Genomic DNA, 71,620 nt, shown 5'->3' with positions numbered 1-71,620 from the left:
AATACTGTTTAAAAATCATCTCAGGGTGAGACCTCAAGAAGCTGCATGACAAAATGCCAAGAGTACATTTTTGACAATTCTAGGCCAAGGGTAACTACATGGAGATGCTATTTTTTTTAATATAACAATTCCTCACATCTGTGTTATTTAGAGACTTACTAATAGAGAGACTTATTTAGAAAGATTACTAAGTGTCCCTAAACCTTGTATAAAAACGTGTATTGTACTAACAAGAAGAGAAAACTTGGGGGAAAAATAACTAAATGTAAATGTGAAACAAGGACGAGAGAGAAGAAAAGAGGACAAGACTTGAATAAGAGGTGGGAGAGATGGTGATATAGCGGAAGTAGCACAGCGAGCTCTGCATGTGTGTGGCACAGCAGTAGTGCCGGCATGTTCTAGAATGTTAGCCAGGATGAATCATCAACATGTAGGGATAGTGGTTACATCACAGGTGATCTCACAGAGCGCGAAAAAGTGTAGGACAGATCAGGTGGATCTCTAAGTGTCAGGCTGAAAGATCCTTGCTGGGTGTATATAAACCATTGAGCTTCTCAGTGTGTATATGAGAAAGAGAGAACGTTGTCCCAGATTTCAGCACCATGGAGAGAGGCCTATGTGCAGTGACATAACCAACCAATCAGAGTTTTTTTCCAAACAAAAGCAATACTTTTCTACCAGTGACACCAGTTTGAGATTAAAGCCCATCAGTGTCGCTCTCATCACCTTGGGGGACATTATGGTTATTGGTCAGCCATGTCGCTTAATGAAAGATCCAAGATGGTGATCCATCAACACCACTAACAGAAAGATCAAGACTGCCAGCTTCATAAAGGAAATTTTACAGAACGCAACATTCCATTATTTTGTTGGCACAGTCGCCAATAAATAACGCTCCTGGCGGCTAAAGTGACGGACATTGCAATACCTCATGGACATGAAGATAGATGAGATGAACATTTGGTCCCATGAGGCTCCATCACAATAAGAGAAGTAATGGAGTCGGGTCTAGAAATCATGGCTGCCAAAAGCATTTTCCCGCTATGGCCATTATGGCACTTCCTGGGGTTGGCAATGTATGATGTTGGCTACGCTGATGGCAATGTTACAAGTTATAACAGCTGTAATAATGTTGTACTGTACTGTACTGTAAGAAATACTTGAGCTTTAACTAATAACATAAATGAGTCAATCGATATAAAATATGGGAGTGTCATATAAAAAAATGAGAAAAGCAATTTAATGAGCTCACAGGGATTATTATTATTTGCACTACAATCCTATTCCAAATGTACAGAGTAAACGGTGCAAACATATTATGGAGATGCAAACTAAATTGTTTTTGCTCACATTCAACTGAAATTCAAAACTTCTGTCTGATTAAAACATATCTGATGTCACGCAAGGTCAGTGAAAGGTTTTGCTGAAATTTCGGCTTACGTTTACAGTAACTTTACCTCAGACTCTTTAGGTCTATAAATTCTTTCATTGCCATCTGAGACCATCTGACATCCCGAGACCAAAATTCATCCTTGTTACCTCTGCTCCTAAAAGGCCAGTCTGAGCGTTTCGGTCCATTTTTCTTTATCCAATGCTTTTCACAAAACTGTCAGAAAGAAACCGAAGAGTACCAGAGCTGAATTCATGAGGCAACTCTCCAAACTCTTGAGAAACCTGAGGGCAGCAGACTCAGCAGGGCAACCCTGGGTTTTACATCTGCAGTTCTGCAAAATCCTGCAACAGAACAGCAATCTTCATTCTTAGTATATTGTGTATATCGATGATTCATGGTGTAACTGTCTCAAGTTATTTTCTTACTTTTTGTCTGTTATTGCAGGTACATACCAGGGCCAATGGGTGGGCGGAATGCGGCACGGATACGGCGTACGGCAGAGCGTTCCGTACGGCATGGCGGCCGTCATCCGTTCACCTCTCCGTACCTCCATAAACTCCCTACGCTCCGAGCACAGTAACGGCACAGCGCTGCTGACCGGCGACCGACCGCCCGTGGCCGGCGTGGGGGCCGGAGGCGTCCTAGTGGGGGGCAGCCCTGCCGTGTCCCGCGGGGGCTTCGTTCTGACGGCCCACAGTGAATCAGAGCTGTTGAAAAACAAAAAGAAGGGTCTGTTCCGTCGCTCACTCCTAAGTGGCCTCAAGCTGCGAAAATCAGAGTCCAAAAGCTCACTGGCCAGCCAGCGAAGCAAGCAGAGTTCCTTCCGGAGCGAAGCGGGCATGAGCACGGTCAGCTCCGCCGCATCCGACATCAACTCTACAATCAGCCTGGGAGAGGGGGAGAGCGAGCTGCCAGTGGGCGATGACGATGTGGACGCCACTACCACCGAGAGTTACGCTGGAGAATGGAAGAACGACAAGAGGACGGGCTGCGGGGTGAGCCGGCGATCGGACGGACTGCAGTACCAGGGTGAGTGGCTGGGCAACAAGAGGCACGGGTATGGATGCACAACCTTTCCGGACGGCACTAAAGAGGAGGGAAAATACAAACAGAATGTGCTTGTTAGTGGCAAACGCAAGAACCTCATCCCACTACGTGCCAGCAAGATCAGAGAGAAAGTAGACAGAGCGGTGGAAGCGGCAGACAAGGCCGCGGACATTGCGAAGCAGAAGGCGGAAATCGCGCAGTCAAGGTAAGATTCAGTTAGTTAAAGTATTTTTTCAAAGCAACCTTTTTCTCTTATTGTGGTTGGAGCAAAAATAATCCTTTCGAAAGATTTTAAGTGCCATACCTCTGATATTTTGGCGTCCAAGTGGGGATGCCATGCATAGGCCAGGGTGGGTGATTTGTCCGTCCAATCAAAGCTGATAAAATATTATTTCTAAAAACAGCTGGATATTAAAAGAGATTTTGGGCACTTTTTATTGGTCAGGCTTGAAGACCGTTTTGACCAGTCTAAGACCATCAGAAGAACCGCTTACTACTTGTATACTCATACTAAACTTCCACCCAAATTGCAGATCACTACAGCTTTGTTTCCTTCAAATATACAGTCAATGCACATGCACACAAAAGCTCAAACCAACCTCTGGACTACACATGAGCTCATTAACATCACTGAACAACATATATCCTCTCTATTTCTCTCGCTGTTTCTTTATGGAGTATCCAAACACAGGGCCATATTTCTAGCGGTTGCTTTGGACTTGTTAAATAGGCTTTGCTAGCGATGCTGTGTAGCGTGGTTGCTAAGGAAACGTGAATGATTTGTGTTCGTCTCGGTGTAGAGAGAGAATACATAAGTCCACTTAATGAGAGTCATGTAGATTCTGGGTGTATCAGCGAGCAGACTGATGTCTGTATCGATGCAGAGCAACAGTAGCACAATCAATAACATGGACATGTGGAATGACATAGTCATAAATTGCATGGTGCAGTTAGTGCCTGCGTGTCTGTGAGTGTGTTATGTGTGTGCGTCTGTGCTTATTAACTGAATACGTTTTGGTTGAATATTGAATGCTAATTGAAAACCAGACACACTTTTCACTCTTTTTTTTCTGGTGCAGTGATCTGATTTGTGGATTTGCTCTGCAGCAGTTGGTTACAGCATGTTATATTTCATTGAAAGGGATAGCTTGCTCACCCTCTTGTCATTCCAAACCTGTATGACGTTCTTTCTCCTGCAGAACACAAAAGAAGACATTCTGAAGAATGCTGGTAACTAAACAATACTGTCCAATTGACTTCCATTGTATGGACACAAAACCACTGAGACATTTCTCAAAATATCTTCTTTTGTGTTCCACTGAAAAAAAGAGGTATATATAGGTTTTGAATGACAAGGTGACAGAATTTCTTAATTTGGGGGTAAACTGTCCCTTTAAGGTATAGATCACCAAAAACAACTTGGAATCTGTAATTTTTTATGTATGGTGTTATAGCACAGAATTCACCAAAAACTCACTAAATGCTGATAATTGTGCACTTTAGATGTTAACTGGAGAACTAGATTTCTGAGTTAGTGAGATGAATTGGATAACCGAATCAGTATGATTATGAAATAATACATCATTTAAGATTAAGATTCTTTTCAATGAAACAGTCAGATCGATCCGGTTCTCAACCTCAAAACACTAACACAATCTGGTCGTGATGGCTCTTGAACTTTGTTTGTCCAACTTTTTTAAAGGTCCAGTGTATGAAATTTAGTGGCATTTAGCGGTGAGGCTGCAAAATGCAACCAACGGCTCACTCCACCCCTCCCTTTCGAAGCACTACGGTGACTGACTCAGGATTAAGATGTCGTATAGAAAAAGCTCATACTAAGATAATAAAAACATAACGCTTCATTATGTAAGGTCTTTATACACCTCCGAAGACATTGTTATGTATATCATATTGCATTTCTGACAATAGATCCTCTAAAAAAAATACTCATTGGACCTTTAAAATTGGTTATATAATTGTCATATGGCGAACAACTGCGTTAGGATTTCTTCAAAACTCCTTTTGTGTGAATCTGCAAAAGTAACAGCATTCAGGTTTAGAACCACACGAGATCCTTTCAGTACCCCATTGCGACACCATTGCGTCCTCGATGTCTGGTTGTTTGGAAAAGTTTAGCAGAAGAAAAAACAGATGAAAATAAATGTACAGAAAAGCAAGAAGAAAAAAGAGAGGCACAGAGAAACTTCCGCATTATGCCAAGAGTGTTGGCAACTCGCCGAAAAAAGACCAGGCAGGCTGAACTGGAACTAAGCCAGTTTTGCCCATCTCTCTCTCTCTCTCAATCCATTTTAAACTCAGCATATCATATTGCCTCACACATGCTGTGCATCCAAGTGATCTGTAGGCAAACGTGTGTATGCACATATGTGTTTGTGTACGTGCGACCAGCTACTGATGGCAACTGCCTATGTTTGACACATACAGTACAAACGTGCCTAAGTATGCATGTACTATATTAAGAGCACCACTTACAAATCCCACTAACCTCATTATATTCTGAGCAATGCTATCACTACAGCTTAGCACTGCCCCTGCCAGCACACAGAAAAGATACATACATACACAGAGCCATAGCACCAATGAGATTGCAGAGCTTAAGAAAAATGGACGTGAATTCAAGTCAGTATTCTTCAAAAATAGTCATCACTGACATTTGTTCCTGACCAAATATGGAGTTTATAGTGGAAATTACTATGCTGTGAAAGATATAATTCCTAAAATGCATTTCAAAGCAGCCCAAATGTTTCTTATCGGCTGAGAGGAGCATCAGTCTCAGGCTATAAAACTCTTTAAAGTTCTCTGCAACTCCTTCCGACTTATTCCCTACAGAGCAGACGGTTTCTCCAAGCATAATTTAGAAATCTTTGATTACCCGATACCATATTTGGTTGAACATCACATCCCCTTCCATTCATCCATGCAGATGTGACCCAAAACAGTGTCAATCTGACGAGAACATCCTTGACTATTATTCCCATAAAAGAACTTATAATAATGAGCTGATATGAGTTTGTATCAGTGCCCAATCTGCACAGATGGAGGAAATCATGACCCATTAACTGTAGCCGTCAGCTCGTCGTGACCGCTTTCCGCTCATGTGACCATGTAGAGATGAAAAGTTGCAATGTATTATTTTTGAAAACTGCAAATTGTACTGTCAGACCAACAGGGAACACATAAAAACTTCTCAGCTCGATACACACAATACTAATACACAGTATTGGGTATTTCACAGAATATAGTTATGAGTTAAATTAAAAACAGATTGGATTTAAAGCATGCATACTATTACATTTACATTTTAGAAAGTGAATTTTGAGGAAAGTTTAAGTATTGAAAAAACAGTGATAGTATGAGAGACATTAAAAGATATTGCAGCGCTTGCTAAGGTATTTCTTAAAACCAGCAACTGTTTCATCAGCTGTCAGTTTATTTCATATAACACTTGGTATTGCTCACAATGTCTCGTGTCTCATTTTTTACATTTGTAAAATTTTTTGCATATGTGTATTTTTCATCTTATGTCAATTTTGGGTGTATAGGCCTGTTCACAATAAGAAAAAAAACTATAGATAACCATAACAATAACTATAATAGCATTCACACGTATGGATGATTACTCTGTTTATTTTAAACTTATGCACTGTAGTTTCACATTTTAAAGGGGCGTGACCTTTAAAATAAAATGGATTTGGATTGGCTGTCTATGTTTTATCATTCATTGTCTGGATTTTTAATAGAGCTGTCAAACGATTAATCGCGATTAATCGCATCCAGAACAAAAGTTTGTGTTTACATAATATTTATCTATGTACTGTGCATAATAATTTTGTATTTATAAATACAAAAACATACACATGAATACATATTTAGAAAATATTTAAATATATTTATTTATATTTACCAATAATTTAAATGATAAATAAATGTTTTTTGGAAAAAAAATGTTTTTTTCTTAAATATATGCATGTATGTGTATGTGTTAATAAATACAAAATTATTATGCACAGTACACAGATATATATTATGTAAACACAAACTTTTATTCTGGATATGATTAATCGCGATTAATCGTTTGACAGCCCTAATTTTTAACCTTCATCATTATCGTTGTGGGTGTGAATGAGCATTTATTTGAGATGTTTTGAAACAACGATTCATAATTCACCACTCTCTCGCTTGAAAATGTCAAATAAAAAAGTTCTATGCAAATGCCCTCTCTAAATGCACATCAGAAGCGGCACTTTGGCGCGCTTACGGCCTGCAGGTTTCATGGCTACGGGCCAAGCTTCTGAACACCGAACAGGCTGACACATGGACGCCCACAGATCTTTAAATCACTCACTTCCGGCGAGTAATTAGACAGACGCAAGCGCACGCACTCGAACAGGACGCAGAATAGACGAGTGGAGATCTAAACTACTGAGAATATCACATCACAGTTAATCTGATTAGCAGCGCAGGGTCATCATGGTCAAAGCAGACGATACACCTGCACTGTGGAACAGACACCGGAAGAAACCTTGAGTTATCTGCAAGCTTACGTGAGCCACCCAGAAAGATCATTGTTGGTAATCTCTTTTTTTTGTTGTTGGTACAAAAGTTAATTTCTCTCTTTCTCTCATTCTTAACCTCGACAAACTTAAAAGAAGGCCTCAAGATGTCTTAAAATGAAAAATATCAAGCATATATCTTATGTTTTTCTAATGAATATATGTGGTTTTAATATTTTAATATGTGTGTGGGGCACCTTCAAATATTGTTGTGGACAACAGGGGGGCTTAGAGGTCAAAAAGATTGAGATCCACTGGTTTATAAACCCTTGCTTTCCAGATATAATGGATAACATTTTCCCTGTTTTGTAGCATTTAATTTTGCCCCCAAAGTCAACTTATAATTATAGTTAACATTTCTTGCTCCAAAAACAAATCGGATGATTCAGAACCTCAGAGCTTTTGACTAAAAATGTCTACAAATAGAACAGAATAAACAAACAAACAAACAGAGACCACACTGTCTGGTGGATCAGGTAATTTAGTTTTAGTACCAGGAATTTAACTATTATTATATTTTCTTGTTCAAAGCACATTGACTTCTACACAAAATATTTCATAACCAAACAATTTCAAAACTCATGCTAGGTCTGGATTTAAAGGGATAGTTCACCCAAAAATGTTTGGTTACCAACGTTCTTCTAATTATCTTCTTTTGTGTTCTGCAGAAGAAAGTCATACAGGTTTGAAATGACAAGAGGGTGAGTAAATGGTTACAGAATTTTCATTTTTGGTTGAACTGTTCCTTTAAATGTTCAACAACATTTCTCCTGGACTTTTATTTCCAGAACAAAGCACTGTTGTCTAAACATGTTCGGCCACATATTAACTTTCTTGTACCTCTGACAGCTTGAACCACTGCTGATTCCTGCACCTTGTGAATGTTAGAGTATGTCTTCATTGTACTCCGTGTTCTATGATCTGTCCCTTTTCATGTGACTGACATTTTTGTTGAAACATGGAACAGTCGCAAGTTGAGAATGTGTGATCTTGTGAAGGAAGGGAGGGAGCTTTTAATGAAGTCAAGAGAGAAGGAGAATGTGAATGAGAGGCAGGGCTTTGAAAAAAGATGTGTGAGAATGTGTGTGTGTATGAAAGAGAGTGAAGGCAGCGATGGGAGGTGCCTGCACGTGTTTGAGTGTCGCGAGGCAGGAACGGGAGAAACTAGAGAGTTTGAAGCCATGTGAATGAGTGTTAATGTACGCGTTAGAGAAACAGTTCACCCAAAAATGAAAATTCTGTTATCATTTGACCATTGCCGTGTTGTTCCAAATTCGTGTAACATTTCGTTTTTTTGGAACACAAAATACACATTTTTGAAGAATGTGCTGAGCCTTGCATATAATGGAGGTGAATGGGGACTGGAGGTGTCATGCTCCAAAAAGACAAAAAGCAACAAAAGAGTAAAATATTTGATATTCTATCTGTGTTTAGCCATATGACAGCTTTGTGTGAGGACTGAGGAGTGTAAATATATATATATTTTCATTTATTCCACCACAGCCCTGAAATGGACTACAAACATTTTATATTGTCAATAATAGTTAAGGTGATTTGAGAGCGGATTCAATTCCATCTGAAAATCATAACTTAAAATTCGTCACACAAGGCTTTAGAAGACTTGTGTTGTAGCACACAAGTCACAGTCTACATTTATAATACCTTTACTGTGTTTTACGACCCTTTTGAGCTGGAAAGCCACAGTCCCTATTGACTTCCATTATAAGGCAAAGATGCAGGATATTCTTCAAAACTTCACCTTCCTCAGTCTACAGTAATCCAGTAAGTCATTATTAAAAACAACATAAAGGTGAATAAATGAGGTCATGATGATTTTCATTTTTAGGTGATCTATCCCTTTAATTCTGAGGAAGGTGTTGGAGGGAGATATTCTTGTTGTCAAACAATGATTAGTCTCCGTTTCAAACAGAAGTGCTGTAGAAACACTGTTCAGCAGTACATAAATAGAACAAAAAACAGCACAGCTCGACCCAGGCACACAGCACCTATGGATCAGTATCCAGTGTATATGTGAGGCATACGCACCACTTAGGCCCACTATCACTGAATGGAGGTTTTCTCACTTCCAGCCCTCCATCTCTGACTGTTCTCTCAACACCTCCAGACGCATCCCACAATCCTCCTCTCATTGTCCTCTGTTATCTAATTGTTTGTCCTTTATATACCCCACGCCATCTTATTCTCTCTCTCACTTTCTCGCCTCTGCCATTGCCATGACAACCGGCAAGACACGAGGTGAATGCAATCCGTAGATCTCTTCATCCAACCTACCTCGCCGTAGCTCACCGTAAAACATACACAAATGATCTCATGCCCACACGCTCTGACTACGACACACGGCATAACCTCATTTAACCCGATCATGTGGTAAAACTCAAAGACACACTCAAGTCTCCATCTCACATATACTTGGTTGGTTTGGCTGGCTGGGTGAAGATAGCCTCGAGCGGAGAGGAAGAGGGTGCAATCGATGAGCATCGACATGCAACGCTGCACCAAGACAGCCACTGCACAAACAAGAAAAGAAAATAAAGAGGTTTAAAAAACTTGAAAACTTAAAAAAAGGAGAGGTACCTTCATGACTTGGGTTCAGGTCATCTGAATGATTAATCCTCATTGATAACAATGGTAACACTTTACAATAAGGTGCTGTTTGTTAACAATTAGTTTATGCATTAGCTAACATAAACTAACAATGAACAAAACTTCTACAGCATTTATTAATATTAATTCATGTTAATTTTAGCATTATTAAAATCAAATGTTGTCACTGTTAACATTAGCTAATGCACCAAATGAATAATAACTGTATTGACTGTATTAAATGCTGAAAAACTAAATTGTTCATTGTTAGCTAATGCATTTATTCATGTTTACTAATAGCACCTTATTGTAAAATGAATCTGAGTCCCAACTAAGCATTTTTGTCATTTTGAAAATATAAAAAAAATCTTCTAAATTAAATAAACGTAAATCTTGAGTAAACAAATATAAATTTACTAAGTGAAATTGAGACATGTATTATTACACATTTGCAGATTTTTGTTTGTTTGAAGCATTAAAGCAGCAGTCCGTAACTTTAGCCTCTCTCTTTTTGAAACATAAAATTGCAGGTTATTTGAAGGTGCTGTGTGTTATCTATTGACAAAAATGCAATATTCAGAGGTGTATAAAGACATTACATAATGAAACGTCATGTTTTTATTACCTTACAATGAGCTATTTCTGTCTACATATTCCCTTACATGGAATTTGTTATGTTGTTTCTACAGTAGCCCTAAACGGACAAACTGCTCTACAGAACGCGTTTTGTAAATACGTTATCTCCTTCGGCAAAGAAGCGAAAACGTGACGACATCTTAGTTCTGTGCAGCCACCGTAGTGATTTCAAAGGGAGGGGTGGAGTGAGCCGTTGGTTGCAATTCGCAACCTCGCCGCTGGATGCCGCTTCATTTCATACACTGAACCTTTAACGTTTTTTCTCTTTACATGTGTTGAAAAACAATTAACATTTCCCTCATAATCTGACCTGAGAGCTCAAATTATACATCCTTATTATAACCTTAAAATTCTAAATCATGATAACGTGAGTTTTAATAACTTGCGAAATGTTTCTTTGCAGTAAAATTCATCTTGTTTAAGGCATGCATCTACTAGAAAACAATGCCAAATTTATAAACAAGCTAACACGCTAGCATGATATTGTGCGTCTTTGTCAAGTAATGTTGAAGTTGTGATCGTGCACAGGTAAAACATGTCTGTAATGAATGAGGAATCACACATTTTAAAGAGGGAGGTTGTGAACGCTAGCAGACACGCAGACCACATTGATTTCCTTAGTGAATTATTTAGCAGCCAAAGCAAGCTGTTCTTAGAGGTGCAGATGTGAAATGGTGGGGAACTGTTGTGTGTTGTACTGCATTGTAGAGGAAAAACACAAAACAATCCAAGTCTTATATCGTGAAGATATAAGTGTCTTTTGAGGTGCGATACAATTCTGAGTCCCATCCTCACCTCCCATCACTGACCACCTGATGCACATTGATTTATTTGGTATCAACTAGCTTTAAAGGGATAGTTCACCCAATAAGAAAAGTTCTGTCATATTTTTTTCATTCTTGTGGTGTTCACGACCTATATATGACTTTTTATCCGTGGAGCACAAAAAACGATTTTTTGACAAATGTCTCTGTGGTTTTGTGTCCATACAATGGAAGTCAATTGGGGCCAATGTTGTTTGGTTACCAACAATCTTCAAAATATCTATTCTGCTTTAGAAAGAAAGTAAAAGGGTTTAAACTGACATGAGGGTGAATAAAAAATGTAAAATACATTTTCGAGCTTAAAATGAATGACGCAAAATGAAGATGAATTATTTAGGATTCTGTCCATTTCTAGGCCACTAATTAAATAAGCAAATTTATAACATTAATCATATTAACTTCTTTGCACAAAAGGTCAGATTTCCTCCATTCATCCACTAAAGCAAACCAATCACACTGTGAAAATATGGAAAATTAAGTTATGTTCATGTTAGTTCTGACCGTGCATGCTGTTAAAGCAAATGGAGATAATCCTTATAATCATGTTAATTTGACTTTTCACTCAAATTGTATAAATATGTAATGAAATCAGTTGTATTAAACTTAAAAAGGAAAATATGAGCATATGTTATTGTGGTCTCAGAAATTTGGATGCCATTGTGTATGAATTCTTTGTGAAATTAGCAATTCGTTTGAGATGGCAGCAACGTTGTCAAAAGGTTGCAAAAGTGCAACTAGTTGACAGGAGATTAAATTTACATTCTAACTCGGTTATTTAAACATCAGTAAAGTCCGATCTTTACAGTCTTGGCAAGTTTTCGCAGTTAAAACAAGTGAGAATTACAGTGTCAGAAAGGCATGACTCTGTTTGGTCCCAGGAGCGCGGCTCTGTGTGAGGGTGGGTGATTGGTGTGTAATTGTTTGCCCTCAGCCTGTATTTATCTCCAACCCTTGGAAAATCCGAGTGTCAAGATCTTGGTAGGCGTTGAAGCATGTTCCTTACAAATTAAATGACTAGACTTTTGATTTGGTAAACCATGTTTAAGTATGGACAGGACGCTGTTTGCCTCATGAATCAAAGAACTATATAAAAAATCTAAGATAGCATCTTAATGGTATACGGTTTTTGGTATAGAATTGCTGCTATACATTGCATTGTGAAAGAACTCGGCTCAACCAATGAGGCTGGACTGTCTTTTGAGATAGACCTATAGATTTGTATTCGTAGATGCCACATTCGACGTGTCCGCCATCTTGAAATACCATTTTGCTGCCTCTGGTTGTGAAATTCATTGTTGTTGCATTAATGTTGTGAACATGTTCATCTTATTGTATTGTTTTAGTTTAGCAATTATAATGTTTAAATCTACACATTTGATATACACTCACCTAAAGGATTATTAGGAACACCATACTAATACGGTGTTTGACCCCCTTTCGCCTTCAGAACTGCCTTAATTCTACGTGGCATTGATTCAACAAGGTGCTGAAAGCATTCTTTAGAAATGTTGGCCCATATTGATAGGATAGCATCTTGCAGTTGATGGAGATTTGTGGGATGCACATCCAGGGCACGAAGCTCCCGTTCCACCACATCCCAAAGATGTTCTATCGGGTTGAGATCTGGTGACTGTGGGGGCCATTCTAGTACAGTGAACTCATTGTCATGTTCAAGAAACCAATTTGAAATGATTCGAGCTTTGTGACATGGTGCATTATCCTGCTGGAAGTAGCCATTAGAGGATGGGTACATGGTGGTCATAAAGGGATGGACATGGTCAGAAACAATGCTCAGGTAGGCCGTGGCATTTAAACGATGCCCAATTGGCACTAAGGGGCCTAAAGTGTGCCAAGAAAACATCCCCCACACCATTACACCACCACCACCAGCCTGCACAGTGGTAACAAGGCATGATGGATCCATGTTCTCATTCTGTTTACGCCAAATTCTGACTCTACCATTTGAATGTCTCAACAGAAATCGAGACTCATCAGACCAGGCAACATTTTTCCAGTCTTCAACTGTCCAATTTTGGTGAGCTCGTGCAAATTGTAGCCTCTTTTTCCTATTTGTAGTGGAGATGAGTGGTACCCGGTGGGGTCTTCTGCTGTTGTAGCCCATCTGCCTCAAGGTTGTGCGTGTTGTGGCTTCACAAATGCTTTGCTGCATACCTCGGTTGTAACGAGTGGTTATTTCAGTCAAAGTTGCTCTTCTATCAGCTTGAATCAGTCGGCCCATTCTCCTCTGACCTCTAGCATCAACAAGGCATTTTCGCCCACAGGACTGCCGCATACTGGATGTTTTTCCCTTTTCACACCATTCTTTGTAAACCCTAGAAATGGTTGTGCGTGAAAATCCCAGTAACTGAGCAGATTGTGAAATACTCAGACCGGCCCGTCTGGCACCAACAACCATGCCACGCTCAAAATTGCTTAAATCACCTTTCTTTCCCATTCTGACATTCAGTTTGGAGTTCAGGAGATTGTCTTGACCAGGACCACACCCCTAAATGCATTGAAGCAACTGCCATGTGATTGGTTGATTAGATAATTGCATTAATGAGAAATTGAACAGGTGTTCCTAATAATCCTTTAGGTGAGTGTAGATATAGTGTATTATAGTGCACTTTTTTTCACATGGGTAACTATGGTTGCAGACAGCATCAACTTGCTCTTGAGTGTTTAAAGACCGGCTTTGACTGCTCCAACATGGCGGACAACTTACGTATAGCAGCCCGTATGAGGCATCTATGTATGCATATCTATGGTACAAACAATGTTGAATGGGCAAGCTTGTTTGAAAACAACGTTTGGAATTGAGCAGGAATTACAGACTTCTGTTTCAATGCATTGTTCATTGTTTTATACCTTTCTAACATGGCTCTTCCTTCACATCTTGTCCTCATCGCAAACGTCTGTCTTGGAACACCATATTTTCAGAACGGCTCACGCGAGAGGGAAAGCAGAGTCCGCGACGGCTGCAGCACAGAAAGCCCAGGAAGAGTGCAGGCTGGCCCGAATCAACGCCAAAGAGTTCTCTCCCTCATTCCAGCACAGAGGAAACAGTAAGTTCAACCAGCCGAGTCTGGAAGCTAAAAATAACCGGGACCTCAACCCGTTTGACAGTACGACTGAGCTTTCCAGTTCGCTGCGAACGCTAAACGCTTCAACAGGTTAACTCTGAGGAAGCTCTCCCCCGTGATTCGAAAAACAAAAATACCTCTCATCGATTCTCTTGTTGCCTTACGCACGCTAATATAAAAATCATGTTTTACGCTGAAGGTATGTGTACATGAAAAGAAGATATTTTAAAGAATGTTGGTCACCGAACAACGGCAGTACCCATTCACTTTGGTTTTGTGTCCATGCAACAGAAGTGAATAGGGTACTACCATGTTTGGTTACCAACATTCTACAAAATATCTTCTCTTGTGTTCTGCGGAAGAAAAAAAGTCATAGTCAAGTTTGAAATAACAAGTGGGTGAGTAAATAATGACAGAATTTTCATTTTTGGGCGAACTATCGCTATCACTTCAATAACCAAGGAATTGAATGCAGGGAGAAAGCGTACGTGTGTGCGTGTAGGTGCCGGATGGGTTCCTGGCTGCAGGGGTCGATGCCCCTACCGTGCCAAGCGGGGGAATTGAGTGATAGAAAAGGCAATATGAAGATGAGAGGAGGTCAGCGCTGACCTTTCCGAAGAGCCCACGCGAAGCAGGCCGACACGCCGAAATTTATGCACGCACATACACACAATACCCACACACGCAGATTCACACCACCCACATTCAGTCGCACAAACACACATACACCGTCACACAATCGGTCGCTGTCACACCCCCACATGTATTGGCAGAGCTGAGCATGTACACAAATCATATACTCTCAGATCATATTCCATTAAAAGCACATAACAGCCCTTTACAGGACAGCTGCGGTACAAGCACACACGCTGGGCTGGATTAGTGCATGCGGCCACCTGGATGGGCTGATATTTCTAAATGAGGAAGTTATGTCATTTGGAATTTGATGATGACCTTAGAAATGTCAGGGTATGAAGTTGGCTCGGATGTGCTTACTTGCAACCGATTTGTTGAAACGAATGCTAACAAATGATGTTTACAGTAGGAGTAAAGATATTATTTACTTGAGGCGTTTATAGGAATGCAAGAGCACCGCCTCGAGCGCAAACAGACTGGAAATATTTGGTCTCATTAGCTGAGCTGATTCTGGTGCTGACTCTGGCAAGCTTTGATAAGTTACTGTGAACCCAACCTATCAGGAACAGTCCATGTGCCCTAAGCAGTCAAGGGTTTAAACGGCACCCTTTTGCAAAATAAATCAATCACAATTCTGTCATTATTTGCTTACCCATGGTAATTCAAACCTACTGTTTCATGGAAAGAACAATAAGGTTGTATTTGTTTAGCAATGAATCTTTGTTAATGTTAGTTAATGTCAATACAATTGACATTCATGTCCTCATCCAAATTGTAATGCCTCGAATTTAGCCCAAGACATATTGCAAAAAACTATATTCTGAAATTCTTCAGGTCTAAATTATGTAAAATGTGAAATTATGAGAAGTTTTATACATGACAAAAATTCTGTATTGTAATTGGTAACTCATTTTCTGCTTAAGACAGATGGATGCTCCTGCAAGTTCCCATTCCATACACCCATTAAAGTCAAAATTTTAAAGTGTGTGGCATGCCTACATGTTTTGAAATTAAAACTTAGACTCATCTCTCTGTCTCTGAGTAGGAGTGGAGTGCCAGCGACCCAAACAGCAAAACTCCAGCGAGAACGACGTGGAGGTGATCTCCAGCGGAACGGCAGATAGCACAGAGCTCTACATGAAGGGCTCCACGCCCCCGGACCTCACCCCAGACGTTAGCCCCACCACCAGCCGGCCCTCCACACCTCCCCGAACCCCGACCACCAAATCTTCCCACCGCACCAAAAACGCCCGCTTCCTGCGACAGAGCGCCGTGGACGAGGAACGGGGAGGAACCCAAGAGATCCAGGTGCTGATGGAGGAGAGAGGTGGCGGGGGTCCGAGCGCAGCTGGAGATTACCTGAGGGCGAATAGCTGGGGGGCAGGCGAGGACAAGCGTCCCTCTCGTGGGGGTAGCAGCAGAGGGGGTAGTCGGGGCAGTAGCCGCTCCACGACCCCCTCGGTGCAAGACGAGGTGCGGGTTGGGGTGGCACGGGCCAACGGTCACAAGCACTCCAATCACAAGCCCCGAGACCACAGCTCCTCCAATCACAAAGTCCCACGGGACAGGAGAGCGGACGGACACTCTGCTTCTTGGACCTCACAGCGGGTACACGGGGACAGTTTAGCCCACCCCCGGCTCTTAGAACAGGACGAGGAGAAACTGAGCAATTATGAAATGGAGATGAGGCCGTTACAGCCCATGGACTCCCATAATTCCCAGAAGCCCTATGGGCACGGGGAGGAGTGGCACGGTCAAGCGGAGTCTCGCGCACATACGCTACAGCGGCGGGGTAAGAATCGAGACCGGGAACGGGACGCTTCGGGGGCAAGGGAGGCACGGGAGGGGGCGGTACCGGACTCGGTGCAAAAGTTGGACAGTCTACGTGTGGGGGAAAAGCTAGATGCTCGCCCCCTCCGTCGGGACCTCACACTCTCACCGCCACAGAAATCCCCACCTATTGCACTAGAGCAAGAAGACGTGAATCAGTCTCAGCTCAAAGTGAACTCGGTAAGTGATGACGCAACAAGATGTGTTTGCTTAATCATCATTTGGTAATAAAGTAAAATGATTGTACCAATTCTGTACCAATTTCTAGCCTAAAAATCTACATGAAACCGAAACTGACTGGGGATGTACTAATGGAGACGGTACTTTAAACAGTGGTTCTAAAGCTTTTTCGCTCTAAACCCCCCCCTTGTGTAGGGTGCATCTCTTTGTGCCCCCCCAAATAGAGACTTAAAATGTGGGTTGGGTCCCAAGGGAATATGTAAACTGACAACATCCTCAAACACATATCGAAACTTCAAACCATCCCCTTCAACATCCTAGCGCCCTGCGATCTCTCGCTGCACTGAGAACACCTTGGTAACAGCAAATTGGCAAAGTGGCTCCTTCCACACCGCAGCCCTACATTGGCTGCCTCGCACTCTGTTGCTAAGGAACAGCTTATGCCTTGCTCAGGTTGCAGCCAATCAAACGACGGGAGCAAGTAGCGGGAAGGAGGGGGTTTATGTTTGTAGCCGCAGAGAGGCAAGCAATGCAGCAGACTCCTGGTAGACAGGTTAACATGAAACAGAAACACATACGGGCACTGATGAAGAAACACATTTTAACCTCATTTATACAACGTCAAGACACATAAACACACACATTCATGTACGCTGAGATATAAAGAACAGGCGCCGGAGAGCACGCAACTATCCAACTATAAGATTGTTTGACAGAACGACGATCTGAATGTGATTACGTGATATACTGTACGCTCGTCCTAATTCGTTGTGCAAAGACGACGTCTTAACACAGCTACGTCCGGTTCACTTGTCACAACCTAATTTCATGCCTCACATGCGTCTTGCATGTGCAGCGTGCGTGTTCCTCCGCTCGGCGGTTGTAAACATCGTCCACGACACGCTTACATGAGCCCATCAATTAAAAATAGAGCTTCACAAACCTGGTTCTTAAGAGCTCACACATTGCAGAGCAGACTCTCATTTCCATTCAGATAACACTCGCTGTGTAACACTGTATCTCTGTGGGATGAGAATAATCACGCAGGTTCTGTGAGTGTGCAGATGTGGTTTGTTATGCTGTGAATTTAGAACTGTATTACGTTAAAAGAGTTTAATCCACTGTGGGGCGAATTTACAGTTTTGGTAATTTAATGCACGTTATGTTAGCACAAATAGAGCTTAAATGTGCTGAAATTGCACTGCAATGTATTTTAATCAATTCTCAGGACCAATTAAAGTTTTTTTTTAGCCAACAGAATCGCTTAGGGGTCTAAGGTGGACTCTATATAAGAGATGGAGTCATTGGACATCACATAGAGCGCTTTGGCCTGTTGACACCATATAAGGGAGGCTGATATCAATAATAAAAACAAAGATTTTTTCAGATTTGTATTTCTATAGACGGGTTAATAGGACGCACGCGCCTGGCCCTAGTTAACTTCCGGTCCGTGTTTAGTTATATAATATACCAAATTTATCTTATATTAATTTATAATAATTTCTAAAAATTATATGAAAACTACTCACCAGTTATATACTGTAGATTCTTTGCAGGGGTCTACCGGAAGTTTGGGCCACATTTTGTATATTTTGCTGCTGAAACCAAAGCACTTTTTATATATTATGAAAAAATATATCAAACATAAAATACATGGTATTATTGCAATTTTTCGCAATACGATGAAATGTGTTTGGGAAAAGCACAATAACGTTTACATTAACCCATTTCAATGCTTGACAGGTGTGAGTATTCACAATTTCTCACAACATTGAGTGGCAACATTATTTTCTGATATTAAAGCGACAGTTTACCCTCAAATTGTTCGAAGTTGTTCCAAACCTGTATAAATTTATTTGTTCTGTACACAAAAGAATTTTAAAGAATGTGGGAAATCAAATAGTTTTGGGCCACTATTGACTACAATAATAGTTTTCATTCCTACTATGGTAGTCAATCGTGTCCATTTGATTACAAGCATTATTTTGTGTTCAGCAGAACAAAGAAATGTATAAAGGTTTGGAACAACTTGAGGGTGAGTAAATGATGACAAAATATTCATTTTGGGGTGAACTATCCCTTTAAAAATAGAGATCCAGGTGCTGATGATGTGTTTGTACTCCACATAGACATCAAACTATTGAAATCCATCAAGAAACACAAACATTATTGTGCTTTTTATCCAGAAAAACTCAGCCAGCCTGTTTACAACTATGTGTTTTCTGTAAAATATGACAACATCATTGACATACAATTCAGAGACCAATGCGGCATCTATGGATGGAATGAATTTTTAATGACACAAGCTTCCAAGATGTAGACCTGCTTCGTGCAAACTGGTTTAGCACTTTAGCACTGTTTTACCTGATTAACTTAAATCCTTTAGTGAACAGGCTGTTAAACAAAACAGAGGACACATGCAAACAACAACGTTATTAGCACATCATCAGCAGACGCACATCATTCTTAGTGAATTCCCCTATATGTACATTGATATATACTGTATGGAAAAGAATGTGTTGGCAAATCCTGATTTGATCCTGGTTTCTCTTCTCTTTCTCACCCAACAGGGATCCAACTCAATTCTGGTTATCATGGTGATTTTGCTCAACATTGGAGTCGCCATTTTGTTCGTCCATTTTTTTATTTAAACTCTTCATTGCCGTCAGTTCCTCTTGTTAAGCTACGCTACTATCAAATCAATATCTGATCTGGTCCTGGCCCATTTTCTTTTTTAAACAAACGACCAACTACTTCTAATGAAGTTACAACAGAACTGAGGAAGGCAACACAAACACGGGGCTCAGCGGTTCGGTCTGCTTTTCTGTCCCCAAAGAGCTCTTGTTTTCATTTCTTAATTTGTTCTCTTTTTTAACTACAAAATAGTTAAAAGCATCCTTTCGAACATCTAGTTTTAACCTATGTATTCACTCACTCATTTACAGTATGCTGTTCTGAATGAAAATACTTCTCTTTTTTATTTCATATTCCTTGCCTTTTTCTTGACGATGCTGGTGGCTTCTTTTTTATTTTGTTTGGGTTTGGTTTGTATTTGGGTGTTGGACTCGACACCTGAATGGTGGCTTAAGGGTGAAGGGGACGGCAGAGTTACATGGCCATGAAGTCAACAGGTCTCAATAGGATGGGAAACGGCTCCTGTCTATACCCACCCGCCTCCCTCGCGCACCACTCCCAAACATCGTTTCCATTTCTTCACGTTCTCATTTCTGTTACTCATCATACCAAGTGCTCTTTGCATGTCCTGTACACTTCCATTTACCGCCTGTGTGGTAGGTCAGCATCCCCAGAATGTCATGGTGGTCCGGGCCTTCTGCTAGATGACAAAGTATTTTTAGATATCGCTTTATAATGCACCTAAAAAAGGAGCTACCAAACTTTCTGATGTCAAGTTGTACCATGTTGGGGCAGATCTCGCAAATTCATCTGCGAGTCGTCAACATTGCAAATGTCGAATCTGGCCAATGCTGCTAAAACAAGCACAACAAAGTGGGTTACTAAAAATGTTTAGTATTTACAAAGACACAGCACCACTGACATCCCAGCATCCGCAACATGCACTCCGGTGGATGTGACCCACATGCATTTGGAAAAATTCCAGGATCTAAATATGCTATGATCTGAAAGGGCTTCATCCTTAATCTTGCTCCACATAAAACATTTTCTCGGCAGATTAAATCGTGACCCAACCGGTTTTGCATGTATGCAGTTGTACACTCTATATGGGTAGCTGATCTCCATAGTTTGTGTTATCTGTTTGAATTTGGGGTAACACATGACATTCTGCGAGGTCATCATCACCATCATTACAATCCTCTTTAGAACTGCCCACTTTGATGAGATCACGAGAACTCCTGTCGACCTCACCGTGCATCCCTGAAAGCCACATGCTGCGTGCGCGACGCTGGTGTTCCCAACCAGACGTTCAGAGACTGTTAACGTTTTTTCCCAACTGCTGCTTTCGAAACAAATATTTATTGATAAAAAGGACAAAAAAACTTTTTTAGCTCTTTGCAAGACGTCTGAAAAATGCCGACTGCCTTGTTTTTCTAAAAGTAAAAGAAAAATGTTGCATGCAAACGTACGTTTTAGTTTTGTATAGATATATGCGAAAAATGTACTGGAAAGTCTGCGAGTTTTGAAAGCGGCGTAAAAGCTGCAAGAATGGATTTCGTTTATCCCAATTCAAAGTTTTATTTTATTGGCCGATATTAAAATACTCCACGGAGTGAAGCCTATGAGTGTGTTTACATGTACAACAAAAATCGGCTCTTTATAAAGTGTTTACAATACATAAAAAGAGGCACTATAAGGCTATAAAGTGTTTACATGCATAGAAAAATTTGAGTAACATTAAAAAATCTGTGTGCTGATAAGGTTTTGCTTGAGTTTGATAAAATACTCAGCTTAAAGAAATAGTTCACCCAAAAATGAAAATCTGTAATAACAAACTCACCCTCATGCCATTCGAGATGTACATAACATTCTTTTTTAAGTTAAAGACATTTTTTTATAAAAAGCCATTACTTTAAATACATACAGGTGTCTGCAAGAAAACCTTTTTTGTGTTTTTATTCATTTTATTTGTTGAACGTATTAGCGAAACTATCATCAAAACAAGCACATCCGAGCATTTAATTCAAAGATCTCATTGGTTCTTATGTGTCTTGTGACGAATGCTGCGTTCACGACACCTTGTATTTAGGATATTCCTACCTTAACCCAGAAATAATTTCTAGAACAGAGCTCTTTGTTAAAAATACTTGTTAATGTTTTAATACTACTAAATAATCAGTAATATTAATGTTTTAATGCTACTAAATACTTTTGATATTACTCCAGGCGTTACTTCCGAGTTTGTGATGGGAACTCTCCTGACCTAAATCCGAGGTGTCTCGAACGCAGGAGATAGTTACGAGACACGGGGTGATCGTGAGTAAATCATTAAATTTACGAGGTAAATTTCGTTATTGGGTGAACTGTTTTCTTTCAAATAAACTGACGTTTTGTTACCAGAACAGAAAGCTTTTTCGGTGTAAGATCGTATATGTAAACGCAGTCATGGAGAAAACCCCAAACAGAACGCCCCAAAATCCGAGACGATATTAAAACAGCCGAAACAAATAATAAAAGAGAGGTGTTTGTTTATTTTTATAGCCAGCTAACAGAACGCAAGACTCTGTGATGTTTTTATAGCATGTGTGTATGGGCTTGTACTCTCTCCCCTTGAGTATGTCCCTCCTGGCATCGACTCATTCACAATTTGTGTGCTTTCTCTCTCTCTCTCCTTTTCTATCCCTCTCGCTCGCCCACCGCCCTCCCTTCCCTGTATTTCTCCGTTTCTCTATCCAGCCGAAAAAGAAAAATATAAGACCAAAAACAATGAAATGTGCAAATGGTAACCTACGCTGATGTAAAGGAAAGCAAGTCGTACTTTTTCTCACTTCGACTTGAGTTTCTTGGTCCGACTCCAGCCGATCACGTGACTGTGCGAAAGCGCACGTGGACTTTGACACAAAACAACGGCTGTATGTGACGGAGAGGGTGGTATTCTGACGGGTCTTCCAAACAGATGCAGTCGACCCTCACAGCCGGCTCTTGTACCGTTTGACCTGGATGTATTGTCACCCTATGCGCCTATAGCATGCCCAAGCATGCCTAGTTCTTTGGTTTCTTTCTCTCTCCTATCATTCAGTTGGTTACTTCTCCTGGGGGTCTGTTTCTTTTTTTGAGATATATTGAGAAATTAATGAAAGTGTTTGAAAGTAAGCCTGTCTTGTGGTTATTGAGTCTGGGGTCTTCATTCTGTTTTGAGCATAAAGGGATAGTTCTGCCATCATTTACCCTCAGGTTGTTCCAAACCTGTTCAGTTGTCCTGCTGAACACAAGGGAAGATATTTGGAAGAATGTCAGTAACCAAACAGATCTCGCCCCCCATTTACTGCCATAGTAGGGAAAATAAATATGGCAGTAAATGGGGGGCGAGATCTGTTTGGTTACTGACATTCTTCCAAATATCTTTCTTTGTGTTCATCAGAACAACTGAATCCATACACGTTTGGAACAACCTAAGGGTGAGTAAATGATGACAGAATTTTTATTTTTGGGTGAACCATCCCTATAAGCTGCATGATCATAATGATCAAATGGATACTTTGATTTTTAGAAAATGCCAAAAGCTCAATTAAGAGTTATACAAAATAAAAGCCTCAATACCTAAAAAAAACTCAAAATTGGGGTGTGTGGCCTCGTGTAGCCACAATGTCAAAGACCGTATGACCAATGTCAAAAAATACAGTCAAAATAGGCAAAGAGTTTATTTGCAAAAAAGATAGCCTAAAACTTTTTTTAAATTTAGTCAAAAATCATGTTCTTAATATGGTATGTTTTTATTGTGTTAGCTGTATTTATTTTAGTTATTATTATTTAATCAAAACAAGTTCAACCCATCTGCAGTTTGATTGATATTGGAATGCACAATAAAAAAAAACATGATTTTTGAACATTTTTAAAATGGAGTCATCTTTTTTCGCAAATGTACTCATTTTATCTTCAAAGTGTCGCTTGTTCTTGTTTTGTCTCTTGTTCTTTATCTCGCTTTCATCCTTGTCCTCCGCAGCAGAACCAAACCCCTCTTGTCATCTCCCTGTTCTCACATCAGTGAAGCATGAGGTGAGATGCTTACAAATAAGCGTAAAAAGCCACCCCTCCAGCTGCCTCCAGATGGTTCGCTCCCGTCCACTGAGACACCTGCGCAACCTTTCAATCTTGCATCTCACAGACGGTGTGTCAGAGGGAGGGGAGAGCAAGCAGTGCGTTGGAACGATGATGCGAGATCACATGTGCCATTAAACGGTTTAGTAAACAGTGCGCGCACCCTACAAAGCCGTAATTTCACAACCAGTGAGAAACCTGTGGGATGCTGGAAGTTGTATAGGCCTATTACATAAGAGCACTTCCTTTGCCCCTGTTGGTGGCATTTTTACACAAATTTCAACGTCTCTACTATTTTGCGTGGCTGACTGAGCGCTTGTTTGTTGGGTGGATGTCTGTTGCACGTCTGCTAGGAAGTTAAAACAATTTTGGCTGAGATTACTGTAACAGACTCTCTGTGTGGAGCTCAAGCTTGTCCCAGCACCAGAACAGGATTATGGGTAATTTCTTTAAATCTATTGGTAAGGAAGTTAAGAAGGAAGTGAAGCAGAGAAGGAGAAATGCTGCATTCTTAAGATGACCTTTACAAACACATGACAAGATCACATTTCAGAACAAAATCAAAAGATAATAAAAAATAGGATATTAGATTTTGCTAAAGGAAAATCAATCAAGTCCTTTTTTGACCCTTAAAGGGAATGTTCAGCCAAAAATACAAATTCTTTGGGCATTATTCACCCTCGTGTCATTCCAAACCTTTATGACTTTCTTTCATCTGCAGAACACAAAAGAAGATATTTTGAAGAATGTTGGTAACTAAACAATAGTGGCCCACACTGACTTACATTATATGGATATATATGTATAATATCACATTTCTTAAATATATATTTTGTGTTTCACAGTAAGAGTCATATACAGGTTGAGGTTGATAAATGATAAATAAAAGACAGCATTTTTATTATTTTGGGGTGAACTGTCCCGCTAAGACTTGTTGCATTGTGACTAAATTCATGTTAATTATTTGAATGTCATTTGCGTAGATTAGCAAATCTCATTACTTCCAACAGCATTTGAATTCTGAAACGATAATAAAGTTTTTGTTATATTAAATTTAAATTTGTATTTAATTCTGCATGAATTAAAGGTCGTAAAATAAATATTTTAAAAGTTATAAACACGTAATATGTGTTCCTATATCCCAGCAAAATATGCAGAAACATTTCAATAAGCTATAGGTAGGTTTATTTCTTGAAAAGTTGTAAAAAACAAATGTGGCACTATTCAATTTTGTTCAGATTCTTTGGGCATCTCAACCAGTTGGACCACAACACCAGCACAAGAAATGGCACACGTTTAGGGCGGGGCTACCTGTTTGACTGACCACTGAAGGACATTTATTTAGCAGACACTTATCCAAAGCGATTTACAAATGGCAGAGCATTTAACAATTTGTCTAAAAGAGGGTTCACAGAGAAGGCGAGTGTTCGCAAACCTTGCTAACAAATTTGCACATAATTTGAACAAATATTCTTTTTTTTTTTCCAAATAACACCACAAAATTTATCTCACCCCAAAATAAAAAAATGCATAATTTCGGGAAATAGCATCTTCATTCAGAAGCTTTTTCAAACTGTGTCCAAACAAATTAAATAACGGGAGGAAAAGTGTCCCCAAGCTACAGAATTAGTCGAGCATCAATTACCAACCACTATCTTCAATCGAATTCTTTATCTTATTACTTCAACTGATTAATGAGGTCATAATGACAGCCACTAGGTAAACAAACATCAGAATAATCCACCAACATGACCTACAAACATCTCAGGAGTGTGTGAGAGAGAAAGGGGGACAGAATGGACTGACGTACCTCTGACGACAGCAGTTTCATGTGCTTCCGAACGTCAGAGCTGCGCTGTACAAATTGAGACTTTTTAGTTATTTATAAACAACATCTTTTTATAAAGAAATACAGAATTTCAAACAAAGATGAAGAAAGAAGAGGCCGCGATGAGCAGAGACAGCTGGCTGGATAATCGTAACCTCAGCCATCTCTCTCCTCCATTTATTATTCATTATAGCTTCTTCATGCATCATTCTTTTAACAGCCAACAAAAAAATAGGTCAATGTGAGAAACACCGTTCATTTGGAAACTGTGATTGCTTCCTGGTCGACGCCTTTGCTATTAGCATCAGCTTGAACTCTTGAGGAAACGTCTTAAAGATGTTCCACACTTAAGCTAACCCTTCAGCTAGTATCTTTCACATTTTTCTGAAAAACAATGAATTATAAATGGAGTAAAAGACAACGTGACACGGTTTAGTAAACGCGCCAGTTTACAGCTTTTTTTTGCTAACCCATGCTCTACAAGTTTCAGCAGCTAGCGGCTAGCAATACCAAGAGATGCAATTAAGATAAAAACACACTGATACAATGTTTAGCTTAAATGCACTGCAAGTCGTTTTGGATTAAAAAAAGCACACAATAAAAAAAAAACCTGACAAAATGATGAGACACAAGGCAGCAATTTCGTGAAAATTATGTACATTTAGTTACAATCTTTCATTTAAGTCTGGCGAACATGTTTTCACTGCTTTTAAAACTCAAACACACACTCATTCTTTCTCTCGTGCACACACACACAGATTGCAAACAGTACAATAACATTTTCATGTCTCTTCGCACATACGACGCTTTAATTCTCTCTGCATACACACATTATTATAATACAGCCTCACACATTCCTCGAATCCACCAACACCGGCACAAAACCTCATTCCTTATTCTCATAAAACACTTTGGCCATGGCAAGGCCGACCTTTTGTACTTTCTTGTCTTTGGCGTCAGGGCCCATGTTGGCCCGGGCCAAACCGAGCCAGTACTTCTCGGTCCGGGTTTGATAATCCGCTAGGGTTTCTCCTGGCTCTGCGGGGGGCTGCTCTGCATCTGATGAATACACAACAAAAACTCATGAATGCCCATTTTTGTCTTTAAAAACCATTAATAAAACCATCCCAGGAAAAAGCGAAACAACCAACACTTTTGTTGCATGTGTGATTAACACCTAGTTTGCCACATGATGTCTAATAAAATCCGGGTCTTGCTTAAAAACCATAGCTTTAGATAAACTCTAAACGGATCTACACCAAACAGCAATGTAAAAGCTTAGGGTAGTCGATACACAGTGGGAAAACAAAGAGCATTTGTTAAGCATTCCACCCGACCGTGAGGAAGCCACTAGCTATTAATCGGTGACGTTATTAAAACTGACATGCGAAACAGAAATCTAACAATAATGAATTTAAGCGAGGGGGACCCCAAAGCGAAACACACAGCTCTGGTTGTCAAAGAGGATCAGGGAATCTTGACCTGGATCCTGACGGCTAAACCTCTGTCATCTGTCATGTCTACCATCACGGGCCTGATCCAGATCACGACTCTGATCATTACCCGTCACAGAGCGCAGAACAAACAAAAATGTGATCTGCCTGACAGGTGCATTTTCTTTTTAAATGTAAACATTAAATGTAACATTTTAAACTTTTATTTTTAAAAGCATTTTATATTAAAGTAAGTTCCAATCAGCAACTTTTTGGGTTAAAAAGAAAAACAACTATTGAGCAAGTACATAAAAAATCCTTGTTCAAAACTGTCGCCACCTTACCCTTATTATAAGCTTATAATAATGATTTATATGTCTGATATCATTTGACAAACCCGTGTACAAATAAATATGTAAAGTAACCTGCAATTTTACGTATCCATCAGGGAAGGCGATATAGACCAGGGATTTCTTTTGACTCTAAGGCCACCCACTGTATTCAACAATTTTCAAAAGGCCCCCCTCCCACTCACAAAAACGCAAAATTTCTACCCTATAAAATATTTTAGAGCCTGACATTAGTCTGAAAAAAACGTATTTATTATAAAAATGCTCTTTAAAAATGTATGTCAATTTTGTCTCATTTTAAAATATTGGTCACCTCGAGGCCCTCTTGGAAGTCAGCTAGGGCCCCCTTGTGGGCCACAGACCCCAAGTTGAGAAACACTGATACAGACGCATGTTACAGATTGGTAGAAAGGGCAAGAAGTTTGACCTTCATCTTCGCTTTCCTCCTCAGAATCCTCATCTTCCTCCTCTTCTGCGCCCCCTTTTGCCTCCTCTTCCTCATCTTCATCCTCCGATTCTGATTCTTCAAGCCACTCCTGCGTTTCTGTAATTAAAAGTGTAGGCATCTGTTGTATCAATACCAAAACATGTTGCATCTCTTTTAGAAAGAATAAACTTTGATTGCCTGTGATTGTTTCACATTGCACAGCAGTGAGAACAGATGAATTGCTTGGAGCTGGAAATGTGTCACGTGTCACATTTGTATAACTAACTCTCTGGGGTTTTGTGAATAACTATTTATATCAAAACCCTTGTCAAATTGTTTTCATCTTCTGAAGTGTATTTAATAAAACATATCAGAATTTTTTTTTTTTTAATTCAGTAGGATATGATGAAAGTTTTATGAAATGCACAGATACACAATTGTGTATTTTAAAAATCTTGTTGTGAACCCCGTCTGCCCTTGTACATCTACTGTAAGGCTGACAAACGATTAAACGCGATTAATCGCATCCAGAATAAAAGTTTGTGTTTACATAATATATGTCTGTCGACTGTGCATATTCATTTTGTATTTATAAACATACATATTTAGGAAATATTGACATGTACTGTATTTATTTATATTTACCAATCATTCAAATTTTTAGATTTTTCTTAAATATATGCATGTATATGTAAAGTGCACAGACATATGTTATGTAAACACAAACATTTATTCTGGATGCGATTAATCGTTTGACAGCCTACTGTTTTTTTACTTTCAAAGACAATCCCTAATATTTTCCTTTCACTAGCTGATTTGTACTTACTGGGATCCATTTCCACCAGAACCTCCCATCGGTCCATTTTATGCAGGTCCAGGCTGTAGAGATCACTGAGGGTGAATTGTCGATCTCCCACCTCAAACATTCCTCCATACAAATACAACTTGCCGTGCTTCACCGTTGCCATGGCACTAGAGCGAGGACAGGGTTCTACCAAGGGAGCCGCTGCGGCCGCCTCCTCCTCTTCTTCATCCTCCTCCTCCTCCTCTTCACTCTCCTCCGCTGCATGTGTGGCTGGAATCACCTCCTTGATGGTCATTACCGTTCCATCTTCAGCAACGATCTCTTTAATAATCTCAGTGGGACCCTGTGCTGCCTCTTTGTCTTCCTCGGTTTCATTGGTCTGTTCTTCCTTCTTTCCTCGACGTCTCTTCTTTTTTTCAGACTTGCTGCCCTGCCAAACAACAAAACCAGTTTGTTAGTTTTTAAAAATAAAAGGTATTTTTTGCACTCATTCATCATTGGTCGGACGAACACATTAAAAGTGAACGTAAAGGTATTAATAAATAAAGACGTTCATTAAATTGCAAAACCACATGCCAACCTTCAGCTGGGCAGGAAACCAGCGGTTTTTGTTGATGTCGAAAAAGTACAGGTCATTGAAGAAATCTCCCTCTAGAGATTCCTCTTCCTCCTCATCGCAAACACCACCGAAGAGGAGCGCACGGCCCCCTGGACCCACCGCCAGTGAGAAACCGGACCGGGGCAGGGGCTTCACTCCCGACGGGTTCAATCGACTCCAGGACCACTTCTCTGTAGGACAGCACCCAACCAAACCAATTTTTTTAAGATGCCATGTAAAGTCTACCCTGCTGCTAACAATCATACATATTGAGCTACAGGAATACTGTGCAACAATATAAACTACAGGTGAAAGAAAATCAGTGTTGGGTAAGTTACTCTGAAAAAGTAATTAATTACTAGTTACTAATTACACATTCGATAATGTAATTAGATTACTGTACAAGTTACTCTCTTCAAAAAGTATTTAATTACTAATTACTAATTACTTTCTATATCCTACATCAACCTTGATGAGTTAAGTGATTCAAGGATAGACATGAAACGGCTCTTTTAATTCATTCAAATAAATCATATAAAACTATATAAAGTATTATTATTAATTACAAACGTGAGAATTATACATTAAAGCACAGATTTTTATGTTAGACTTTGAATTTTGATGTAAATTCCTCTTCTGCACACACACATATTACACAGTATTTAGTTTAATTACATCAGAAGTAACTGTAATTAAATTACAGAAAAAATAAGAGTAATCCCTTACTTTACTTTTTCAAGGGGAAAGTAATTAAATTACAGTAACTAATTACTTAGTAACTAGTTACACCCAACACTGAAGAAAATAGATCTATAGATGAAAGAAAAAGGCAGAGATAAAAAAAAATGCATGTCCAAAGACACATAGAAGAGAGCCAACGGTAAACAAACGATGATAGCGCGGGCTTTAATGATGGTACCATTCTCTTCTGTGCCCTCCCTCCTCAGCAGGAACATGTCAGAATGGATGGTTCCTTTATCCACATCCTTCTTCGCTCTCTGGAAGAGAAAAGCAGCTATTACCACCTACGACTGTTTACTCTCGTGGGTTTACTCAAGGACAGGCTCCTGGAAATGACACAATAGCTGGCTTTCTTCTGAAGACAGCGGCGCTTACCATTAACATGCTCACACACAATCAGTCCAAAACGTAATATTGTTAATATATTAATGGACTGGAGAAAGAAGTCGATGAACCCAGATGTCTCAACATTACATTTTTAAAACCTGCCAAAATGAGTTTACAGATTTTACAGATTTTGTTACATTATTAAACAATGAATGATGATCTGAAACCTCATTCTTGGACATGAATTTCAGACACACAAATGAGACACATTTGGATTGTTAGACTAACCGAAACTGTTTGAAGTATCAGAGTAAACACCATGGTAAATGAATATAGAAATTATTCAGTACCATGGTATACATTAAAGTACCCTATGCAACCCAAGTGTTAACAATGAACTCCAAAAGAACTCCTATTCGCTTGAACTTTGAGGTCAATTGAATCATATCATAAAGTGTACAGAACGTACAGATTTGGAGTATCCGCCGTAGATAATGACCCCGTTGCCGTCGGGTGTGGGGGTCATTTGACAGGCTGAACGGGGGCAGGGGCCGGTTCCTGATAGCTGGAGGCGACTCCAGGTAAACGTGTCCAGATTGAACGAGTGGACATCATTATAATAGATATAATCCCTGTAGAGAAGAAAACAAGCATTCATAGAATAATGTAAATTATATCAGTAAATTAGCTTTTATGGTTTTAAATACACATTCTTAAAATTGAAGATCCTTTGTAGGTCGACCTACATTGGTTTTTACTGCATTTATCATTATGAATACAAAGCATTTTTTGTCACTACATAACTGCCATACTTTCATTTATGCTATTTTATAGATTACAATTATTTTATTACCGTTTTCAGCATTTTAGAAACAGTAAAGAACCAGCGTTTACAAACTGGTAACGAATGTAATGACATTATACAGGAGACATGAAAACAAACTCTATTTTATATATAACTGTCATATTTAATATAGTATAATATTGTACAACATTATAGAATATTCGTATACATTTGTGGATGTTTCTCTGCTGTTTAATGACCCGTACCTCGTGCTTTCATGAAATCCCCCGAACACAAGCAGTTGTCTTTTGGTCAGGACCATACGATGTCCACTTCTGCCAGATGGAGCGCCAGGAGCTCTAAGAGAACACAAATGGCAAATTTCAACTCTGACTGGCAGCATGACAAGTCAAAAGTCAATCCTGTTATTTCTATCACCTATATAGTCTAACATAGATCTTAACATCCACAGCTGAATTTCTAAGAAGTGCAAATATGATTACACCTTCTGTACACGAACTGTCTATGACTATAGATTCTGTGAAAGGATTTGTATGCTGTTTAGAAAGATACATCAGATAAATCAATATTTGTGCTGTGCCATTTCTAAATAAAGCTGAATATTTCATTGAAAAAATGTAATTATTAATTCTGTTTTAAATAGATTTGATATAATCTATAACATCTCTTTGGTTCAAAAACAAAACGTGGGATGATAGAAAGTATTCCCTTTTGTTTGTTATACATCTCTGAGAATTGCTCGGTCCGCAGTGAGTTCTCACAAACTAAACAACTCACTTGATTTGCTCCCATGTGCGTGTTCCCAAGTGAAGCACCCACAGATCTTTATAGTGATAGAACTGCTCGCCGTCAGGGGACGCAAACTCCCCTCCAAACACCCACATCTGCCCACCACCCTGGGAAACTATGACAGCCTGCGGGAGAAGACAGAAAGAGGTTTGACACAGATGTTTTTAAGTGCAGTCTGACCCCTGGTGGTGAACTCTGAAACTGTATCACAAATACAATTACACGCAAATTCACTTTTGTGCAATTTATTTGGCACATTTTATTATTTTTATTCCAAAAAGTTGAAAAAGCTGATAGATAACCTGAATAATAATTTAGCTTTTTAATACTGCCAAAATACCTGATGAGCACAACGTCTTGGAGGAGGGTTCGGGATGTCTACCTTCACCAAACTATTCTTCCTAATGTTGTAGAAGAACAGCTCATTGTACAGAAACGTCTAGGAGAAAACGGACATTTGATTTAATACAAGCTTTCAAAGAATATGTGGTTATGTTGAGTGGATGAAAGACACGTTCATAATATAAAAAGAGATATTCATATAGCAACATAACATGATTTAAAACCAATACAATTGCCATCATAACCCTTAAATCCATAAGAATGTATGTAATTGTTTCTGTTTTCTTTATATATAACAAAAAATAAACTGACAATGTGAGTGAGCAAAAAGAAGTCTCGTTGAACAGTTACCTTCTTCCCATTGAAGAATTCCCCCCCGAATAAAATCAACTCGTCTTTTTCGGGATGTGCACACAGAGACGCGTTCAACCTGCGTGAGAAAGAGCTGTCAATCAAGTGTCACCGTCGCGTGATTGACAGCTGTACACATGAATTGAAGACGCACCTGGAGGACGGAGGAGCGCATGCAGTTTCCACTACTTGCGTCTTCTTCGCGTCCAGAGATTGAAATTCAGCGATTAACGCCTCTAAATCCTCCTGTTTCGACCAAATGCAGTATATCAGCATTGCATTATAATGCATGCGAGTCATTTTGGTGGCTGTACAACGTTTATGTTGATATCTGGAGGACCATTTAAACTATAAATTCACTCACCTCTTCTCTTTTCGACCTTTTCGAAACCTTCTTCTCCATTTTCGCCGCGGTTTTCTCCGCTCCTTTAACTTTCTTTTCTTTCTTGCCTTTTTTACCCATTTTAATAAATTTAAATGGCAGATTTTGTCTTCAAGCGGGACAATTACAACCACATGGAGATTTAAATGAACTACAAGACAGTCCTGCCATTCACTTCCGCCATCAACACGCTCCTCGACGGCTCGTGTTTAACACTGTTGCTCTGCAGCGCCCCCTGCTGCTACGGATCAGCATTCGCACAGTGGTGATAATATTTACAGTGTTAACTAAGTGTTGGAATACACTACATAACTTAAAATCTAAATAGACACATTACAGGTTAAAAAACATGTGCAGGAGATGAGGGTTGTAGACAACAGGTTGTTGGTTTTATAATATCAGGGGCGCAACTGCACATTTTCTGAGGGGTATGCAGGATCAGTTTTGGAATAATATAGAAAACACACAACAAATAAAAACAAGTCGACAAGTTGTATATTACCTTCGGAGTCATTCTAGTTAGATTTTAAATCATGTGAAGGTGACAATCACATTTGCATCTATAACAGAAGCATAAAGCTTTCCTTTTACATAAATACTTTTCCAACTGCTTCACAGTGAAACAGATACACAGTTCTGAAAAGAATCTGAAAACTAATAAAACAATGGAGTAAAAAGTCTTAAAAGTACATAAAGTTTATGTTCACACATACACAATAAATTAGGGCTGCAACTAATGGTTGTTTTGATGATCGAATAATCAGACGATTGTTTTTTTATTAATCTGATAACAGGCTAAACAATTTTTAATTGGATCTTTTGCTTATAATAACTAAATGAAACACCAAAAAAGGGTATTTATTGTATTCTTTGAAAAGTGAGTTTCACTTGTATAATCGTGACAAATAGTTGTATTGTTCTTTTTATTATAAACTATTACAATAAACATGACAAATAAGGTGAAAATAAACTTTTTTACGTTACAATTAAAGCCACGCAGGTGTAATATAAGCGTTATGACGAATGTCAGCGACAGTACTGTCAGACGCAGGATATATTACGTCAGTGTCCGAAATCCTTCACTTATTTTCATACACTTCTTCCCCATATACAGTGGACAGTGCCAAAACTCTTGAGCGTGTTGCATTTAACCAGCTCTCCTCCTTTCCCACACAGAACAACCTACTGGACAGCAACCAGTCTGGTTTAAAGAGCGGTTATTCCACAGAGACTGTGCTGCTCTTGGTCATTGAAGCCCTGAGACTGGCAAGAGCAGCCTCTAACTCATCTGTACTCATCCTACTGGATCTATCTGCTGCCTTTGACACAATTAACCACCACATCCTCCTGTTGACCCTCAATGCTATGTGTGTCTCTGGAATGGAGCTACAATGGTTCAGGTCTTACCTCTCAGGTAGGTCATTTAGAGTTTCCTGGAGAGGTGAGGTCTCTGTGTCCCAACATCTCAATACAGGGGTGCCTCAGGGCTCAGTGCTTGGACCATTGCTCTTTTCCCTATACATGACATCCCTAGGTTCGGTCATTTGGAAACATGGCTTTTCCTATCACTGCTATGCAGATGATACACAACTCCACCTGTCATTTCAGCCTGACGATCCGACTGCATGTTTCTGCACGCATTTCAGCATGCCTGAGTGACATTTCGCTCTGGATGAAGGACCATCACCTGCAGCTCAACCTTGCAAAAACAGAACTGCTTGTAATCCTGGCCGACCCGAAGATTCATCACAACCTCTCCATTCAACCATCAGACCTTCCAGAATGGCCAGAAACCGGGGAGTGGTAATCGATGATCAGCTAATCTTCACAGATCATGTTGCCAGCACCACCCGGTCCTGTAGACTCATCCTCTACAACATTAGGAAAATTAGACCTTTCCTGTCTGAGCATGCTACGCAAGTCCTAGTCCAGGCTCTTGTCATGTCGAGACTGGATTATTGCAATGCGCTACTGGCTGCAAAACCAGCTCGCACAACTTCCAGCTTGCACAACCAAACCTCTACAGATAATCCAGAATGCAGCGGCAAGGTCTTCAATGAACCGAAGAGAGCACGCGTCACTCCTCTCTTCATTAAGTTACATTGGCTCCCTCTAGTCGCTCGCATCAAATTCAAAGCTCTACAAGACCACCACTGATTTGGCACCCCCTTATCTTCACTCGCTAATACAGATTTATGTACCTGCCAGATCCCTACACTGTGCAAAGAACAACGTCTTGTAGTGCCATCCCAAAAAGGTAAGAAATCTCTCTCACGTACCTTCTGTGGATCTTTTCCAAATATGTGGAATGATCTGCCTGCTGCTACAAGATCAGCAGATTCTGTAGCCATCTTTAAGAATCGGCTGAAAACACATCTCTTCCGTCAGCACCTGACCGATTAGTTCTGACTTCTATCTCTTTTCTACTCTTTCTACGATATAACCTTTTAAAACCTCCGTTAGACATTTTTAATCATTCATGCCATGGGAAAATAATGGTTCAAATATCTAATCAGCGTCTCTTTACTTTGACAAATTAAAATGAAATCAATAAATCAGTTTCATGATTACACTGGGAGATTTATTTATTTTGTGGTGTACAATGGTGCAGGCTATATATCCCATACATACAGTAAAAAGAACAGTTTGAAAGGAAGAACAAACATTCAAATGTATATATACTGTAAAAGTGTGATATGAAATACATTTAAAAACACTTTCTTAAATGGTGCATGTAGCACTCATTGGTGGTAGTTGATAGTTATTTACATTACATGAAGAGATTACATTAGACTACAAATAAGAGAGCATTTTATATTTTGTCTAAATTGTCAAGAAATCTCTATATTAAAGCTAGTCAAATATGGTCTGAATAAAGATTTTATTAACATTTTAGTTAAAAAAATTATGTCACAAAACTGAAAATATATGAAATTATTTGAATATACAAGCACTTACTGCTTGTGACAAAAATTAACTGCTTAAAGTGAAACAAAGTTTATGCACGTTTCATTCTTTTCTTGAATTATGTTTGCCATTTTATTTACTACTCCTTAATCATTGAATCATTGCTGTGACCAGAGTCCACACTGTTCACATGTTTCACAGGTGCTGAAAATAAAATGAGTTTTGAATAATTAATAATAATATTAAAACAAAAAAATCGAATTAAGAATAGCTGGTACTACATCATTTACAGATCATTATTTGAGTCGACTAAACTATTTTTTATTTCTTTCATCTCCTGTCTTAGTGTACCTGCAAGTTGCCTCGTCCATAGAATTACAGGAGCTATAGTTACTAAAATCAAAACCAAGCATACTTGTCAATACAATATCAATACATCAATGAATTTGTTTAAATCAGCTGTACTCAGCTCAAAAGATCATGTCTTACCTGCATGTTGCTTTTTTGCTTGAATTATGGCAGCTACAATCACAGAGATCAGCACCAAACCCAAAACCGTTGGGACTAAGATGGCCACTATCTTTAATGGTGTCCGGTTATCATACTCTGAAACATAACCCAAAATTCACATATTGAGATCTATAATTTAGCTTTACATTTTATTCTTTTAGTATTTATTACCTAAACCGACATCCAGTTTGTTGTCCAGACTGACATGTGTAGCAGTGCAGGTGTATTTGTGTTTATCTCTCGGTTCTTCCTCATCGATCTCCAGAATCTTCCTCATCTGGTAAGTCCCGTCATCATTGGGCAGAAGATCTCCTCCAGTGACATCATCAGTTACTGGCTGCCCGTCTCTGAACAGGGTCAGATTAATGTGACGAGGATAAAATCCTGTTGCCAGACAAATCATTTGGGACCCCCCAGGTTTCTGGACAAATCGTACTGTAGGCTTCACTGTTAAAGAAAAGCAGCAGAGCGATCATTAACATTTAAAAGTTTATTTACACACCTAACTAGCTTGTTAATTGTTTGACAAGTTGACTTGAGTTAACATTTTGACTTAAATATCACTAAACTTACCTTTTCTGTTTACTTGATTTATTCTTATTTCAAGGAAACTCTTGAGAATTTTTATGCAAAGTGGATAATAGAGATTTTTGAAAAAGCTTGTATTGATTTCATGGTTGATCGTCAACACCTGAGATGTAAAGTTTAAAGAACCATTGTACCAATGAAACTCCACTATGGCGAAGCCTTGGAAAGCATCCCATACAAACATATGTCCTGGTTCACCATTGTCCAGCTCACACAAAACAAGTCTTTGAATAGAACGAACACCTTAACAAGAGATCAAATAATCAGGCAAAATGCCAAATGATAATTCACTGTAACAAATACATTTCAAAGATATTTCATAATTAAAAAAACAATTTTGTGTCTAATAATTTACTCATCTGGCAAGTAGCTTTTTCAAAATCCAGCTGGTTATCACAGAACAAACTGCTTCTGTGTAATACAAAATCCCTTTGCTGTACCTAGGGTTTATTCTGTGATAACAATCCCTTTCACATTAGAATAATTAAAAGTGTAAGTCATGTATATTAATCAATCCTTTCATTTACAAATCTGTTAACTAATGGTAATTTAATGGTAATATTTAAATGCTATATTGTAATGCAATATTAAATAAACTATTTGTTGAATTTTGTTGTACCGTATGTTAATTGTATTATTTAATTAAACTATTTGTTTAGTGGGTCCTGTAGTTTTGTCGCATTTAAAGAAACCGTATATGGGACATTGACATCTAGAGGTTGAGCTTGGTATCGTAGTCTAAATTCTAAATATTGGACAGGCAAGTTAAGCCAAGTTACGGTTCTTCTCGGTTGCATGCGCAGTAACATTTGTGTATGTTGTTGCTTTGTAACCATCTATATAATCTTTTGAAATGAAATTGTTTTGGATGTTGTAAGAAATTATGCACAATGCTTACCTGTTGGTTTATATAAGTATTCTGTTACTGCCCATCTGCTTTGAATGCCATCACTTATGCATGTGATCTCATCAGGATCATACAGTGAATCTTCATTTGTTGTATTTCCTCTTCCAAAAAAGGTGTCTGTGTCACCATTGTAATACAGAAGCCTGACATCATCCAACATCCATGTGTAACTGAACTGAGGAAAAGATGTTTGTCCTTTAATGTAAGATGCAAGCACCCACAAAGAATGAGTGTCTGTGAAAAAAGGGAAACAATGATAACTGACAAAGATTTGGATAGGTTGTAGATTTAAATCCGTGTTTGGTTAATAACTATCACCCTTGCATGCATGGTCAAGAAAATTCTAATATTGTCCTTGGTGTGAACCCGCAGCATAAGAGTTGTACTGCAAGTAGCTTAAAGGGATAGTTCACCCAAAACTAAAAATTCTGTCAACATTTACTCAAGATCAGGTTGTTTCAAACCTTTATAAATTTCTTTCTCTCTGTTAAACACGAAGAAAGATATTTGAAAGAATGTTAGCAATTTTGAGTTCTGTGACATCATCCACTACCATTGTAGGGGAAAAATAGTGTATATTGCTTTGTCCTGTTGAACACAAAATGAGATATTTTGAAGAATTTAGGAACACAAACAGTTCTGGGGCACCTTTGACTACCATTTAATGTGTCCTACTATGGCAGTCAATGAATTGAAAATCGCTAACATTCATCCAAATATCTTCTCTGTGTTCATCAGAACAAAGTAATTTATACAGGTATGAAATGACATGAGGGTGAGCAAATGACAGAATTTTCATTTTTGGGCGAACAATCACTTTAAGGTAAAAAGTCTAAAACATTAGTTACAGTATTTCTAAAATGTAGCTTGGTCTTCTGCCAAAAACGATCACTTCCTTGAGAATGTTTTTAACTTTTAAAAGCGAACTACTGTTGCATTAGGGATAAAGCAATATAAAAAAACATGTAAAAACGAGTTTTTCATGTTAGACTTTAAAATTGGAAGCCATCTAACAAGTGATTCTTGTAAATTGACCAGATACATTTTCTCAGATGAGTTTGGCTCCCTCCATATTTTTTCTTTTTATTGCATCATCTGTCACTAGGAAATCTGGGCTCCTATTCAGTCCTAATTTTAGTAATTTAGTTATACTCAGTTATAAGAGTATTTTACAAAGCATTTTAGCACAAGATCAGCACTTAAATCTAGGTAGTCAACCAAAATGCAACAGTCGTAAAATTAGTGTTACACCAACAAACTGCTACAGAAAACAATTCATGACAATATACAATATTGACAATATACATGCTACAATATTATGATCAGTCTTTCTAAAAAAAATCCTTGAAAAATCTTGAAAAAAGTGATTGTTTGTGATATTCATTTGTATGTTTTGCTTTGCCACATTTCACTAATCTAACAGTACTACAATTGGTCAAGATGTAGTGAAATTGTGTAGGTGATGTTTAATATTACTGAAATTTAAATAGCTTTTTTTAAATCTTACCTTGTAGAGATGATGTTGGAAATGAAAGCAGAAACAGCACAAGGATTTTGTCCATATTACATGCAGTCAATAGACGTTCAGTCCTCAATCCAACCTTAAAGTGTCACCTGTGTTTTGTTCACTAGATTAAAGGCATATAAATTTTCCGCGTTCTGGAAGGGCGAGTTTCACATACAGGTGATCAAACCTGTCTAGCAGCACTGCCACAGAACTACTCATTAATAGATCCAAATATGGATATGACTTTGCAGTTTCACTAGATCTTTCTTCGTCAGGAAATTATTAAATCTGTAGCCTACTCCAAATATCAATTCTATTGTGAGTTAACCGTTTTAATAAACCACAGATAAGAAATTAAATATAGTACACAAAAATATGTCTGTTATTTTGAGTCAGAATATCTTAATCTCTGTGGCCGTTTATTGTGGCCAGCCTAAGGCACACCTGTGCATAATTTTGAGTTCAGCTCAAAATTTCAGACCCCCAATACATTGAAACTGCACATTTTAGAGTGGCCTTTTATTGTGGCCAGCCTAAGGCACACCTGTGCAATAATCATGGCTGTCTAATCAGCATCTTGCTATGCCACACCTGTGAGGTGGATGGATTATCTCGGCAAGGGGGAAGTGCTCACTAACACAGATTTGTGAACAATATTTGAGAGAAATAGGCCTTTTGTGTACATAGAAAAAGTCTTAGATCTTTGAGTTCTGCTCATGAAAAATGGGGGCAAAAACAAAAGTGTTGCGTTTATAATTTTGGTCAGTGTATTTGTTTGGTAACAATGACTGTATATTTTGGTATAACGTAAAAGAAAACAAGTATATCAACTAAATATACTACTCTAGCACTACATTCCACTCTTAGATGTCTTTCCTGTACTTTAATAATTTCCTATAGTTTCATATTGCAAGCCTAAACAAAAAAAAAGATGCTGGTGAAATCAAACTTTTTATAGCATGTAGTCCAAGGAGATGGAGATGGAGATGCCTTTTGGGATCTTCTATGTTCACATTATAAAAATGATACCGCAGCTCTAGAACAATGCAACAAAGCTGTTTCTAACTTAAACTTAACAAAATGACGTCTGTTTAACAAATGGAGCCTTTTATTTTACAAAAGTGTTTTTGATGATAACTGTCCTTTGTCATTGAAGCTCACAAAGACTCACCCCTGATTAACTTCTGGACCTGTTAGGACAGAAAAGTTACGTGAGAATTCAAAACTGAATTGATTTCTTCCATGACTGACTGACCTCTGTTCCCTATTTGAGTATTTCTGTTGCTTAGTCAGTAAATCACGATGCTGGCAACGTCAAGTTCATTGGTTTAATGCAAAAAGAAGAGAATGGGTGGTGACCAACTACTTAGGTGAGAGCCTAACTCATCTAATTTCTCTTATAATATGACTTATTGACTTTCATTGCATGGACACAAAACCACTGAGACATTTCTCAAAATATATTATTTTGTGTTCCACAGAAGAAAGAGCCACGTTGAACCACATGAGGGTGAATAAATGATCACAGCTTTTTGGTGAACTATCCCTTTAAACAAAGGTTCATCAAGACGTTTTGTCATGCATACGACCATTTCAAACCTGTATGACTTAATTTCTTCTGTAAAACATAGATTTGAATAGAATAGAATAGAATAGAACATTTTTTGAAAACTATCTTTGCCAAAAACATGAGGGTTGGGGTTATAACTGGCATGATAACAATATAGAAGCTAGAAAGCATTTGTATTTCTTGTAAATAGTTTTAGCACCTGAATTGTGTCATTTGAAGTACCATGACGTGGATAGTTCTTGTTAAAGGAGACATCAGATGAAAACCCCACTTTTTCTGTGTTTAAGTGCTATAATCGGGTCCCCGGTGCATCTAGCACGCCAGAACATGAAAAATAAGAACCCAGTAAATTTGTTTTGGTGTGCCTTTCCCTGCAAGCATGTGAGAAATCGAGTCGTTAAGATTTCGCTCTGATTGTGACGTCCAAAGCGGATTTTATTATAATGTTACCGCCCCTTAATCAACACAGTTCCACCCACCGCGCTCCGCCATTGTTGTTTTCACAAGCGACAGCGGGGTACGTGACGCCATGGCTAAAGTTCATGGACAACATGCAATGTAGTCGCTGCACAGAGTCCTAACCTAGGAAGAGACAGGAGTGAATTTATTTTATTTTTAGTGGAAATCCATCAGAAACCATGAGTAAAAACCTGCTTGTTTGCGCGAATCACTTCAAACCGGAGTGCTTTTTCAACCTGGGACAGTACAAGCAGGATTAGCTTCAAAGTTGTTCCTCAAGAGGGATCGAGACCAACTGAATGAGAAAAAACTGCCGATGTAAGTGATGATGTTATGTCTGAATTGACGTACATGTACCATATACATATAGGAGGATAACGTTAGCATATGATAGCGAAGGGAGCTAAGTCAGTCACGGGCTAAATAGAACATTCAAAGCCAATGTTAAACTTACTGTATATAAGTGCAGGTGGACACTTAGAGGCGGTTTCCCAGACAGGGTTTAAGCCTAGTCTCAGACTAATTTAAATGTGAGAGATGCCTTGATCGAAAACAACTTGCACTGACATATCTTAAAATATATCACTGTGATTGTTTTGTCTCAAGATGCACACAGTAATATTTTTTTGTAAAGTATGTTTTTTAAAACAACTTAATTATCCTAATTTAACTAAGGCCTAATCCTGGTTTAAGATCATCCTTGTCTGGGAAACAGCCCCTTGGAGTTTAGCTGTATGAATGTTAATACATTATGTGCGTTAATATGTTTAGCTGCCGCAAGCTGTTTGTTTTGCTAATGAACAGGGGCGAACACTAGGGTTAGTTTTGTTTTAAACGTCTCAAATCATTCGTGCTTAGGCTGAAAAATCTGTCACATCTGTCAATCTGCAACTAGCTCTCACGTTGTGTGTGTAACGTTATAACTTGTCAATGACAAGCGCTAAAATCCATGTAATTCCGCTGAGATCTACAGTGGATTCCGTGGACTTTAGGTAAGCGCACGCACAACGTAAGCGCATTAGGATGCGCTGTTTGCTGTGACTGATTTTTTTGTCTCCGGACGAATGATTTGAGACATTTAAGATGAAACTAACCGCAGAGGAATTCAGGAAATATCATTTAGCTAAACCATTGCCATGGCAGTACTACACGTGTGTTGTGTTGACACACCGGACAGAAGGGGGTGGGGTTCGCTGTAACTCATTATCAGTTAAAGAGACATGCACCAAAACGGGTTGCTGTGAGCATAGCTGTTTTTGACGAGGCAAGAAGGGTTTTGTTTACACAGCCATTGAGTGTTTTTAAGCAAAATATGTTCCAGACATTTCATGAAGACCCTAATAAATCATACCAACTTGTTGAAAGTGCTCGTCTGAGGAGACCTTTAAGATATTACAGCTCATCTATATGGTGGAACCTTGAAAGGCATATCATGTGATCATTTGTTCTGACTCAAGTACTCTGAGATGTGAATTGAGTTTGGGAAGTGATTAAATAATTGTAACTGTTCTCTTCACTGTTCGTTGATCCACGATTCAATAAGGCAGAAAATAGGGCTGGGAATCTTTTTATTCTAATTATTTTGGTTAGACTGCGCTGCTCTCGGTCATTGAAGCCCTGAGACTGGCAAGAGCAACCTCTAACTCATCTGTACTCATCCTACTGGATCTATCTGCTGCCTTTGACACTGTTAACCACCACATCCTTCTGTTGACCTTCAAGGCTATGGGTGTCTCTGGAATGGTGCTACAATGGTTCAAGTCTTACCTCTCATAGGTCATTTAGAGCAGGGGTTCTCAACCATTTACAACTCATGGCGTACCAAGGACTGTTTAAAAACATTCCGAGGACCACCTTTCCAAATATGATAGTATGAACACAGAATATTCAAAAAGTACAATGATATACTCTGCTGTTAATCTGTTATGCCACAGTAGCAGACTTAGTCAAGGCAGTTATAAAAATTGTCCTTGTATAATCATAGAAAAGACTTGGCAGGTTTACTCAGTAACCATTTATTCCTGTAATAATAACAGGGCAGGTCAGACCAAGCAATGACTGTGTCAGTCACACAATGGGGGAATACTCTCTTCCTCATCCTATCCCAGATAACCAAAATTGAGTTATTCCTCTCTTATACCAACAAAGCAGACACTACATTGTTTTACAAACCATAAAAAATGAATAAAATAACAAATAAATAACTAATTAAAAATACAAACCCACATCAAGGCTAATATACCTGTAACAGGTCAGACACACAAGAGGGGAACATTCTATTAATTAGCAGAAATGTTCATTAACACCAAGTTACATACTATAATAATTTATCAAATACAATTGGTGTTATGAGTATTATGAACCGTTTAAAACATCTGAAACTGTTTAAAATCTTACATATTCAATAAACTTAAAGCATTTTACCTTTTCTGTTTACTTGATTTCTCCTTTTTTCAAGGAAGCCCTCAAGAGTTTTTTTGCAAAGTGGGTAATAGACATTTTTATAACACCACGAATGGCTTTCAGGGCTGATCATCAGCTGCTGTACCAGAGATGTAAACTCTAAAGTACACCAACGTAAGGTATCTATGGTGGAGCCTAGGAATGCCTCTGAAATGATCATTTGTCCCGGTTCACAATTGTCCTTCAGCTCACACGTAATCAGTCTTTGAAAAGTACGAACACCTTTAACCAAAAAAGTACTAAATGAAATTTCCTTTAACCATTTAAAAACATGAAAGATAAATTTTTCAAAGATGGGCAATTCCAGCGTTATGGACGTGACATTTTGCGTTATGGACGTGACATAAAAATGCTCAGAGAATGAGTTTGTTACGATTATATTGAACCATCTGTTTATATTTTACTGAACCCTTGTGATAGAGTCTAAACATCAAAAAATGTCAGTCTATGAAAAAAATATATATTTAAAAAAGGGAAATAAACATGCGTTATGGATGTGACAAAAAAAGGACGCGGTTTTTGTGAGACGATAAACTTTGTAGGATTTCTATAAAATAAAATGCACAATCCTGAAGCAGTAATACCCAATGAATGGAGAAGGGATGCCTCTTTATAGAACATAACATAGTTACTTTATATTCATTTTCATATGTCAATTTATGAGGAATATGTAGCGTTATGGATGTGACAATCCTGAAAATGGCACTTACCTGACTATGAAAAATCATGCAGTAAAAATAAAACAAATGCTTTACAAATTTGAAGAGAGACCTCACATGGGTATTTGAACCACCAAATGTTAAAATCTGTGCTGTTACCATAGTAAAAACCACTGGTAAAAACTAATTATTTTCGTGGCTAGGTTGACATTTTCGCGGAATTGCCCAGATATTTCACAATTACAAAAAATCTAAGTACTACTTGTATCATTGCCTCCTTATCATGAATCGCTTTATTATTTTATTATCTCTTTAGATAAAAGCGTCTGCCGAATCTGACACATTAAAGAGCACCAAAACTGTATTTATTGTTTACTTTTCAACTTAAAGAACAGAGTTTGTTTCATGTTTTGAAAATACTTTAAAGTTTGTTTTTGAGGTGAGGGCTCCCTGGTTGTTATCTGTTTGGATTTATTCACGTTATGTTGCATTTGGATCCAGACTTCTAGTTTACACCCCAATAATCCATCTTCAAGAATCCAAGGTTCATGAATCCGTGTGTTCATTCCTGCTTGTTTGTCTCATGTCTCATTGCTGGTTAGCGTTGACCTAGCAACCAGGGTGCTGATTAGCAATCAGCTTGGCGGCACTTGTTGTGCATTGCTGGCTGCCCATATCTGCCCTGCAAATCCCCATGCTCATTGTCAGATCGTTGTTCACTCATGTTTATCATCACTCTAGTTTCTTGTCAGATCTGTCCAGGAGTTGCGGAGGAATACCAAGTTGCCATTTGGATCTCCCTTTGGTGGTTGGACTGGTTCATTTTACCATTGGATCTCTGCATCTGGAATCTACTCACCTTGTCAACATCAATTCATTGTCTTGCCTTTTCTCACTTTATTATAATAAACTTTGTTACACTTGCTATTGGATTTTGTGTTCTCTTTGCCGTGACAGAACGATCTGACCAGAATGGATCCAGCAAGTGTGGAGGAGATCAGATAAATTTTTACCAGCAGCAACGCTCGCATGGGACATCTGGATGAACAGATCTTGGCCATGGGATGTGCTGTTCAGGCCTTAGTGTCACAGGTTTCGGAGTTAACCGCTCAGTTTAAACAGTTTAAGACTGAGTCTGCCCAACAGCCCGCTGCGCCCCACCCTCTCACGGCTTCATCCCCTGAGATCTCCAGCAGGCACGTCGAACCCCGTCTACCGCCTCGTACCTGCTACTCTGGTGAGCCCCGGTTATGTCGCTCATTTCTAACTACCTGTTCTCTTCATATTACTCTCCAGCCTTCATCGTTTCCCACAGAGGCAGCCAAAGTGGCTTTCATGATTTCGTTGCTATCGGGACGAGCAGCTCTCTGGGGAACTACAGTTTGGGAACAAGGACACCGATGCTGTTCGTCATTTCAGTCCTTTTCGGACGAAATTAATAAGGTGTTTGACCGGGCTGCGTCTGGTAGGGAGGCGGCGCGGGAATTGGCTGAGCTATGCCAAGGCAAAAGATCTGTGACTGACTACTCTATTGCACTTCGAACGCTGGCGGCCGAGTGTAAATGGAATGTGGAGGCACAGTGGGACATGTTCAGGCATGGACTGGCCGATCGCATCCTCGATGAGATCTACACTCTCGAGCTGCCCACCTCCCTTGATGAATTGATCGACCTGGCTATCAGAGTGGATGCTAGGCTACGACGTCGCGATCAACGACCTTTTCTGAGGACCGTGGTTGATGCTGAGAACCTACCTTTCAGCAGAGTTAATGATACCACCGAACATTGTTTTGATCCGGAGCCCATGCAGGTGGGCAGAGCTCGTCTCACTAGGGAGGAGAAGGAGAGGCGCAGGGCTCCGGGACTTTGCCTGTATTGTAGTGCTGCGGATCACATCACATGCCCAGTAAAAGCCGAAGCCCATCGGTAGGAAGGAGCTAAATGACGGGCAGAGTCGCTTTCGAAAAATCCGCCTCCACCACTCATCTCCCGGTGCAGCTACAGGCGGGTAGCACGACATTCTCATTTGAGGCCCTGATTGACCTGGGGGCAGAGGGTAACGTTTTGGACCGCAAGACTGTGTTGAAGCTAGGGGTTCCGTTGGTTCCTCGCAAACCTTCCATTTCGGTCAGTGCCCTCTGCGGTCAATCCCTCCCACCCGTTACCCATGTCACGGAACCGGTGAGTCTCATCACGTCGGGCAATCACTCAGAGAACATCTCTTTTTTTTTTTTGACTGACTCTCCTTTGTCCCCGGTGGTTTTGGGTCACCCTGGCTCTCATGCCACAACCCAAACATAAACTGGTGCCAGAACACTGTCTCCTCCTGGAGCGATTATTGTGCACCTGTTGTGCATTGCCGGCTGCCTATATCTGCCCTGCAAATCCCAATGCTCATTGTCAGATCGTTGTTTACTCATGTTTATCGTCACTCTAGTTTCTTGCCAGATCTGTCCAGGAGTTGTCTGGGATTCTTATCTTGCAGAGGAATACCAAGTTGTCGTTTGGATCTCCCTTTGGTTGTTGGACTGGTTCATTTTACCATTGGATCTCTGCATCTGGAATCTACTCACCTTGTCAACATCAATTCATTGTCTTGCCTTTGCTCACTTTATTATAATAAACTTTGTTACACTTGCTATTGGATTTGGTGTTCTCTTCGCCGTGATACAAGCTTTCAAAGCTTTCTTTTGTAAAAAAAAATGTAAAAAATGTGCAAAGCTTACCCTTTGTTGTATTCAGGCTTTCTAATATTGCCCAGTCGTGTTCTATGAAGTCAGTTACTCTCATGACAGCATTAGGATCAAACAATGAATCTTCATTTGTTGTATTTCCTCTTGCAATTAAGGTGTTTGTGTTACCATTATAATACACAACAATACTCTGACATCATACAACAACATTGTGCCACTTAACTGAGGGAAAGGTGTTTGTCCTTTAATGGAAGTTACAAACACCCACAAAGAATAAGTCTGTGAAAAACAAAAAAATAAAAATAAAAGGGAAACAACAACATTTTCACTTTATTGCTCCCTGAACTCTCTATAAGTCGCTTTGGATAAAAGCGTCTGCTAAATTAGTAAATGTTAACAGTGATGGCTGACAGAGGTTAAGAAAAGTGGTACATTAATCGCTAGCTTAACAGGTAATGTGTTATTAAAAACATGTTTGTTCAAAATATTTTGATTAGATAAGGCAGAAAATGAGGAAACTCCTGGAAAATCGTAATGAGCTGCAAGTTACTTAAAAAGTTAAATTTAAGTTTTCACTTTAATTTTCATGTAAATAATGAAAATTTTCACTCAGTTGAGGTATTGTCTTAACTTCCACATTTTACTATTTTATCTAAGATAAATATGATTGAGGAGTTTTTACTCCTCCCAAAGAGATAAAGATAAAAGTGTGGACTAGAACCAAGTACATGCAAACTGGTGTGTTATAAAATGTCATTTTAATTAGTCAAAGTCTTGGACATTTATTTAAACAGACATCATGTTTGATATCTTCGGTCACTACACGTGCTTATAAACAATTCCAAATATGAAAAGTGAAATAAAACATGGGTGCTTTTGTTTTCAGTTTATTTTCCTCTCATGCTTGTGTCTTTCAGGTTTGTAATCACAATTTGGACGCTCTGCTCTGTTTAGTCCACATGTCCTAGCATGTTAGTCACATTTGAAAAAATGTTAAGTGATTTTTTATTCCATAATATTTGCCCATTTCTTTTGCCACATTTATTACTAGTCTTATACCGTCTTGCGGCATGGGACATTTTGGTTAAGAGACAAGCACTTTACGTAGTTTAGTTGAGACATTATAATGTGCACTAAAATTAGATTAAAAAAAAAACTTTGTTAAACTCTAACCTTTTGCAGAAGCTGTTGGAAGTGAAGTTAGACACAGCACAAGAATTTTGTCCATATTACTGATATTTATTCAACATGCATTCAGTAAACACTTACACACTGTAAATGACCAACCTCAAATGTCCTCATTCTCACCCTTGTATTACTTTTACACACTTAGATTAATAAAGTTTTCCGCATTCTGCTCAGTGTCGCTCTAAAGTGTAAGGGTGCATTCCACTCATACACATATGGACAAAGGTATTAGGACACCCCCTTCTAATGAACAGGTTTGACTACTTTGGCCTTTGTATATTTACTATCTTTTGATTAAAAACATATTGGGTCACTAGTAACACTTGGGCATAGAAAGTTGTTATATTATAACTAATTTGATTATGTTTGCTTATTCACACACTTTTGTACAACAGCTTACCTGTGTCTTCCACAGTGAGAGCATCAGTCTCTTACATGATACAACTGGATCTTCTTCTGACACTAAATGAAATTTTAAAATGTTCATCTCCACAAATCTCCCCTTTTTACAAAGCTTTCTGAACAAGTCAAGTCAGTTTCATTAGTAGTTTTGCTTACTTTGATTAAAAGTAGATGAAGTGTTTCGCATTCTGCTCAGTGTCATACACAGTGCCTTACAAAAGTATTCATCCCTCTTCATTTTATTCATATTTTGTTATGTTGCTGCCTTATCTTAAACTATAAAACACTTTTTTACATTAATCTACACTCCATGCACAATAATGTCAAAACACAAAAAAACAGATCTGTGACTTAGAACTTTACAAATTTAGTAAAACTAAAAAACTAAAATAAGTACATTGCATAAGTATTCATACCCTTAACTCAGTAGTTGGTTAAAGCACATTTACAGACTCAAATCTTTTTGGTTATGATGTGACAAGCTTTACACATCTGCATTTGGCCATTTTCTGCCATTCTTCTCCTCAGATCCTCTCAAACTCTGTCAGGTTGGAAGGAGATCATCAGTAGACAAACATTTTCAGGTTTCTACAGAGATGTTCAGTTGGGTTCAAGCACTAGCTGGGCCACTCAATGACATTGACAGAGTTGTCCATAAGCCACTCTTGCATTGCTTTAGCTGTGTGCATTGTCATGTTGGAGAATGAACCTTCTGCCCTGTCCGAGGTTCTGAATGTTCTGGGCTAGGTTTTCATGATCAGCTAGATGCCTCTGTGAACCAGATTTTTTTTCAGAAGTCTTCCCCAGATCTGTGCCTTGATGCAATCCTGTCTCAGAGCTCTACTGGCAGCTCTTTTGACCTCATGTCTTGGTTTTTACTTTGATATGCATTTTCAGCTATTGCACCTTTTATTGAGAGGTATTTATACTCCAAATCATACTTATTCAATTGAATTTGCCACAGGTTAACTCCACTCAAAGTGTAGAAACATCAACAAGCAAATCTAATGCTTCTGAGCTAAATTTCAAGTGTCCCAGAAAGGGTATGAATACTTATGCAATGTACTCATTTCAGTTTTTAATTTTTAATAAATTTGCAAAGTTGTCACAAATCTGTTTCTTTGTGTTGTCATTATTGTGCATGGACTGTAGATTAATATACGTTTTATTTATTTAAAGTAGTTAAAGATAAGGCAGCAACATAACAAAATGTGAATAAAATGAAGGGGGATGAATACTTTTGCAAGGCACTGTATGTGATCATACCTGCTTCATCCATTGTTTCGCATGCACAGCACTACACAATTTGCTTATCTTACTTTTGTGAAACACTCAGTTGAGTTAAATGACAGGGAAGGTATTTTGTTGAAGCACCACAAATGCAATGTGCAAATCAGGACAATACAAATATTTACACACTGAAGTACCCAATGAGTCACAAATATAAAAAAGTCTATTTATTTTGAATTTTTTTAATGCACAAAATGGTAGTTACATTTTACACCTATAGTCTCATTTTATAGTTTTTATAAGTGTGCTAAAATGGAAAATAAAGAATGAGTAAGTGACCATCCATTAACATTGGAAGATTTGTTGATTTGATATTTAAGTATTTATGAAGTTTAGGTTTTCAGGCTCATCTCACCATCACAGAGCATCAATGTGTGTGAATGGTACTTTACTGTACCTTAAAATGTCTTTAACATTTCTCCTAAGCGTCACATCTTTATTTATTTACAGTACTTTTTATGTTACACCCCGTTGCTGGCGCCGGTGTCTCCATCTGAGGGCGCCATGTTGCCCATGTTTCCATAGAAATGAGTGTTTCTGCCTGTGTTTTGGTCTTGTACTCTATTTCCCATTATGCATTGGGTCCTGTGATTGTCCATTGGTTTCACATGTGTCCCATTTTCTGTTTGTCCCTGCATCTGTCTAGGATATACTATAGCCCTTGCGTTCAGTTATCTGTTGTTAATCGTTGTTTGATGTTACGCCCTCGTGTCACCCGTGTATTCTTGGATGTTCAATGTTGCGCTCTCATGGTTCTTTGTGTGTTTCATGTTACTCTGTGGATTTCTTGTTACTCTGTGGCTTCATTAAAGGGATTTTCTTGCACTTGGATCCGCTTCCTGCTCTCGTTTCTGCCCAATTCGTAACATTTTACCACCAAACTCTCTTAGAAGAATCTTTAATCTTTTAATTTCTGTCATCAAGTGACATTCCTGTTGCTCATTCCAAGCAATGTAAGGTACATCTTGTAAAATCTTACATGTTACATTTAATGTTAGAACAAATACATGTATACTTAAACATAACATCTATTAAAAGCTGTGCAAAATTACCTATTTACATGCAGCTCAGACTCCTACTATTGAAGTTCAATCATTAATCAATCTGTTGGCAAAAGATTTACTTCATATAACATGGTATTCAAAGATATATTCTTCGCTTATACCTGCGGCTTCATGTCACTAAGGTTACATAAACTCTATGATGCTGTGTCCACAAGTTTTTGAGATGCTGGAAATATAAATGTTTAATGATTAAAAAGAATATGTAAACCAGACAAATTACACTACTGTAATTTCTATACGTTATCCATCAATGCAAAATAAAGTGTTTATGTTTAGGTTACTGGAAGTTAAAACAAAACACAAAAACTGTAGTCTGTAGTCTTTAACTTTATAAAATAAACCCAAAACAAATGTGAAATTTAAAAAAAGGATATTATACTTACTAGAAGCAGAGGAATATTCACTTTTAAAAGCTGCAGCATCAAAGCAAGTGAAAAAGATCTCTATTATTATTATGACAACCAAATGCTACATCATAAATTAAGGTATCTTTTTGGATTTGTTTAGACCAGCTATAAGATCATTAAACTTACCTGCATTTCGCTTTCTCCATATAATTACTGCAACTACAGTCACAATGAGCAATGCCAAAACTGTTAGAATTGAAGAAATCACTGGCTTTATTGGTGTCCCATGATCAGACTCTAAAAGAATAACTCATGGTTAAAGTTCACATATAGATTATGAGATTGCATCTGTGATTTTGCCTGGTATTGATCGTTTCATCATATGAGTTTTGTGCCTGCGGCCCAAAGTTAACTTCTGGTTTGTGTTTGTTAATGGGTCTGGCTAGTGCTGATACAAATATTTATATTTTATTTAATCCACAGAAGCAATAACGTTAGTTTATGTTGCAATAACATTAGTTTATTATTGCATGCGCAATAACGTTAGTTTATGTTGTAACATCTTTTTTTTATTACTAACCTAAACTGACATCCAGTTTGTTGTCCAGACTGACATGTGTGGCAGTGCAGGTGTATTTGTGTTTCTCTCTTTGTTCTTCTGCACTGATCTCCAGAATCTTCCTCATCTGGTACGTCCCGTCATCATTGGGCAGCAGATCTCCTCCAGTGACATCATCAGTTACAGGCTGTCCGTCTCTGAACAGGGTCAGATTGATGTGTCGAGGGTAAAATCCTGTTGCCAGGCAACTCACTTGGGACCCCCTGGAATTTAAAAATGTTTTTTTGATGATACGGGCTCTAGGTGTTACTGGTGACAGAAAGAGAGAAAACTTGCATGACTTTCTTCTGTGGACACAAAAGGTAAATTTCTGAACTTCTACCTCAAACTGCTTCCTCTTTATCTATCCTTTTTATGTTTGTACAGTAAATGTTGTATGGTCTGTATGTGCGTATGATTTTTTTAAAGTATTGTACAGCTATTTAGTCAAACATGAGTTGTTTTAATTGTGATTTGTAAAGAAATATAATGAAATCTTACCTATTCTGTTTACTTGATTTCTCCTTTTTACAAGATAAGCCTTAAGAAGTTTTATGCAGAATGGGTAATATAAATGCTTATGACGCCACTTAGAGATGTCAAGATGGATGTTCAGCACTTGAGCTGTGACATTTAAAGTACCCTGGTACGTAAAGCTGTTCTCTATATATCGCAGCTCATCTGTGGTGGAGCCTTCGAAAGCATCTCGTGTGATCATTTGTCCCGGATCACCATTGTCCTACAACTCACACAAAACCAGTATTTGAAAAGCAAGAACACCTTTAACCAAGACATTAAACAATAAGCCAAACTGCTAAATTAAAACATGTTCAGTAATTACTTGCACCACAGCAAACAATTTATACATCATAATAATTACCATAAAATGTAAAAAAAACAATTGCAACTACATATTTTTGGTTGTTCTTTCAATAGCAAAGTACACTATCACTTTTCCCTATATTTATTTGTTTATATTTACAAAAGTATTCACTGAAACTAATAATAATATTTAATACTTGTTAATATTTGGTGGTTGCGTATTTGTTTATCTCTCTAACTATAACATTTTTTCTCAATTTGCATTTCTTAAATCTTTCTTGAAGAAATAGTTCAAGAAAAAATAGAAATAAAAGCCATTTCTCATAATAAATCTTATATTTCCCCCCCCAACAAGAATAAAAAGTCTTTACAACAAGCCCCTCCCCCCAGAATCTGTATGGCTCTTTTTTGAGAAATGGTTTTGATTTCAAACAATATAGGGAAAAGGGAGGAACAATGTTGTTTTGCAACCCATGTTTTTTTATGTCTCCTTTTGTGTTCTGCAAAAGAAAGTCATATGTTTGGAATTGTGATCTGAAAAATCACCAAAGCAACTAAGAAAAACTGTAAACGCTGGTGTGTAACTCCAGCACAAACTGTAACAGCCAAGGTACAAGCCTAACATCCTAATAATCCTACAGAAATGCACCCCAATAAAAATAGAAAAAAAGCATATATATTTTACAGTACTTACTGTCTGTTTTATTTAAATTTTGAGTTGCTACTGCCAATTTCTCGACGAAAGAAGCTTGTATATTATCATTTATACTGAGGAGAAGATTAGAATCAAACACAGTATCTTCATTTGTTGTATTTCCTCTTCGAATAAAAGTCCTTGTCTCACAGTTGTAATACAAAACTCTGATATCATCCAACATCAATATGTAACTAAATTGAGGAAAGGGTGTTTGTCCTTTAATGTAAGTTGCAAGCAACCATATAGAATGAGAGCCTGTGAATAACAAACATAATAAATAAATACAAATAAATAAATAGAGCAGAAACAACAAAACAAATAAATGTTATTGTAAAAATGAATTGACAGAGGTTGTAGGCTAAAATTGTATTTGTTGGTGACAGTGTTGGGATGGTTACTTTTGAAATCTAATAGGTTACAGATTACAAGCTACTCTATTTAAAATGTAATCAGTAGTATAATTGATTACATTTACATTTTTGATTACATTTCTAAATTTCTCACGAAATTATGAGAACTGTATATCATTTTCAAATATTTCAACCAATCAGGATTAACTTTACAGTTTTATTCAATACTGATTAGTATCAGACTTTCAAAATCAAAACCTTCATCACTTGAATTAAGATCATAATACACGATAAATACAGAAAATAGAGTGATTTGTCCACTAGGTGGCGCTTTAGGTTAACATTCATCATAGGAAACGTTTCAAACCCTGGAGAAGATATGATTCGCAAATGTAAATATGTAAATTTGTTAAAATAGTCTTAAAATTCTACCTGTCTATGTGTTTAACTGCAGGTGACAAACATTTGGTTCTGCTTATGATTTAAAAAGAGTTTTAAAAATAGTTTAAAATGTTTTATTTGAAACAACAGAAAATGTGCATGTTATTTTGTATAAAAAAGTATATATTTTATTTTTATAGTGTACATTAAAGGAAAATAAAAGGGCTTGTGTTAATACGTTCTTGTGATGAATCGTTCGTTCTTGCTGTGAACGGATTAGAAATGATCCAGCGCTGTCTCAAGTAATAGAAATATATGACGTTTCCTGAACTCATCCGCGGTTAGTTTCGTTTTAAACGTCTCATATATCAAATTGTTCGTCTTCAGGATAAAAAATCTGTCATAATATTAATTAACGGCATTAATTAACATTAACAAGATAAATAAATGCTGAACTTTTGAACATTAGGCTATAAATTAATGCATCAGCTAATATGAAAGGCCTTATGTTAACAAATACAAACGTATTGTGTTACAATTTAATTAATATTAGGTCAATATATTATATTGATAAATAGATTAATAATACTTTAATATCATTGAAATAAAAGCTTTATAGAAAAAAATACCTCTTGGCGCAGCTGTTTGAAATGAAAGTAGAAAAAGCACAAAAATCCTGTCCATGCTTGACAATTAGGCCTCCTATTCCCGCAGTTTAGGGTGACTGTGTTTAAGCTGAATCTGAGCTATTAATGCATATTTTGTGTCTTGCGCAAGTGTTTTCGGAAGTGCTTCTTTCGATTTCAACAACAGCAATTCATATGGAGACAGAGCGCATTTGAGCCACGCCCACACCGGTAGAGAAAACATTCCAACCCTCGCGTGTTCGACGACTTGATGCGCCGCCGCAAGAACTCACAGGCGAATGACATCACATTACAGATGTAAATAGGCTTGTTCGAGGAAATTGGGTCATTTTAATCAATTCCTTTATTTATTGACCATACACAACGACACATTTAAATAGAAGCCTGACAGAAAACAACATCAGACTGCGAAGAAAATGTCACACGATAATAGCCTTCGGAATTGATTTCATGAGGAATGTTAATTGAACTGCACAAAAACTTTAATGTGGAGATGTGGTAGCGGGTATAAAAGTTAGCAATGGATTAGGGTTGGGCGATGTTTACCAAATTAGCATCGGACGATGGTTACAGTGAAACATCGCGATGGACGATGACATCATCAGTGAGGCGCGTCTGTCACGAGCTGCGCAGAGACGCATCTTTATACAGCGCAAGCTGGGCAGTTGTCAATTCAGGCATCTGTACAGCGCGAGCTTCACAGTTGTAAAGTGAGGCTTGTTGGGTGTATTCTTATTCTGATGTTATATTCATTAAAATAGTTATAAAGTCAGTCTTCTTTATGCAGCGCGAGCTGCGCAGACACGCGTCTTCTTACAGTTATAAAGTCAGGCGGGTCTGTGCAAACTGCGCGTCCTCTTTATACAGCGCGAGTTACACAGTTATAAAGTCAGGCTGGTCTATTCTGTACAGTACGAGGTTTTATGCCTCTTAGCCTTCTTCATATTTGTTTACACCGCGCAGGCCGCAGCACAGAGCAGCGAGAGTCACGCGACGAAAGTGAAACATTTGTTGGAATCACATTTGTTGGAGTCATGTCTATCAGCCATCGGCAATGGACGATGGCTTTCTCACTCGTTTATTTCCACACATGCAGCCCTTTATATTAGGTACAGAAGAAGAACACGACAACAGCTGCAAGCGAAATATGTTTAGGGTTCATATTATGACCAAATAAGGTATGACACGGTATCTGCAAGCAGTTATGTCTAGGGTCTGTTTATAACCGAAAAGACAAAGAATGTCTTGCCCCTTCTCTCCATGGCCTTGCATACAATAGGCTGTATTTATTCGTGTGGGGAACTAAAACCTGTTCGTTTCCAGTTCTACTACAAGGATGCTTAAGGAGAACTTGCCACTGTTGCTGAGAGAAGCAGCCACTGGCTGTTGTTGAAATGGAAGGACACGATATGGGCTGCCAAATGACCACGTAATAAAATGGTGTTGTGTGTTGTAATGATACGCCATACGGAACCAGGGGCACTGAGCATGCATTAACAGTGCCAGTGGGGCTAGAACAGACTTAGCCAACGGGTTGGCGTGTATATGGTTGCGTTGAAGTTTTGGTAAAAATGATGACCTTGTAACAATGCGACACACACCTGGGCCTCCCTTGGCTGAGGGTGTCTTGTGATAAAGGACCGAAACACCCAATGAGGATGAGGTGCACAACTAACGATGTGTCACATTGATGGGAACCATACAAAGGTTATTATCAGCAGCACCTCACCAAAAGGCATCTTTCACCCAGGGTAATGGTTGTGATGAAAGTGGGATCAGACACACAACTCATGAGATGTCTCTCTGATAATAGCAAGGAAAGGTAAGTATAAATATGCTATGTATTTCTATCACATAACCCCCAAACACAGAGGATGCCTACCCGACGAACCCAGTGAAACCTCAGACCTCCTTTCCTCTATTCATATTCTTGCCTGCTCGCCCTGTCATGCATGGCGTGGGAAATGTCCTATTGGGCAATTAAACTGTGCTGAAATAGTGGGATTATAACACAAGTCCTATATTCAGCGAATCTGTACTATCCATATTATTCGTTTATATTTAGTTTTATTGTTTATGGATTATTTGTTAGGAATAAAAATGAGCAAACATTGCATAATTTTGTTAAAAGAAAATGTAAGATGTAAAGATCTAATATTAAAGATCAAAAATGTTGTCAAAAGTTTATTAGTCAGTGGAGAAAGTATTCATCCCTAAATAGTACAAAATAGCCTGGCATATTTTCCCACTTACCCCGATTTTTAGAACATTCTGAGTGCTGCAAAGGCTCTGACAAGATTTTCTCTATCAGTGATCTCATAACGTTGCGTTTAATGCCATGGTGGCATATATTTAAATAAAAAAAAACTCATACAGGACTTTTTTGTCCCCATCTTGAAACTAAAGTTTCTTAAAGTTTCTTTAAATAATTTTGACGACACTTTTCCCTTAAATCCTCTTAATATTTACCCTGGTGCATGTGCAGCGTGATGCGCATAGGGTGGTGAAATAATCCTTTGACATGGTAAAAAATAATTAATGTTTCCTGTCGCCAAATACGTTTCCCTCTTACGATCTTTTTTTTTTTTAGGGGGTCGACGGCTTATAAAAACGTAGTTCTGGTTTTTTTAGCTTGTTTACTGTACACCTTGTCACATAGCAGTTTTTAGAAATTGTTAGAAATCTGCATCCAGTCCAGGAATTTGTGGCATAAAAGTGTCTCTGTCCCAACAATGGCAGCCATCAATGTACACTTGTATTTGCAGTATACACATCATCATAACCTCATAAATCATAACTTTACGTAATTGTCTTACCTAAATTGTGCAGAAAAGGCGACATATTATTACAATGATTAGTTGCACGAACTGTTAGCTTAAGTTTTGTGATGCACTGTTTGACGTAGGCCTACAATAAATACACTAAATGTAACTGAAAATGCAAAATGATACAAATTATTTTTTCATTATATTATGATACTATACGATACGATGCAATATAATCCTGGTGGTAGTATAAAGCAAGGGAATCTGCACAAAAACAGGAATCTGATGGTTTTAGGGATTAAAATACAGCGGCGGATTCTGTATATGGATCTCAAGTGCCCGAAACATGTAGTTTGTGTTCATATTTAGTTTTGCATCTGTTTAGAGTTGATTTAAACATTTGTGTCTTGTAAGTAAAATTGATCGAGTTGTGCTGTGTATGGAGAGCCCAAAGCCGACCACAGCCAGGGATGTCTCTCGATAACAATGGATTTCAGCAGTGTTTTCTACGGGATCGCACGCATCCATTTGTTAGCTGCAAAATGTTACATTACAGAACGGCTCGTATTGTAGTTGCTTGCATGCATGTGGTGTTGTTTGTTCAAGTCAAGATGTTTTAATTTTATGTGCAACGTGAAGTAGCCCTACTTTTTTCATGTATAGGACTTTTGTGTGTAATGTCTGTTGTGCACAACAGGAACAAAAACAGGCTCAAATCAGTAAAAATATTTTGATTCAATCAGAATATAGCCTATAAAATGTACACTTGGCCATTTACCTTTTTTAAACAACTACATTTTAACTCTGTCTGAAATGCAGCAGTAATTGCATCAACAAATATTCATTCTTTTGTTAGTACTAACAAATGGCCATATACTTTTGTGATGGAAATTGTATTTATTCATTTATTTCTTATCTTTAATTATTAATGCATAAGTAAATCCTTTGTATTAGGGGTGTGGTAGATTTCCCCTACACACCTGAAGTTACCTACCTGGTGGAGTGACTTCTACCCGAAGGCTACCTCTCAACGCTCCACGGAGTGATTTCCAGCCCCTCTGGAAGTTACCACTCAATGAGTTATACTCTTCTTCTGAGTCGGACAACGTCTTGCCCCTTATAACACCACTTGGGTAATAAGGTAAGTATTCTGTACTAACTAACCTGCTGCACAGCAGAAACCAGGCAGACTCCAGAAAATGCTGTTAAAATGCTTTAATCACAGCCAGGAGGATCTCAACCCAATCACAAAGAATCCTTAATCAAAAGGATACAATATATAGGTATACACATTGATACGGCAAGACATCATTCTTTAATATGATTGGTTCAATTGAGCTACCCCACTGTTACTTTGATTTTTGATTTATTTATTGTTTGATTATTCTAGCTTCTTAGTCATAAGACTATTTAGGGAACTTGTGACTTGTCTGTCTAGCCATATGCATGCATCAGCATTATTTCAGAACTGTACAATTTTTTGTCCATTATTTGTTCAAGAGGCACAGCTTTGTGGAGTGGCATGAAACTAACCACCTACAAAACAAAAGAAACGGTACTTGACTTCAGGATTAAAACGGCATGTATAAAAAAATAACAAAAAACTCAAGTGGGAAAAGAACAGACAATCTACAGAAGGCCAAAGTTGACTACTTATTGCTTGGACTGAAGTACCTGTGCAACAAAATGCTCAACATCATTCTGTGGTTGCCAGTTCCCTATTTAAGGCTGTGGTGTGCTGGGGCACTGGTGCAATAGTGGGTGATGTTGGACTGGGCTATACAGCTAAAAACTTTATCATCTGTATAATGTTTCATGTCATTCAATATCGAGAATTATTGATACATTTCAATAGCCTGAAATGAGGTTTTACCACTGTATTTTTTACATTTTCCGCATTTTAACTGTATTACTGTCAGACTTTTTATTATTTTATTTGAGCCTATATGGGGGGCTTGTTGAACCCTTACAAATCATATCTGTAAAATAGAACAATAAAATACAAAAACAAAATACAAAGACAAATAGAACACTAAAACATTTTCCTTTTCCAGACTGTTAACACTAGCTTTACTTTACCTGCTTGTTTTTTAGACAGCTTTAATAACAAACAAGTGTAAGATGAACAAGATTGTTAATTTTGCTAACTGATCTGATTAGCAAGGTCAACTAACAGGCACTAATCCTTCATGGTATTTATTGATTAATAGATTATTTTAAAGAAAACCTACAATGAAAAAATCAACCATTTGTAAAATCTGTCAGTCACCATGAAATAAAAATTCTAAGTGTTTTACACAGAGATTATTATAAATGATTTATCCGTGCACAACATTAATTTTTGAAATTCATTTGCACTTGTAATCTTTAATCAAAAACAGTAAGCTCCTCTCCTCCTCTCAACAACAGCTCTTCACCACATGACGTAAGCAACAAAAAAAGAGGTAGGACTATACTGACTGTCAACTGTTCTGACTGTTCGTGAGTGTGGATTGGATGGACACTTTTCTATCCCATGATGCCACGGGAGCTGAGCAACGGTCCAATTTCGAATGTAAATCAGATAAATATACTGGAAAACTTTAAGAAGGACGTCCGTTTTTAATGTAAGTGCCAATAAATGAATTTCTCGTGACAAAGGCTGCGTCCAAATACCCCCACTTACGGTCTTTGCACTTGACTACTTTCATGACGTATTTCCTGTTTTTGGCCCTAGTGTTCTAGTGGGCGTGAAGATCCCAAGTGAGCATTTAGTATTTCTAACCCGATGGGATGCATATAACGTTAATTAATGTGGTGTTTCTAATTATGAGATAAAAAGCTGTTTTACAAAATACATAACTCTGGAGTTTTCACCAATAAAATATGTAACACTACGTTTTACTACGAAATTATATGTTATATCTAATTATATAGTCAGATTTATTTTTATAGCGCTTTATTTTGTATTGCATCAAAGCAGCTGTGCCCAAAAAACAAAAACAAAAGAAAAACACATGTTAGCCAAACATAGAATAAATAAAGATATAACCTTAAAAAGTAGTAGTATAACATACACTTGAAAGCTTTCCGCAACATCTCGCGAGACCCGAGCAAAAAGTCTCATGACTCATATCTAGAACATGATGCATGATGGGATACGCTTAGCCTTAATACCGCTCTGAAGCAGTATTCAAGCTAGTGTGGGTTTAGTGTGCGTTAAGCGCACTGCCCTTTGGCATTTTTAAGACATTGGACACACTTGCGCTCTTCCTTCCTGTCGCGTGCACGCGCTCTCAAGTGGCCAAGACCGCAAGTGGGGGTATTTGGGCGCAGCCTATATTATGTTTTTATCAACGCGCACGTGTAGGTTGTTGTTAATACGTCACAGGTCAAAGAGCATACGGGTCACATGACCATAAAACATGGCGGACGCAGTATGTCTGAAATGTATTCATACTACTCCCACTCATACTATATAGAACGTATTGTTTTAACGGCCGATAGTTAGGTACTACTAAATTCAGTACGTACTGTCACAGTATGCGATTTCGGACGCAGCGATGGTGGTTTCACAGAAAACTGTTAATCACAACAAAACAACTGAACGCAGCCCTTGTGTAAACCAAAGAAAACACCAATCACATGGTGATTTCACTTCATTTTCTTTCACCAAGCATTCTTGCGCAAGAGCGGTTTCCTGGAGAGTGCTTAAAGTGATAGTTCACCCAAAAATGAACATTCTGTCATCACTTACTCACCCTCTTTTAATGTCAAACCTGTTTGACTTTCTTACCTCTGCAGACCACAAAAGAAGATATAAATTTACAACATTCCAGTTTACAGTGTAAACTAAAAAGCATGTGTCATACTGCTGCAAATTAGTTTGCTGAATTTGTTTAATTAATTTTATTGTTTGAAGGTGTTTCTTCATCTAATTCCTGCGGATTTTATGTCATAAAGACTGTTGTGATAATGTTGTGTCCACACATTCTTCAGATGCTGAAAAAAAAGTTAAATAATTAAAAAATACACACCCTAAAACCTAAATTCCTACAACAAAAATACACAAGAAAATGTTTCTCTTTAGTCTGTAAATTTATGACATGTAAGAAACAAGAAATATTTCTAAAAAGTATACTTACAAGAAGCAGAGGAATATTCACTTTTAGAAGCTACAGCATCAAAGGGGATTACAAAATTATAATATCTATTATTAGCCACAAATAATGGCTACATCATAAATGAAGATAGCTTTTGGATTTGTTTTATCCAGATATACTTTTTCATTAAACTATTTATATTCCTTTCACCTCCTCTTTTTCTGTACCTGCATATCGCTTTCTCCATATTGTCACTGCAGCCACAATCCCAAAGAGCAATGCCAAAACTGTTAGCACAAAGGAAATCACCGGCTTTATTGGTGTCCCATGATCAAATTCTGAAAAATAACCCATGATTCATGTTCACATACAGATTAAGAGATAACATATTTTTTTCTTTTCATTCAGTGTTAAATACCTAAAGTGATGTCCAGTTTGTTGTCCAGAATGAGATGTGTGGCAGTGCAGGTGTATTTGTGTTTCTCTCTCTGTTCTTCTGCACTGATCTTCAGAATCTTCCTCATCTGGTACGTCCCGTCATCATTGGGCAGCAGATCTCCTCCAGTGACATCATCAGTTACAGGCTGCCCGTCTCTGAACAGGGTCAGATTGATGTGACGAGGATAAAATCCTGTTGCCAGGCAACTCACTTGAGGCCCAAAAGACAATTTGTTGTGAAGAAGCCTGACTTTGGGTTTCACTATGAAAAAAAGGTGGTAGACAGATCACCCAATATTCAAGTTCTGTCATTTATGTTCCAAACCTGTACCGTGTGTCTTCATTTCTTTATTGAAACCCTCTAAAATATCCTAGCCATTTTATTTACCACAAAGTGGTTCAAATCGACTTCTGTGCTATATTTTAAGTCTTTTGAATGTATAGGATTAGGATAGCCTGAATTAATAACTGGAGGTCTGTTTCTTACACTTACTCTTCACCTTCTGTTTTAAACGAGGAAAAATCCAGTTTTAGAACAAAGGATTGTGAGTGTTACAGTAAAACATACAGCAGCTAAATATGAATTACAACATAAGTAGCATTTTAATTATACTAATTATTCATATTTTATAGAACTTGAATATTTTCTGAGAGTTTGAGTGGAAGTCGTCTTACCTTTTCTATTTACTTGAATTCTCCTTTTTTCAAGGTAAGCCTTAAGAGTCTTAATGCAGGCTGGGTAATAAAAATATTCATGACGCCACATAGAGATGTCAAGATGAATTTTCAGCACCTCAGCTGTGATATTTAATGAACCCTGGAATGTAAAGCTGTTCTCTATATACCGCAGCTCATCTGTGGTGGAGCCTTCAAAAGCACGCCGTGTGATCATTTGTCCCGGTTCACCATTGTCCTTCAGCTCACACAAAACCAGTTTTTGAAAAGCAAGAGCACCTTTAACTGAAAAAAAATAATGAGCTTAAGTACTAAATGAAAATAATTTTTCATAGCATTTATAAAGCAACTAAGAGTATGCCATAAATTGTTAAATTAATGTTTTTCTGTAGAGAAAAGCTACTGATTTTGTTAAGTCTGCCATAAAAAGTGGTGCTTGACAAAACATTTCCTATTGATAATATGCATGTGAACAAACAAAACAAATTCAATTTTGGCAACTCATCCCTCATGTCAAAATCCTCAAATCGAAACATTCTTATAACTGCCTGGAAATACCAAGTAATGTATATTGTGTATACACTAAGTTGCTGTGAAAGTGTCTGACAAATGTATAAATGAAAATGAAACAAACAATAGTAGCAGCAAATTTTCACCAGAATTTTATCATTTTTTTCACTTCCTATTGTGTATGTATTAATCATTGACAAAAGCCTGTATTGTTCTTGTTTATACGTTCGAATGTTTGTCAAGACTTTTTAATTAAAATGATGGTATGATTGCACAATACTTACCATTGGTTTTATTTAGATTTTGAGTTACTATTGCTGAATTTTCTATAAAAGATGCTTCTATATAGTCAGTTATTTTAAAGAGAACGTTAGGATCCAACACTGTATCTTCATTTGTTGTGTTTCCTCTTCGAATGAAGGTCTTTGTCTCACCATTATAATACAGAAGTCTGACATCATCCAACATCAATGTGTAACTGAACTGAGGAAAGGGGCTTTGTCCTTTAATGTAAGTTGCAAGCACCCAAAAAGAATGAGAGCCTGTAGCCAACAGGAAAGTTCAAAGTGGTTAAAGTAGTCTGTGATGCTAGTTAAATACAAAAAATTTGATTACTATTTTATCTAAGAAATATAATTGTTTAAACATCAACAATTGGTAGCCATCTAACTAGATGTGACTAGACATCTAAAAATATTCTGGGAGGGTTGCTCCGGGGACTGGGACTGGAAACATAAGCTTCGAGAATATATAACATTTGAGTTTTGGCTCCTCTCAAAGATTTTTTCTAACTGAATCATCAGTTGCTATATCACTAGGAAAATCAACACAAAGAAAACAATGCGAACCTGGTGTTTCACACAGACAGCAACTTAGTGTTGGTCCACATCTGGTACGTGTGGATTCCATTTGGGTCGCATGTGGGCCAGATCTGGGCCGACACTTTGTTGCCATCTGGGTATAATTTGACTTCGTCCAAGTTCATTTTTACAATTTATTGAAATATTGACAAATTCTGTGAGACTGTGCACCCGTGGTTATATATTGCATTATTATATTATATATTATTAATGAAAAAGCATTTGCATAATTTAGCATTTTCAGTTTATTTACTGTACGTCTAATAGTGCATCACAAAAGTTAAGCTAACAAGTGCAACTAATTACTGTAATAGGTTGCCTTGTCTGCACAACAATTTAGGTAAGACAATTACGTACAGTTATGATTTATGAGGTTATGATGATTTGTATACTGCAAATTGTACAATGACGGCTGCCATTGTTGGTGTTGTTTCATGTTATTAAAATCTTGACTGATCTTATATCTGCTTCTTGCCTGATTTTTCCCAAGTGTCACAGTGATCGGTTTAATTTAATTTTGTTTAATTTAATTTTTCATTCCTCATAATGCCATGTAGTTAGGTCAATATTAGGCTATATTGGTAACACTTTAAATAAGGTTGTAGTTGTTAACATTAGTTAATGCATTAGCTAATATGAACCAATACTTCTACAGCATCTTTTAATAGTTCATTTGATTTTAAGCATTTACCAATACATTTTTGTAAATCAAAAGTTGTTAACATTAGTTAAGGTATACAGTGAATTAACATGTATGGCTACAGCTGCATCGGCATTAATTAACATTAACAATTATAAACGCTGAACATTAGGCTACTTAATGCATCAGCTAATATGAAAGGCCTTATGTTAACAAATACAAACGTATTGTGTTACCATTTAATTAATATATGATATTGATAAATAGATTAATACTTTATTGAAATAAATGTTCTTATAGAAAAAAATACCTCTTGGCGCAGCTGTTTGAAGTGAAAGTAGAAGAAGCACAAAAATCCTGTCCATGCTGAAGTAGGCCTAGGCCTATTTTTAGAATTTTAAAATGTCCACCTTACGCAGTTTAGGGTGGCTGTTTAAGCTTAATCGGAGCTATTAATGCATATTGTGTGTCTTGCGCTTGTTTTTCCAGAAGTTCTACTTTCGATTTCAACAACAGCAAATACAGAGCCAGAGCGCATTTGGGGCACGCCCTCACCGGTAGGGAAAACTTACCAACCCCCGCAATAAGGTGTGTTCGACGACTTGATGCGCCGCCGCAAGAACTGACAGGCAGATGACATCACATTACAGCAAGAGGGATTTAAAATGCAAATAGGCTTGTTCGAGGATTGGGTCATTTTTATTAATTCCTTTATTGACCATACAAACAAAACACCACATTTCAATGGAAGCCTTACATAAAACAACATCAGACTGCAAAGAAAATGCCACCTGTGACGAAGTGGTATGGGAACACTAACAAGATCATTGTAGCAGACCACGCCACGCTGTTACCAGGGAACTAAATGAATCAAAAAGGGAGCGCACATGTTCACTAGTGTGAAGAATGGGTTCCAAGACGTGAATATCGGAAAATACAAAACTTTATTAGGCACAATTAATAAATATGTTTAAAAAGGCTATAGCATCAACCCAAGAAGCAGATATGACACTCATACACAGCTTAAACAGGAGAGTAATTAGAGTAGTGAGGTTATGGAATTCCTTACCTACAAACATCCGAAGCATTGACAGATACAGTTTTCTTAATTAATCTTACGCATTGGCTACTATCAGAACAAATATGCAACCACTATAATGACTGTTGTAAGTCCCGTGTTTTTTTATATACCGTTTTAATTAATCTTACATATCTGGATACATGTATTGTGATGTTCTGGTGTATATGTAATATTGCATGTTATTTTATTTGTTTACCTGCCCAGGGACAGCAGATGTAAATAAGCTATTAGCTAACTCTGGTGCAATTACTTTTAATTGTGCATTGTCCCTGTAAAAATAAACAAGTAAAGAGAGCAAGGTTTACCAGAGGCAGGTAAACTAGCGACCAAGTATGACACTTCTATATCACAAAATTGTATCACCAGGTGCACGTCACACCACGCGCACACACAGAGAAGGTCGCGGATTTAAAAACGAGGACTTGAAAAGTACAAGAACCGAACTGAATTGAATTAGGATTTCCTAATTGCGTCACCTGCTTATGTTGCGTGGCGACAGCAGCAGCCAGCAGGCCACAGCAATGACGTTTCAGACTTTTTTAAACAAATACGGAGCCAGAAAAAATATATTTTATTTTAGAGAATATGACACGTTTATGTAGATTAAAACAGCCCATCAGTATATTAAATTAACCAACCTTAGAAATTTAAAACACAAAAATGCACCAATAATGTTAATGAACAACACCATATATAATATTAAAACACTGAAATGGACCGTTTTTGTGAATTACATACTTTTATTTAAAGATGGATGAATTAACAGGCTAGATTTTGTGAAGAATTTTATAATGAATCGTCTTATGAGGGTATTTACAAATCATTAATCATTGAATCATTGCTGTGACCAGAGTCCACACTGTTCACATGTTGCACAGGTACTGAAAATAAAATGAATGTTGAATAATTAAAAAGAATATTAAATGCTGGTAAAAATAAAATAATAAAGCTTTAAAATTCAATAAACACTATAAATGTAAAAACAAATGTAAGTGAAGATCAAATACAGATCATTTTTGGAGTGGATTAAACCATTTCTTTCACCTCCTGCCTTACCTGCATGTTTCCTCCTCCATAGAAAAACAGGAACTACAGCCACTATAAGATCAACACCAACTTGTTAATATTAACAACCAAGTGCTACATGATGAATACATAAATAACGTTGAATTTGTTTAAACCAGCTATCCTAAGCTTATTGAACCTTTTTTTCACTTTCTGTCTTACCTCCACGTCGCTTTTTTGCTTGAATTATGGCAATTACAGTCACAGATATGAGCACCAAACCCAAAACTGTTGGGATTAAGATGATCACTAACTTTAATGGTGTCCGGTTATCATACTCTGAAACATAACCCATAAGTAAAATTCACATTGAGATTGAGAGATGACATGATTTTGTCTGTATTTTAGTTTTCTTTAAGTATATTATTTACCCAAACTGAGTTTGTTATCTAGACTGACATGTGAAACAGTGCAGCTGTATATGTGTTTCTCATCTGCACTGATCTCCAGAATCTTCCTCATCTGGTACGTCCCGTCATCATTAGGGAGAAGATCTCCTCCAGTGATCTCATGATCAGCTACAAGCTGTCCGTCTCTGAACAGGGTCATATTGATGTCACGAGGGTAAAATCCTGTTGCCCGGCAAAGCAGATGGGGCCCTGGAGATTTCTGGCCGAAACGAACTTCAGGTTTTACTGTTGAAGAAATATGGCAGACAAATCATATAGCCTACATTTAAATGTTTATTTACACACATTGGCCAGAATTTTCTTCAAACATTTACCTTCTGTTTTACAGAGGAAAAACAAATGAACACAGAGTAGGAACAATGTGAGGCTTAAGGGTGTAACCGGCACAATAATATAACTGAAGCTATAGCATAACAAGGGTGCTTGTTTTTTATTAATCTTTAATTGTTTATTTTTTACAGTTTGACTGGAAGTTAATTTATCTTACCTTTTCTGTTTACTTGATTTATTCTTTTTCCAAGGAAACCATTGAGCAGTTGTATGCAATAAGGGTAAAACAAATTTTCAAACTGCTTTGAAGTTGCATTATAATCGATTGTTGGCACCTGTGCTGTGTAATTTAAAGTACCATTGTACCAATGGAGCTCATCTATGGTGGAGCCTTGTAAAGCCTCCCATGTGATCATTTGTCCTGGTCGGCCCTTGTCCAGCTGACACAAAACCAGTACTTGAAAAGTACTAAAACCTTCACAAAATAAGCCAAAGTACTTTAAAAAATGTACATGAAAAATACAAACACTATGACAAACATACATATTCATTGATATTTCATAGTTACAAAACAATCAAATATAATTAAAGCTACTTATTTTTGGTAAAGCAAGACACTCAATCTGTAAATACACTGTCAGAAATAAAATTATTACATTATTGTACCCTAAGGACCTACTGTGTACAAAACATTTACAGTAACTGTACCTTTTAAGGTACACAATATAAGTCTTTAGGGTACAACTATCCCTTGATTGACACATTGTGACACTGCCAATCATGATTAACATTTTCTTTGTGTTCGAATGTTGTAAAAATGATAGACAATGCTTACCCTCTGGTTTATGGAAGTGTTCTACTATTGCCCATCTGTTTTGTATGGCTTGACCTATGTTATGCAGCTCATTAGAATTAAACACTGATTCTTCATTTGTTGTATTTCCTCTTCCAATGAAGGTGTCTGTCTCGCCATTATAGTACACAAGTCTAACATCATTCAACATCATTGTGCCAAAATACTTGGGAAAGGGGGTTTGTCCTTTGGTGTAAATGGCAGATGCCCAAAAGGTATAAGAGTCTGTGAAAAATATAACCAACAACAACACTCTAAAACAAAATAATTATAGCTGTAAGAGGTTAAGAAGTTAGGTTAGATAAGAGGTTAGGTTAGATTCAAATGATGAGCAATGTACTATTACTTTTGGTCAAGACAATATTGTCATTGTAAGAGTTGCACAGTGTTATGATCTGTTCTGTGTTCCCCTGTTATTTTGGACTTCTAGGTTACTTCCTGTTTGCGTACCATGTTTGTAGTCTTTTGTAGTTTTTCGTGTTAATTAGTTTCCCCAGTTGTTTCTTGTTTCCTTGTTATCCCATTGTATTTAAGCCCTAGTGTTTCCTTTCTTTGGTGTTGGTCTTTGTTTTCACGTTCCTGTGTTGCTCGTGGATTACCTTGGTTTGTTTAGGCTTTGTTTGTTTATTTAATTAAATTCTAAACTGCATTTGGATCTATTCTCTGCCTGGTTCCTCAGTGTGACAGAAAGACCGATCCTACTATGGATCCAGCAGTCGTCCTAGTCCACCTACGCCAGGGAACTCTCACCCTCGAGGACCACATTATGGATTTTTTTAACATTGCAAACACAAGTAATCTCCCAAATTTCATGCTTATAGATTTTTCTGTTATGGATTAAACCAACCACTTCAATAACACCTCATCTGTAATGGTCCTCGAGGGTCACTAGCCGAATTTATGGACTATGCTCTTCTGAGCTCTGGTTCCACTCTGACCGTGGGTGAGGTTCAGGAGGAGATTGCCTCTAATATTTTTTTTGGGGGGGCGGTGGCTCTGAGTTTGCAGTGGTCAGTCCAGAACCCGCTCGCAAAATGGCCGCAAATCCAAAGATGGCCGCCAGTCCAGAGCCTGCTCACAAAATGGTCACCAGTCCAGAGTTAGCTGACAGCATGATTGTCAAGGCACAGGCGCCTGGTTGCTAACCTGGAGGACTCCTCTGGCATCTGTACGGGTGGCTGGTGTTCCCAAGGTCCCAAGTCCGGTGTTCCCAAGTCCGGTGGTGTCGGTTCCAGAGGTTCTCCCCTTGGATTCTGCTCTGACGGTGATGACTGCTGCTCTGCTGAGTGTCTGGGCTGTGCACTGCTCTTCCACTCCAGAGGCCGTGGGCAAGCTGGCTGCATGTTGTCCAGCTCTGCCGGCGCCACCCTTTTGTCCTGCACCGTCCTGCCCTGCCTGCGCCACCCTGATGTCCTGCCCTGCCCGCGCTGCCCTGGCATCCTTATTTAATTAAATTCTAAACTGCATTTGGATCTATTCTCTGCCTGGTTCCTCAGTGTGACACACTGTGAGATGCCTGAGATATTTTAGATATTTATTTTAAAAAATGCCACATGCAGAATTTGAGCCATTACTAGCTTGTTCTTCCACTATCCTAGTTGGCTTTTGGAAGGTAAAGAGTTACATTATAAAATAGAACATGTTTTGTTTAAGTTTAGTTTAAAATATTTTTACTAGATAAAGGGAAAATGAAGCAACTCTTGGAAAATCATCATGAGCTGCTTTTTCATAAGTTATATAGTGGGCAACGGCAAAATAACAATATCCCATTTTTCACATAAAATTAACTCCGTTGTGTGTAATTGTGAGGAAAATCATTTTCACTTTTTTTTTGTTTTCTGTTTGTCTTGATAAATAATAAACCAATTTTTTTTTCTCATTTATTTAATCATCGTTATTCACAATGTCGCAAAGAAATCTGGAATTAAAATCCAAAGATTAACATCTGAGATAAATGAAACTGTACAATGAACTATGCAAATGTGAACTTGTATTTCATAAAAAGTTATTGTATTTAGCCAAAGTTAGACTGATTTCCCCTTTCGAGTTTACAGATTCATTTAAAAAATGCATGTTTATTTCATGTTTGATATTTTCACCCACTTTACATAATGTGAAGTGAGTGAAAGTAGAAAACATGAAATAACAACAGCCACTATTTCTTTATTAACATATACGTGCATTATAAAAATGTGTAAAAATAACATTAATTACTAAAACCTCAACAACACAGGCGCTTTTCATTTCATCTGTTTTTCGGTCTTGCAGCAAAAAGGCAATTAAGTAGTTTGGTTGCATGTTATAGGCTTCTGAAATTTGAATAATTTTATAAAACATTTTCTGTCAAAATCTTACCATTTGGAGCAGCTGTTGGAAGAGAAAGTAGAAACAGCACAAGAATTGTATCCATATTATTGATATTCATACGACATGCATTCGGTAAGAACTCACACAAATGACCAACTTTAAACTGTCATCAGTCTCACCCTTGTGAGAAGTTTATCTCATTGAGCAGATAGTTTTCCGTGTTGCGCTCAATTTCATGCTAAATCGAAAGCATTCTATTCATAACATTACATCTGATTTTTTCCATTGGCTCACAGCCATATCAGAAGGTGTGACTGTGAGGAACAGGAAATTTTGTGAAGAAAGCTCATTGGTTGAAAAACCAAATGGAGTGGCATAGTCACGGGTGTGCCACCGGTGCCACCACACACCTGGAAATAGGCCTAGATCCAGAATTATTACAGCCGGCTCACAAGTTGCAACAAAGAGAAAGACCAGACGCGCCAATCTTTTACAAAACATTTATTACAGTTTTTCTCGATTGCTTAAACACATTTCTTGAAAGTATGCCTAGTATTCTCAAAACAGTAAACACAAATCCATAACGTCTCACCCAATTCCCCAAACATCCTATTTTCAGGTCAAAATTAAGCTCTCTTCTCAAAACCATTCAAACTTGCACACCCACACTACAAGACACTGGTGAGATCAATTCAAAACACTGTAAATAAAACCTCTTATTGAGATTCAAGAAAAATTCGAATTCACATTACATTTACATTTATTCATTTGGCAGACGCTTTTATCCAAAGCGACTTACAAGTAGGAGAGCATATAAACATTTTGTCAACACGCTAAACAGTAACGTTAGTTTACAGCATGCTATAGGAGGATTAAAGCTGGAGAAAGCAAAGGAGACG

At 38.0% G+C, this 71,620-nt stretch overlaps 5 protein-coding genes and 1 pseudogene across 7 annotated transcripts in view; 1 reads left to right on the top strand and 5 right to left on the bottom strand.

Annotated features, from left to right (window-relative positions):
• jph3b (junctophilin 3b) overlaps positions 1 to 22,594 on the top strand; it is a 30,508-nt gene extending 7,914 nt beyond the window's left edge. Inside the window, exons 2-5 of the mRNA XM_057329234.1 lie at positions 1,838 to 2,645; positions 14,019 to 14,143; positions 15,843 to 16,807; positions 19,378 to 22,594. Of these exons, the coding sequence (XP_057185217.1) occupies positions 1,838 to 2,645; positions 14,019 to 14,143; positions 15,843 to 16,807; positions 19,378 to 19,458 (1,979 nt within the window). The 3' untranslated portion in view covers positions 19,459 to 22,594. The remainder of the gene's footprint in view (positions 1 to 1,837; positions 2,646 to 14,018; positions 14,144 to 15,842; positions 16,808 to 19,377) is intronic.
• A 177-nt stretch (positions 22,595 to 22,771) lies between these two features.
• On the bottom strand, positions 22,772 to 33,253 carry klhdc4 (kelch domain containing 4). Its single transcript, XM_057329235.1, has 12 exons — positions 32,700 to 33,253; positions 32,490 to 32,581; positions 32,336 to 32,414; positions 31,983 to 32,081; positions 31,631 to 31,767; positions 31,099 to 31,191; positions 30,518 to 30,680; positions 29,900 to 29,978; positions 28,963 to 29,171; positions 28,404 to 28,812; positions 27,578 to 27,694; positions 22,772 to 26,426 (listed from the first exon to the last, which is right to left on the bottom strand). Exons 1-12 carry the CDS (start codon positions 32,796 to 32,798, stop codon positions 26,254 to 26,256), a joined length of 1,749 nt encoding a protein of 582 aa, XP_057185218.1. The 5' UTR covers positions 32,799 to 33,253; the 3' UTR covers positions 22,772 to 26,253.
• A 2,030-nt stretch (positions 33,254 to 35,283) lies between these two features.
• LOC130551549 (major histocompatibility complex class I-related gene protein-like) lies at positions 35,284 to 39,277 on the bottom strand. Its single transcript, XM_057329236.1, has 7 exons — positions 39,137 to 39,277; positions 37,621 to 37,863; positions 36,708 to 36,965; positions 36,306 to 36,581; positions 36,114 to 36,230; positions 35,976 to 36,017; positions 35,284 to 35,828 (listed from the first exon to the last, which is right to left on the bottom strand). The coding sequence occupies exons 1-7, from the start codon at positions 39,189 to 39,191 to the stop codon at positions 35,764 to 35,766; spliced, it is 1,056 nt and encodes a 351-aa protein (XP_057185219.1). The 5' UTR covers positions 39,192 to 39,277; the 3' UTR covers positions 35,284 to 35,763.
• A 10,525-nt stretch (positions 39,278 to 49,802) lies between these two features.
• LOC130551855 (patr class I histocompatibility antigen, A-126 alpha chain-like) lies at positions 49,803 to 54,961 on the bottom strand (annotated as a pseudogene).
• Positions 54,962 to 58,736: 3,775 nt separating this feature from the next.
• On the bottom strand, positions 58,737 to 65,232 carry LOC130552228 (class I histocompatibility antigen, Gogo-C*0101/C*0102 alpha chain-like). 2 transcript variants are annotated; one of them, XM_057330433.1, is made up of 7 exons: positions 65,046 to 65,232; positions 63,520 to 63,777; positions 62,726 to 63,010; positions 62,031 to 62,312; positions 61,840 to 61,950; positions 61,655 to 61,684; positions 58,737 to 61,511 (listed from the first exon to the last, which is right to left on the bottom strand). In XM_057330433.1, the coding sequence occupies exons 1-7, from the start codon at positions 65,098 to 65,100 to the stop codon at positions 61,465 to 61,467; spliced, it is 1,068 nt and encodes a 355-aa protein (XP_057186416.1). In that variant the 5' UTR covers positions 65,101 to 65,232; the 3' UTR covers positions 58,737 to 61,464. The 2 variants fall into 2 exon arrangements, with proteins under 2 accessions (XP_057186416.1, XP_057186417.1); XM_057330434.1 differs by lacking the exon at positions 61,655 to 61,684.
• Positions 65,233 to 65,457: 225 nt separating this feature from the next.
• Positions 65,458 to 70,947, bottom strand: LOC130552227 (class I histocompatibility antigen, F10 alpha chain-like). Of its 2 annotated transcripts, none has more exons than XM_057330431.1 (7): positions 70,770 to 70,947; positions 68,397 to 68,639; positions 67,779 to 68,036; positions 67,253 to 67,516; positions 67,044 to 67,160; positions 66,861 to 66,914; positions 65,458 to 66,697 (listed from the first exon to the last, which is right to left on the bottom strand). In XM_057330431.1, exons 1-7 carry the CDS (start codon positions 70,837 to 70,839, stop codon positions 66,630 to 66,632), a joined length of 1,074 nt encoding a protein of 357 aa, XP_057186414.1. In that variant the 5' UTR covers positions 70,840 to 70,947; the 3' UTR covers positions 65,458 to 66,629. The 2 variants fall into 2 exon arrangements, with proteins under 2 accessions (XP_057186414.1, XP_057186415.1); XM_057330432.1 differs by having other exon boundaries at positions 66,873 to 66,914.
• Between the last annotated feature and the right edge of the window lie 673 nt (positions 70,948 to 71,620).

Source organism: Triplophysa rosa, linkage group LG3, assembly GCF_024868665.1.
Source record: "Triplophysa rosa linkage group LG3, Trosa_1v2, whole genome shotgun sequence".
NCBI lineage: Eukaryota > Metazoa > Chordata > Actinopteri > Cypriniformes > Nemacheilidae > Triplophysa > Triplophysa rosa.
This window is presented reverse-complemented; position numbering and strand designations above follow the sequence as displayed.

What these genes read in the sequence shown, in the direction of transcription:
- LOC130552228 (XM_057330433.1), bottom strand. Translation starts at nt 65,100, where the DNA reads ATGGACAGGATTTTTGTGCTTCTTCTACTTTCACTTCAAACAGCTGCG. An exon ending in AAATCTAAATAAAACCAATG is followed by an intron (nt 63,011 to 63,519) that starts GTAAGTATTGTG and finishes ATTTTTTTTCAG; the next exon opens with TTAAAGGTGCTCTTGCTTTT. An exon ending in ATGGAGAAAGCGATATGCAG is followed by an intron (nt 61,685 to 61,839) that starts GTACAGAAAAAG and finishes TTGATGCTGTAG; the next exon opens with CTTCTAAAAGTGAATATTCC.
- klhdc4 (XM_057329235.1), bottom strand. Translation starts at nt 32,798, where the DNA reads ATGGGTAAAAAAGGCAAGAAAGAAAAGAAAGTTAAAGGAGCGGAGAAA. An exon ending in GGATTTCATGAAAGCACGAG is followed by an intron (nt 30,681 to 31,098) that starts GTACGGGTCATT and finishes TCTTCTCTACAG; the next exon opens with GGATTATATCTATTATAATG. An exon ending in GGTTTCCTGCCCAGCTGAAG is followed by an intron (nt 28,813 to 28,962) that starts GTTGGCATGTGG and finishes GTTGTTTGGCAG; the next exon opens with GGCAGCAAGTCTGAAAAAAA.
- LOC130551549 (XM_057329236.1), bottom strand. Translation starts at nt 39,191, where the DNA reads ATGGACAAAATCCTTGTGCTGTTTCTGCTTTCATTTCCAACATCATCT. An exon ending in AAATCAAGTAAACAGAAAAG is followed by an intron (nt 36,582 to 36,707) that starts GTAAGTTTAGTG and finishes TTTCTTTAACAG; the next exon opens with TGAAGCCTACAGTACGATTT. An exon ending in CAAACTGGATGTCGGTTTAG is followed by an intron (nt 36,231 to 36,305) that starts GTAATAAATACT and finishes GTTATGTTTCAG; the next exon opens with AGTATGATAACCGGACACCA.
- LOC130552227 (XM_057330431.1), bottom strand. Translation starts at nt 70,839, where the DNA reads ATGAATATCAATAATATGGATACAATTCTTGTGCTGTTTCTACTTTCT. An exon ending in TCCAACAGCTGCTCCAAATG is followed by an intron (nt 68,640 to 70,769) that starts GTAAGATTTTGA and finishes TATTTTTCACAG; the next exon opens with ACTCTTATACCTTTTGGGCA. An exon ending in AGATAACAAACTCAGTTTGG is followed by an intron (nt 67,161 to 67,252) that starts GTAAATAATATA and finishes GTTATGTTTCAG; the next exon opens with AGTATGATAACCGGACACCA.